This window comes from Falco cherrug, chromosome 12, assembly GCF_023634085.1.
Source record: "Falco cherrug isolate bFalChe1 chromosome 12, bFalChe1.pri, whole genome shotgun sequence".
Lineage (NCBI taxonomy): Eukaryota > Metazoa > Chordata > Aves > Falconiformes > Falconidae > Falco > Falco cherrug.
This window is the reverse complement of record NC_073708.1, coordinates 12,883,371-12,955,459: the sequence shown is the minus strand read 5'-3', so window position 1 is coordinate 12,955,459 and position 72,089 is coordinate 12,883,371.

Below are 72,089 nucleotides of genomic sequence, written 5' to 3'. Positions count from 1 at the left end.
GATCTTGAATCACAAGTTCCTGAAAAGCCACAGGGGAAATGAAGGGAGGACAGAGGGGTCATTTCTCTCCTCCTTCTGCAAACAGCCAGTGGCAGAACCCTCTCAGGTACCAGAAATACCAGACACTCAAATAATGCTGGAATGTTACACAAGTTAAGTGAAATGAAAAAAGGGAAGGCACCCCCACCCCCCCTGAGATCTGCTCTGCCTTTTAGCTAGAGTCATCTCAAGGGCTTCTTATAACAAGAGAAGACACAACATTTTCAGATAGAAATGTGATTTTCAAGTTGACGGTAGAGCTTTAATTAAATGGGAGTCCAAGGGAAGAACATATCACTGGGAAATAAATAGGCTATAAAAGGAGAAAACCACTAGCATGGGCAACCAAGGAAATTAACGGAGAGAACAGGAAAGAGCAAAGGCCATGTGAGACATCTATTACAAAACATCAAGGTTAATGCTACAAGTGGAAGCATAGACAGCTAAAGTGATAGAGATTACGGAAATGATCAAGGAAGGAAAAATCAAACATGAAAGGAAATTGGCAGATTCTTACCCAGTGCATTCTGCCCTGACCAGCAAAAAGAGAATTTTTGTGTTTTAAAATATTGTATCTGAAGAAAAATTACATTGAAGCATATGTAGCTTTTAAGACGATGACTTAAAATGCAAGCAGCTATATATAGGAAGCAATTATATTAATATCTGATATAAAGTTACAGATTCTTTGCCTCTTTCTCAAAAACTATGTCCTAGATTAATATGAAAAAAAACCCCAAAACATTTTGAAGCACCAAACTGGGAATGAACAATTCTCCAAGGGCAGCTCCATATCTGAACATTTCTGCCATTGTCCATTTTTCTCAAAACCAAATTTCTGGAAAAAGTCTTTTGGAATTATCAAAAAAACAGAGCAAGGCACCATGATGTAACGAGAACAAGAGGTTCCACAGCTTCCAGTGGGAACCTGGAAAACCCCTGCAGACAGGACACCTGTGCTGCAGGACAATCCAACAGGTAAATCAACGTTTACTACCAACACTGTATTGTGCTGGGAAGTTTTTATCTCACAATAGCTTCTGACAAGTTGCTTAGTGTAATTCTGCTATATTTTGTTTTCATAATCATAAATGTCCCATTACTTATCATGGTCACCACACTCTCTGCACTATTTCTGTTTCTTTCTAGTTGTTTAGCTAGCTTTTCAGTTGCATCTTGTTTTGTGTTTGCTGTTGTTATTCACTTGGTTCAGCTAAGCCAAATCCAATGAACCACCAGTCAGCTCCTGAACAGACATGTATAAAGGACATTTGCTGTTCTGGAAAGCTTGTGCTTCATGTCTCAGATAGGAAGGCAGATTTGGACCCCATCTCCAATATACCTAACATTAATCCTCCACCTATTAATTCAGTCATTGAAATATCTGTTCATTACTAATATTACTAGTAATTGTATAAACAATCTACAAAGAGATATACTCATTCACAGTTGAATGAGATATTTTTGACTCACTGTCAGAATATCTATCAATTTTTACCAATTATTTTGTCTCATTTTAAAGGCTTCTCTCTGTGTCTGTCTTTTCATTCTGTCTTCAGACTTCTAGCTTCTACTTTTAGCTCTCAGTCATCACAGTTTTCCTGTTCTTGTATTTGACCCTACAATTTAATGTGAATTCCCCCCTTTGAGATAAAAATGAAACATACTAAAACTGACAAGTTCTGAGTCAGCCCAATTTTTTCTCTATCCTATGGAATTTCAAAGCAACAGCCATAGCCCTGTTCCTATGATTATAACAATCATTTTCTAAGGAGGATAACATTATCATATCCACTATTCATCATTTGTAGAAAAATTGAAGAAAAGCAAGAAAAAGTAATTAAAGAATGTATATTTTTTCTTCTAGAGAATTAAAGTCTATTCTTACAAGATTTATGTACTCATACTCTAGTTGCACTTGACTCCAAGTGTTAGATTCCCTAAGGATTTAATAACGGAGCTACTGTCTACACGTTGGGGGGCTATAATAGGAAGCATGAAACCCGGTCTGTTGGAGGAAGGCCCGCTGAATGCTCTGAGCATTAGGATTAAGGGCTAAAGGAAAGGGGCAGAACTATTGTCATTAGCCTCAACTGAGAATATCACAGCTTAATTTACTGACCAGTTCCACAAAAAGGTTCAGAACTGTCTATTCCAGGCTTAAAGTGCTAATTCTCCTTGGTGAGTAGAGGCAAAACCACGCTAGTCTTATTAGTCTTCTCTGTTTTCCTGTGTTGGCAAGTGTCTCCTCAGTGTGCTGGGTGGAGGCGTCCCTCCTTCGGCTCCTGTCTCTCCGTGTGAGGGGTACCTCTCTCTGCCTCTCAACAAGCCACAAGGCACCTAATCACTAGGCGCTACAGCATTAAGCTTAAAACTTTTGTGGAACTACCAAAAGGATATCTAATTTTGTGCAGTATTCTTAGTAATATCTAAATGCTTTTAACGTATTTCTATAATTCCTACATGGTCACACCGAGAATATTATACATTCACTACCAGGTACAAGAAAACAGTGCCAAACAGCAGAAAAGGGAACCAGTGTATTTGACTTTTAAGGAATGCTTAGAAGAAGAATATATACTTGCAGGAGATTGACTAAACAGAAACTCAGAGGGTACACGACAGTAGTCTACAAATACTTGCAGGAAATAAGAACTGCGTCGGGGAAGGTACTATTTATCATGAATACTAGGGGAGCAATGTAAACACTGGATAAACACCTGGACACTAAGTTCCTTCACCTTGTGGAGTCAGTTCCTGTATAAAACAAAACATTTATAATAAAGCATAATTTTAGGAAGGTAGTTTCAGTGTCTATTTGATTATCACAGAAAAACACCCAAAAAACAAACAGGTTTTCAACCAAGCATCTTTTCCAAGACTAAATTTATATGGGTCAAAGAAAAATAAGTTATTTTCCATCAATTATAATTTCTACATGTTTTTGTTATATTAATGGAAAACTTGCTTTTACATTGAACTCCTGTTACTGAATCCTGAAGTGGACGGTGTCTGCTATATAAATTGAAAAGAATGTGCAGATCAGAAGAATAGAAAACATTCTTTTGCCTCATTTCATCCTCTTAGTGCAGCATCAGGGCAGCAAATACCTCATACTGCAGCTTGCCCTATCCACCCCAAAAGGCTTTACTTTCTGCTTTCCTTAAGGAATTTTAAATTTTTGCCTTAAATAAATCCTATCTAAAGACAAGAGTGTTAAAGAATCTAGCGTTCTCTTTCATGTCCTTTAGATTAATATGTCAAATCACAAGTGAGGTTTCCTTCCTAATCACAAAAGTTAGTAGCTTCTAAGTTTTGCTACTTGCTGTAACGATTTATTTATTATAAATACTCTGAGCTACTGCCATAGTACAAACAAGTTTTCCAGAACCATAGGTGGGTCAGATTCATCTCTCACTTCAACAAATTTCACACCTGTGGAAATGCCATTACTTCCATGATGTTCTTGCAGGTTTACATGAGCATACTGGGAAAAAACCCAAGATCCAATAGCACTCTAAAGCAATATTGGAACAACTGTTGCTAACAGAAATAAGATTGTTTCAGGGGTACAGATTCAAGCTATTGAGGTGAGAGACCCCTTAATGAGCAATCTTAAAAGGAAATGCAGGAATTAGTTTGCTAAATGCATAAAATTAACCTGTACTATGCTGTAATAAAAACTATGGTAGGAAGTGTGCTACAGCCTTGTCTTCAACCTACTTGCACTTGAACTGTTGTCCTGTTAAATCTTGCTTGACATTACAGCATTGTAGAGGATTAATAGCATTAATTCACCATGTACCCTTGCCTTTTGCTTCATGTATGGGCCATTTTTTAAATTTTTTTTTTTTAATTGTTTCTGCTTGTGTTTTTTCCCCAGTTCAATCATTACTACCTTTCACCATTTGGATCCTCTCTTTATCAGCTTCTGCCTTCTAACCTCTTTCTTTCATTCCTCCTTGCTCTTCCCTCCCTCAATCTTCCCTTACTTCTTTATGACATTGCTGCCCTCCCCTTTTTTCCTTCTTCTGCCCATCTGCAGTTGCCATCAGTTTAACAAGGAACTTTATGTCCAGAGGCCATCCCTTGGCCAACTGCAACCTTGTGATGGGAACACAAGAGATTACAGGGGCAGATGGAAAGGAAATGAGAGCAATGAATATCTATAATGTTAAGGGAATATTAGCAACTCATTGTTTTTCTTCTAAAGGTTGAATAGGAACAGTGGATTATCTGCTAGACAGTGGTGGAGAAGGGGTTCAGGACATCAGAGAAGACAGAGTTGGAGAAACAAAATCTGATCCAGAATTGAGGTCGAAGGAATGGCATTAGAGAAAGACATGTTATGCCTTAACAAACGCGTCCAGCCATGAAAACTAAAAATCAAACTGCTTTCTGTGGTATTAACACGGATGTGAGCCACTCCCTGAGCAATGGCAACCGATCACCTCTTTTTTAGCTATTTTATGGCTAAAATGTTTGTCATAATTATTAGGTGACTGGACAGCATCTTCACTGAAATATAGAAAAGCCATTCTAATGATTTCAGGACATTTAATTATTTCCACTCATTTCTTATGTGTATATAAGTCCCATTAGATCATGAGTCACATATGGTGAACACTAACAGTAAACTTATGTTTGTAAAAAAAGACTCATAATGTAATTTTATGCATATGAAAGAAAAGGAAATATTTCAACAGTCATCCATCCCAGCAGGGAAGAATATGGAATAAAAAGCTATTGAGAGAGAGAACAATTTACACAGAAACAAAGAAAACATGCTTTTGCACATTAGGACTCACCATTATGCATTTCCTATGATTTTAGTTTGTTCCTATAAGCAGTTTCATAGTCAGTTACAAAATGTTGTTACTAATGATATCATGAAATGAGATGTCTCTTCTGCTTATATTGTGCGTGTGTTTTATTTTAAGCAAGTATTCATGAAGTAACTTGAATTACATTACCCAGATGTAATATTTTGCAAACAGCCAATGAAAATTATGATGAGTGTTCCTAATTAGTTGATCATCAAGCTATAATCATTTCAGGATAAATTAAGCTATGGATATTATAGAAAAGTAATGAAGTGTTAGTGCCAGGGATTTTCTGTTGCCTTATTTTATATTTTTTTTAATATGGTGTTATCAGACAAGAAGGGCAGAAGTTTGTTTTGTGCTTAACCTCTGTTCATTTGTAGTAAGCAAATACAAGTTTCTCAAAGCTTAGAACAGAAATTCTGGTTTAAACTGAACACTTCATTACCGAGTATGTTTCTCAGTAGTGAAGAATCATTTCTCTTTGTCAGCTATGACCCCACTTGTCTTCATCAGGTTACTTTTTGAAAGACGACTTCTATGATTACTTTCAACAAAAAAATGATGTACTGATTTAAATGGCCCTGAATGGTATCCTCAGAAGTGACACTATTTCTATGATACAAATGAACTTAGATTAGATTAGTAACCCTAACAGAAAAAAAGATATATACACTCATATCTATCCAAACGCTGCACGTTTTTATACATAATTATGTTTTAAACATAAGAAGAAAAAAAAATTTGTGGCAATTGCTAGCCAATACAAAAGAAATTAAAAATGCATAATTTAATACAAATTAAAATCTTGACTACATTGGAGGTCTTTAAATCCATTTTAAAAGGACCAGTGCTCAAAAACATTACAAAACGTGGACATTCTAATAATACCTTTTATGTTTTGATACCTGGGGCAATTTAAGAAGGCCCTGCTTTTATGGGTTCTACTTAATTAAGTTCTCTGTTTGTATATGAACCATGGCAACTTCAATTTACGTTTCACAGACATGGCCTTCAAAGCCTTGCTTAAGTTTTTACCTCTAGAGTAATTATGCTTTATAATACATCTGGGCCCTCAAGTTTGAATGAGGTCGGCATGGCAGATAGCACATACTGGATTCATTTCACAAATGCATTGGACTTCTTCCACGCTGGCATAAAGTGAAGAAAAATTCCACTGATGATGGATTTAGAATTTTAATAGACTGCAATTAATCTGTTGTGGCTTTTTTCCTAAATGTGGATCTAACATATCCACATACCTTCCATCCTAATTACAAGAGTGGCTGTAACAGTGTAATTTGCCATGCAAAACAGCTGTTTCTGGATCTTCTGTTACACTGAAGTCAAGGAATTGGGTTGGGGATACATTTAGAGCCAGAGAATGTTGACATATAATAAATGACAATCTAAGTTTTTGGGTTTTATTTAATATGGGCCTAAAAGAGATGAAGTCAGAGTAGAAGAGTTATTATAAAAGTTCTCTTGGGTGCTCCTGTTACTGCCTTCTTGCTCTGGCATTTTGAATACTGATGGCTCTGCAGAGCCACGCCACTAGGAGAGTGTTGTATATAAGACTCAGCTCAAACAGATAACCTTGTTGCAGTGTTAAATTTATTTTTAAAGGAATTTTTTAATTTAAAAAGCTGTTCTAAGGAAGCTAAATAGAAACAGAGCACTTATCACTTAAAAATTATAATGTGCAGGATTGTAGTAACAATAAGAGACATGTCATATATCGCAGGTTTCAGAGCTGTTCAGACACTAGCCTCATTAAAATCCTCTGTGAAAGGAAAGTACTGTCACCATTTCTGACAGCAGTTAATCACCACAGGGTCCATTTAGGACTCCACCTAGATTTTAAACAAAGATGGGAAGAAGCAGCACAAGGAGAGGAGGTAGATCAAGGGCTGGACAGCATCCCTGCCTGGGTTTTGCAAATGTCTGAGAGAGGTGCCACAGGACACACCTTGAAAACTACAAGAAGTGTGGTAGCTCAGCATGCTTCATTTCAGCTCTGACCAGCAACCAGGGAGAGCATATACATATCTAAATTCCACTCAAGGCTCATGAGAAACAAACAAACAATCAAAGAAACAAAACAAAACAAAAAAACCCCAGAAGCCTCCCTTGAGGCCTGCTGTGCCTGTTAGAGTAGAAGAAAACAGCCTCCGGATGGATGCATATAACACTCAAGGATCCAGAACTTAAGCACCATTTTTTCTCAGGGACAAGTTTCCACAGATTTGTGTTTTGAGCTATCTCAGACACAGCTTTAAGGAACAAGAGGCAGTTGAGACTCTGCTGCTTTCAAATAAAATGTGACACTCAACGGCTCTAAAAATTCAGCTCTTCAAAGTTTCAAGCAGGACAGCTAGAATTGGAGGCTCTAAGAGTTGTGTTACAATTCTGTGTGTCAGGGGGTTTGGGCAGGATGTGTGCGTTTGTTTTTTTTTTCCTCTGTTATTGAGTTTTAATTAAAATGGAATATTTAATATGAAACTCAGCATTTTCTACCTATGGATAAGAGTTTTAAATAAAATATGAAGTGCTGAAATGAATTGTAGACACATGGACTGGTCTGTCATTTTAAAATGTTTTATTCATTTCACCATCAGTAGTCTGACTGAGTAGGAATCAACTTTTTCACCTCATATACATAGTTCTGTCCTGTGCCTACTGCACACTTCATTTTAAAACTGGAAAAAAGTCAAACCAAGAATTAGTGATGGTCCAATCTCTATCAGCTTTGTGCTGATAACCAAACCAAAGCTTAATTCTTTATCCAAATTGACTGAATACACAGGAAGCCTTAACAGAGAAAACCCAACTTTTCCTAGGCAGGATTTTTTTAATGATTTTTTTTCCAGCAGCGGACTGACTTTCCAGACTGTTCCTTGTTTAGTTCCAGTAAATGAGAGGAGTCAAATGGTCCACTCCAGGCCCCAGCCCTGGTTTAGTCTTGTACAAACAGTACAAAGTAATTGAAAAGTGCAACAAGGTCAGAACAGAACTGTTTCCTGGATGATTTATGTACACGTAATATTTGTCATGGACACAAGACAGAAATGAACTTTACTTCAAAACCAGCTTCTTGATAATGACTGTTACTAGTGGAGGAGGATCTATTTTTTTTCAGTAAAGAAAGAATGTCTATGGATTTTTCACAGGAGAAGAGTATTGATTTGAATTATTATATTACTAATAACAAGGATGTTTGAGTCAATCGTGTTTAAAATAGTTTTTCTGCTCTTACAGATTAAATTTGATATGTATTTTAATGTATTTCTTTGACAAAATGCAACCTTAGTTTGTGGCCCTTTCTAGAGTGATTCAACCAATATCTTGGTAAAAAACAGATTTATCAGATCTTCATGGATAATTCTCCTGGATTCTTTGAGAAAGCTTCATGTTGCCATTCAAGGTTTCCTGCACTCATGCAGCCTCTCAGGTTATATGATAAAAATGACATTTTGTCATTTAGCTCAAGTGAAGGTGCATTGCTATAGTCCTTAATACAAATGTGAACAAGATCACGAAAATCACCAGGTTTGATTTGGATCAGATGCCATTCTTATTAAATTTGTATTTTATGACAATGCCATATCATAACACCAGCTGCAATGGGCAGAGGCTGCATGAGCTGACACTACTGACTGGTGAGATGTTAACACATGAGTTTTTTGTGTAGGACACTGCATCAGGCAGTAAGAGTCCCAAAGCTGGATTTACCGTATCACTGTCTATTAGTGCAAGTTTTAATTCCATGACAGTCTGAGCTGCTGTGCTGAAATTAAACTAGAAGGTGGGTAAGTAGAAATTGCATATCTCAAGGAGTATTTGTACATAAAAGAAGCAATCTTAGTGTTTAGTGAAGTCTCTGGTGATTTATTTTTCTCACCAAATCAACTATCTCTGTTAATATTAAATAAAGAACTTTCTTCTATTGTATTTTTGCCCATACCACCCTAAATACTATCTCAGATTGTACCCCAACTTTGGAAAGAAGAGAATAGCTAAAATAAAGAAGGAGAAAGAAAAAAACCTCCAACACAAAATTCCTCTTCATTAGAAGAGTTTCAATTCCTTCTAACAAGCTGTGCTCCCACAGCATAGCTAGGGTGAAGAGATTGATTAGGATAGACTACAATTTCAGGAACAATCCAAACTTCAAGCACAGCTCAGGTGAAGTTAAATGTATTTTGGAAGCTATCTCACAGAAAGTGTTTGCTCAAATCCAGAGCAACAGGGCCAAAAAGTTACTGTGGTTTTACAGGTGACCATGATGCAGGAAACATGCTCATAGGATAATTTCTCTTTGATACAGAAAAAGAAATGTTTTGTATTCAACAAGAACATTGGCATAAAATTCTGACCAAGCTTAAAGATTATCTGTAGGACTTCTTATGCCTGAAAGCTGCAAAACTTCCAATGATTAATAAAGAACAGGAAAAGAAGACACACATATGCACAGCATAAATAGTGACAGTCTGGTCAAATCCTATAACAACAGTACAGAACAGTAAGATTTGCCATCTTTTCCATAGCAGCCCGGAAGTGGCAGTTCTTTGATGGCTTTTTAAGCAGGATTCACAAACTTTCAAAAACTTTTCAAACCTTTTCACTTTTTTTGCTGAAAGTACCGTTTTTATGCTATTACCAGTGAAAGACTTGTCTCTGCAATGAAATAGCTCACTGACCTCTTCGTTTGCATAGTGAGGAATCCTTTGAAGATTCCTTTACTCTTTTTTCCCTTTGATTAGGGCCTAGATCTAACACTCAGCCTACCAAGGTCTATTTGTGAGAGCAACTGCCCTCTGTATCTTGAGAAAAATTTCAGAAGTGGGTTCTTGGAAAGTGCCCCAGTAAGGTAAGTCATGACAAAAGACAGCTGCAAAAGATAATGTTAGATTTTTCTGAAGCAAAAGTCTGATAGTCTCAGAAAAGACTGGATAGAGAATGGTGAACAGCGACAGTTTCAAAACACCTGCAATCCACTCCTTTCTCTTCTGAGGTTTCTGTTGGACTTCTATTTATTCAGTTATTACAGAAAAGTAGCACTTTATTTGTGATTTAATCGCCTATGTAACATGTAAAATCCTGACCCGGTACTGCCCTCCCATTCCACTGCTGTTGTACGCAGCAGATTGCACACAACCCCTGACTCCACCTCATGCATCGAGAGCACTGAAGAGTTAACAAAACCCAAAGGACCAAATTAATCACTGTCACACTGGGAAAAGATTCCATCTTTCCACATTCTTGGTTTCATTTATTGAATATTTTTCTTGGCTAATATTTATATCCACCACAGCTGGCAGAGCTCAAAACTGTCATAGCTCTGACTACGCCTCAGACCTCTCCATGCAAGGAATCAATAAAAGTGATTCATGAAAAGCATCATTCATCAAACCTAGCTCTTGGATACAGCACTGCAGCTGATAAAATAACTTTGTTGTCTTATTCTTCAGCTAACTGCCTCTTATGATTTAGCACAGTGGATTAATTCATTATTTGCCAGTACCCACCCTTTTTATATGTTTTAACCAGTAACAAGATACTCTGAAGGGGTCCATTTGAATGCTTTGGTTATAATAAACATGTTGTGCCATAAAAATAGAGCTTAATTCTTGCAAAGAATGTGGCTATAAACAATACCTTCAGCTATTTTTCATTAACAATACAACATCAAGTAAAACTTAACATCTGGTGATGTGGAACAGCAATGTGCATGGACAAAGGTAACAAAACCCCAAAATAATTTCACATTCAGTTAGTTATATTAGTCTTTGACCGTTAAAATGTTAACATGATGATAATCAATCTTAAATCAATTACTGTGTAATTGCTGAGTCAATAGGAATGCAGTTAAATATTGATAAGTCTCTAAAAGCTCTGTCAGGACATATTGACAACAGGAGAAATGAATGCAAGCCTGTGCAAAAGGAAAGCTTGACTTGCATTGCTTTGATGGAAAGCAGCACAAGCCTGAGTTTACATTCTTATTACAAGTTAGACATGATGATCAATACAGGCTGCCTCTGCCCTGTCAGCATGGAGTAGTGAAGATGTCTGGGTGTTATTTCCAGTCTTTTCATCTTTACAACTGCATGGAGATGACCAGCTAACATCCTGTGTAGCAGAGGGCAACAGACTTAACAATCCAAAGGTTGTAAAAAAAATATATTTGTAAAGTTATATCGGAAAAAAAGTATTTATGTCCAGAAGGGTCACTGCTGTTTCTGCTTAACATTCTCTGGTGGCTGCAAAGGTAGTTGCAGTAGCCTGCAGGAACACTCACTGGGGTGGCTATACTTATAAATTATGAATTAAGAATCCTTTTATTTTGATGCATATGGGCAAAATAGCTCCAAGAATTTACACTGTCTTCACAATTACACAAAGTCAAGGCACATTTTAATTATACTCAGCTTGGTTTTATGATGCTGTTTCTCAAAGGCCTCACCAGTTTTGTTTCATGAAAGTGGAGCAGTCACTGCTATCCTCTTCTTCAGCTTATGAAATCTCTCTTTGCTTTTACAGTACTGAGCTATTTGTGTTCCTGTTTGCTTAATGAAGTCATTATGTTCCAGTGAATACTCTTTACTATCCTTTTTGTACCTGGGAGTGGATGAGTAATTTGTGCCTAGATACTAACATTCTTTGGATGAAACAGCCCAGTTTTATCTGTAGCAAGCAGCAAAATATACAGGAACAGGCAACAGAACTATTTGTTGCTGGATTTGGGTCACATAAGATACATTATTATAGTAAGCTCCTGGTAGGGCCGTTAGAGTTGTCAGGACTATCATTGTAACTTTGTTTCTTCCATGCAGATAACTTTTTGAAACATTCTCCTTCTCTTGTACTTTTTTCCCCACTCTGTGTCAGCCCAGAGGTAGGTGGTTTTCAGCAAGTTTCAGCTAAAACCTGTTCTGCTATTGCACTTTACTGAAAGATTGTTTCACCTCCCTCTCAACCCCATTAATAAATACTAAGTCACAGTTTTGCTCTTGCAGCAACAGCTGAACAAACCTTTCAGGCTAGCCCTCATGGCTCATTCTGTGCTTGCCCTTTCACGGCTGGCACTCAGATACAAAACGTGTGAGGAGCATCTTCCTCCACCTGCTGAAGCCAGTAGCAGATGGTGCCTTCAGGGAGTCAGTCGTGGGCACAGGGGAAGCCAGAAAGCTGCTGTACAGAGCTCAGTTCAGGAGTTTCTGATAAGAAATCTCCTGTGGCTCTGCAAATATACCCATTCTTTCCATGGTGTAAGATATAAACCCTGCTGCTGGAAAATTGCTCTAGAGTCCTGACAAGTCCTGTGGATCTTGCTAGCTGAGGAGCAGTCTTCCTAAAGCCCTGTACCTACAGTTCTCACCAGGTCATCATGATTCCTCAAGACTAACCACATCATCAGGGCTCCAATTTTACTTTTGTCTCAGGAACCTCCCATTTGATTCAGGAGCACACAACTGCTCATGGCTTTGGTTGGCATTGTGCTGCTCAGCAAATAAAGGATGAACGGCCCTCAGTGAGGGTGGCCCTTTAGCTCCCTGAGTCTTAGGTAACCTCTGACAAAACGTGCAACAAAGGAAAAAAATAATTTAACTGAGAAGAGGTCGATGCAGAAAATTAACTCCAAGTATGTTGCTCACTGATTAGCAAAATATGTCTTAATTTGTAACCTGCTTATCTTATTGAATTTGACTCCGATGGGGAAAAGAGAAGCTCTTTTACAATTCAGTTTTATTTCCATCACTTATTTCTTCTGGAAGCTTCAACAATGAGAAAGTCCCGGTTTACCTGGAGAGTTGGTAATTCTGGGAGGGGAACAGCTGACATCCTCAGTGGGAGGGAGAACAAATTGATAAACAGGCTGAGGCCAAGACATAGCACACCCTTGTAAAGATGTGTTTTTTGGTTAGTTAAATATATATAGTTCCTCATTTCAAGAATACAAACTGCATTGGTGCAGACAGTATTTTACAGCTCTGACAAGCATAGCAAGCAAACCTTCATGACTGTAGACTATTACTTTGTTTGATCTGTGCAGAGTGGGGAAAGACATACATCTGTACAACTAAGACTCCAGTGTCTTATTTAGATTCAGAATATGAATGGGATTATTTTCTATGTGGAATAGGCTCTCTATCTTCAATCACGGCCATTGATGAAAAAGTCACTCTTAATGGGGAAGGATGTTACTATTCCTGACACACAGAATTTTTTTTTTAAATGTCAAGGACTCTTTATAACTCTGTTTAAATACTTAACCTGTCTCAGACTACAGACTGCATCAGCTGTGTTTGCACATCAGCATGTTACATGATAGTCTGTTACAGTTTAAGAACCATTTAAAAATGAAACAATAAATTATAGATTAATGTCTCTGCTAATGAGATCCCCATTTTAATTAAAAAAAAAGCGCAAGTCTTTCAATGGATGAAACGGATAGGATTCAATAATCCCCATTTTTTCCACTTTTCCATCTATAACAATAGAGTACGTGCTTCTAAAAGAGCAAAATTTAAATGTGCTGTCCTTATTCAGATATTGCAGTAAGCAGTAGTTAAGACAGATTGTCTTTAAAATCAGGTTGAATTCAGCCTCCTAAAGAGATACAAGTTCTGTTTGCAGATTAAAGGAAGGGGTTAAGGGACTTACAGATCATAAACTATAAAGCCTTAGGGTAAGAAGTGGGACAGGGCTGTCCTATTCCCCATTGCAACCTTTGCACTCTGTGGGCTCATGGGATGTCTCCAGAAGGCTGGTCCTGATAGCAGCACAGTGGATACACAGGGACAAAATGTCCATACTCAGTCAGATCTCTCCCATGTCTACATTTTCCCAGCTGGCTTCCTCCAACTGGAGCCAGAGTGCCAGCCCACACTGAATCATTCTGAAGGCTCCAGCTGACATGAGGTTCCTAAAATCAGCTGTCAAGGTTAACCGCCATCGTGTGTTGTTTGTTTTAAAGATGATGGAAAGATCATGAAATGTCTGACATATATCTCTTCAAAACAGGGCCCTAGAATTAAACAGAAATGCACACTAATGTTGCTTTATGTGTATCTAAACAGAGAGAAGTAAAGATCCCTCACACATTTTAATAACTCCAGATAACAAATTACAAACTAATAATACCAAAACACCCATGAAACAAAGTATGACATCAAAACTGCATTGGCTCCCAGAATCAATTTGACATAGAATTTTCAATGTTGGTCTCAAACAAGAAGTGTGAAATACCCCTCAGCCATTTCTATTTCCCCGTGTACACTTTGACTAGGAAGGCTATGGCTGAGCATCTCAAAGTTGGCTGGTACCCTCAAAAATCACAGAGTATATTTGTTTTAAAAAAATATGTAACACCTATATATCTACCCTCATTTGGAAAAATAAAACCCTACAGTTCAGCGATCCTGACGCTACTTCAATAGGAAACTGATTAAATCTGAGGAGAGCACTGGTTATTTCAGCCAGCACACTTCATGGTTATTTAAATGAAGAACCTGACAGCCAAAAAAGGAGATGTGAAACTCTGGAGTTTGAAAATTCCTAACCACTGAACAGATCACCTTCAAATCTGACTTTGTCTCTCACTCGTCATTAACATAAGCTTCACATATTGAAAAAGAAAGTGGTTTTTAAAATGTAAGTTTTAATACGTTCTTACTATTAAAATATGCCATATGTAATGTGGGATATGCAGCTTAGCCACATTACACTTAGAACAACCTAACCTTCTAAAATATTCCCATTTTTGAGTGCTTGATATTACTGTGCTAGCGCTGCATTAATGTAGTATTTTGAAGCTCAGATTGTTTGTATTTGTTATTAAATTTCTAGAAGTGGGTCTGTACTCCTTTAGAAGTGTGAAGAAGTATTCTATATATACCCCGGTACTCTTGCTAAGCCTTTGCTTTTCAAAGACTGACTGCAAAACCAAAAGAGGCATGATGCTCTTCTTTACAAGCATGACAGGGAATCTGTTCAATATTTATGACCTTCAGATGTAAAAATGCTCTTTATCAGCTCCTGTTTTGCATTCTGTTCAGCTAAACTCACACCACAGGTCAGCTAAAAAGACTATCACTAGTGCAAGATAAACGAGCAGCTGTCAGCATATGGGAAAGACTGTAAGTATCATAGCAGTCTAAGTGGATAAAGTATAGGATTTGCTTTTACGGGAAAAGACAAAGTCTTTTGAAAATTACTAATAAGTGAATTAATTTGTGCTTTGCACAGAATATCTACTTTAGTAAGAAAGAGACAGAGGATGAGCTTCAGCTGTGTGTTTTTTAAGGACAATTACAGATGGGAGTTTTAATGCTGCATTCAAGAATACAGCTTGGACCATTTTTCAGACACGTGTGCTTTCTTTCACTGGTGTCCATATTTCACTAGGCCTTGGCATGCCTACCTTCAAAATATGTCTGGTGCATGTGAAGTTTCTGACAAAAACTGAAAGTGTGCTGTTGTCCCAGCTCCTGCACTGTAGAGTAGGAAGCCCCACTGAGCACTCCAGGGGCTGGGTCAGCAGCACACCGGTGATGAAGGCTTGCAGAAATACCACATTTTTGCTGGCATAGTGCTAAATCCAAGGAGATCCACTCTCCATAGGAACAACCTTTCTCTAATGAGCTACACTGGTTTGAATCCCTAGCAGGTAAAATCATACCTGATTTTAATAATATTTAAAAATCCCAGCCAAAGCAATCCAAGGTTTATAAAGGTGACAACTTGTCATTTTCATTCATAGCACAGTAATTTTGCAGAAAACAATAAGAAAGGTTCTACTGTTAATCAAGAAAGGGTTTGTTTTAAGAAGCCTTTTCAAAATGCAAGGTTTTGCTTACTTATTTTGTTTGAAATTGCCCTTTCTATCTGCCTGGGAAGTAAACATGCACAAGCCTTGGAATCACTGTGTCAGCTTGCCAGGGGTAGGAAAGCTGCCTAATGCTATTCCAGCAGCAAACAGGCACCATAAAGTGGTCGGACATTTTAAAGTTCCCCTGCATGAGTACAGCATAATGCCCGTGCTTTTTCAGCAATGCACTTAATCATAGGAATGTCCAGACAAATAAGGACTTTTACAAACAAAAGGTGGAAATACTTTCCAGTCCAAAAGGAGGCAGGAGATGCTGGTCTTCTCAGGTTCTGCTTAGTAACTTTAAAAAGGTGATCTTTCTATTTTCAGTTAAAGCATCTTATTTCCCACAGCGTTAAGAGACAAATTACTGTATGCATTAATTATACAGTATGTTGGGGCCTCACAAGGAATACATGCTTAAAACCAGTGCTGTGTTTGAGTGGGCTACTCTCTTTTCTGCCACATATACATTATCTAATAGGACTCGTAAGGGTTTCAGATCCATTCCTAGGTCATCTTTTTAAATCACAGGTCAAGTGAGTGGAATGATTTTACAGTTTAAGAGCTGTAGGGAAATCAATGCAGTCCCTTTTCAGCAGGGAACATTTGTCATAAGTTTTTGCTAACAGTGAGCAGCTCCAATGTACGTGTGCAACTTTATATAGATAAAAGGAGCAGCAGACAGGAGGCTCAAAATGCAGCACTATGCTAGAAAAGATTTTAAACGTTCCAGGAAAACCCTGTATGAGCAAACCTTGCTGTTAATTGAAAATGAAAATTCAGATTATTACCTCATCTTCACTCTACCCATTTTTTAAAACAAGATAAATCTGCTCCAGGTCTCAGCACAAAACGAAATATCTGTCATCTTTTTATTCATCACACATTTTCTCACAAAGCATATTCAATCATTTATTTCAAGCCCTAATCATTTAAGGCTATAAAATTGATTCAAAATAGAGGTCAGTGTACAGGTATATTCTGACTTCACTTACAGCATGCTAATGCGTTCAACTGCACAGTTTTTCATGGTAGATTTTGACTTGACTTTCAGCAAAGGCTAAACACAGCATTCCTGACTAAGCTAATGCTAGGCATCCACTGGTAAATCACAGCAATGGTGTGTAGTCAAGGCTTAAGCTGAGAAGCTTAAAGAAAAATTCACTTCAGGAGGTTTTTTAGTACCCGCATAAATAGCAGTTGCTGTTTAAAATCTGGCACGGTACTATCAGCTTTGTATACTGAAGAGTCCTGAGAAAAAAAGAAAATTCTAAAGGTGCTTCCTAGTTATTTTCTCTAATAGCATGCTAGTTATGCAGAAAGCGTGCTGGGAATTGGTACGCTGAATGTCTCTGCACTCTATACTTTCTCTGTGAAAAGCATTGTATTTTTTTCAATAAGCTGATTTCAGTATTTATGGCAGAATTTTTTTTCCATTAATGATCCCAACAACCCCTTCCCTAGGTACCCACTATGGATATTAAGCTTTTCACCAAGGCTTCATTCCCACAGCTACAGGAGCCTGTACACCCCGCCATGCCATTTTGTGATGTGTCACAGAGACAACGACAGAATCCTCAATTTGACATATGGTTTGGATCTCAAAAGGCAACATGCCACGCTCCTGCCTGAAACCTGCTGGGAACTTACTGCTCTTATTTCATCCGTGTTTGCCCCTTTACAGACCAACAAACGTCACCATGGAACTCTGCCCTGGGAGCTTCTGAGATGTATACGTAGACACATTAAGCAGGCCATAAGTCAGCTAAACTATTTCAGTAGCCACAATGCTGTTGTGAAGATCTGAAGCCATGACAGGGGCAAAACATGACAGAAAAGGTGCTATCTAATAAAACAATAACTGTGACAGTGACAGAAAAGAAGCTAAGCTGTTACACATCCAAATCTTGTTTTAAATTAAAACACTGGCACAAACATATATCCAACAGAATATCCCTCCCCTGGCCCAACGCCACACTCTCTAGATCAGATGTTATTAAGAGAGCCTGCTCCTTCCTCCAGGTTTTGCCCGTGGTACCTCAGATGAGAACGCAGAACCAGGGAGCCAGAGTAAAACCCGAGTGAATGGATTATGAATCCACAAAACCAGTTGACAGCTTTACTGTGCTCTGTGAGTCAGTGATACACTGAACGTAAGCTGTGATGCTGTCACCGTAAGTATTACCACTTGCTAGCATAAGAAAAGAAACTCCCAAAATATAAATGCTTTCTTGTCATGCTGACCAGTAAATGACATCTGAGCTACAGTACAGTGATGACAAAAAGGGAAAGCATCATTTTGAACCATTGTTTAGGGATGACAGCTGAACACATCTACTTTATATTAACTTTGTTAGTTTACTTTTGAGAAGTTTGGGGCAGTATCAAGATATATTTCGTTTATGGCTTCCCACCACCAAACCAGTTCACTTGCAAATCAGATTAGGCTTATTTTATCCGGTATCATAGTAGTGCTTTCCCACAATTTAGTAAGTCACCTGATGCTTACAATGCTGTTATTTAATATTTTGATCTGATGTCTTTTTGACTTTTTTGCAAGTCATGTGGCAAGAGTTATACATTACAGAACATTAGTTCTTTCATTTTAAATATATAGACCTGCTTTTCTCTACTTCGCCTCTTTTGTCTCTTGAGACTGCCTTGGCTAGTTCCTCAAGAACTCTGCAGCAAGTTTTCTTTTCTTTGTTGACCTTAAGACTGAAGTTTTCCCTAAAATTAGCCTGTGATCTACACTTTCCTTACCTTTGGAATATACCCCTAATCTTTTTTTGTTAGTTTTAGTACTATTAAACCTCTAGTTACATTAAAGCATTCTGTATGTCAGCAGCAAAAGAACATTAAACATTCAGTATTTTCCATATCGTTACTTATCTGCTGCCTCTTAAGTAACAGACGTGTATTTCCCCAAGTCTTTCCTCTACTTCTAGTGAAATTATTCTCTTTTATTCATGGGCAGTATATTATAGCTGAGAACATTTAGACAAAAGAAACCTAGGATGAGCTGTACTTTCATCTTTGAAACTTTGCTTGATTTGCAAGCATTAGAGAAGATTACCTAACACATTTTTACATTTGGAGCAGACTAAAGACCATACACTAAAATGTAAAAGTCCAAATTTCTGAAAGTAGAATACCAGAACTAAGGACTACCCTCAAATCTTTTAACTGAGCAGTCATTGCCATTAAGTTGCGTGCAGCTGTGTATTTCATTTTAATTTACCCCATGCTACCATAGTTTGTGGTTTTTCCTTGGTGATATAATTTTACTACACCTGGGCTCTGTATAGTACTAAGCATGTTTTCAATACAATAATTAATTTTCCTGCTTTGTATTGCTTTTTCCCTCTTCTTTTACCAATGACCCACAGTGTGGTTACACGAAGAAAAAATTGTTCATGACACTGACAGAAAAAACTTTCCATCAAACCATTTGATAGTAGCCAGAACAAGGACATTTGACACTAATGATATAGGCCTTGACAGCAACAGTAGAACCAGATTGTTAATGTTTACTTTTACCTGCTTGCAATTATATTCTTTGTGTGGTAATTATGTATACGTACACCAACATACTGTCTTTAGAAAAGAGCCCAAAAACACAACTAGATTTTTTTAAGTCGGTTGAGTTTAGATTTTTCATTATGGAGTCATTCTTGAACAGCAATTTCTACCTGGATGTGCTATTTTTCCATAAAGAAAGATAATGACATCATGAATTACTCCTGATTTTCAACTAAGCTAGAAACCACGTGCATCATTTCTACTAGATAGGAACAGTAGCTGAAGAAAAGGAGTTTCTGAAGGATATGCTTACATCTGATTTATGTATTTCTGTGTCACAATATTGCTGTGGAGAGAGAAAAAACAAAATCCACCTTACATGTACAGTATAGATTGGTCAGAGTTCTTCTTGTAAATATAAATATGTACACACAGAGAGAAAGATATTTATGTGTCTGCTGTTAGCTATCATTGCTTCCATGTTTAGTAGTACTCCTCCATTAAGGATTATCTCAGGATAACTGAAAAGAGAAATTGGTTCCAGATTGCTAAAATGCATAGAATGGAAAAGAAATAATTCCCAGCAGCACTTACTGCTATATTAAACAGTAACCTAATAGGATAGAAAACAGCAGGAGTTACAGTGCTATGCTTATGTCCTGGTTTCAGCTGGGATAGAGTTAGTTTTCTTCTTAGTAGCTAATAAAGTGCTGTGTTTTGGATTTAGTGTGAGAACAATGTTGATAGGACACTGATGGTTTTAAGTCAAAGACTTCTCAGGTCCTTGGGTCCTGCCAGTGAGAGGGCTGGAGGGACCTGGGAAACTGGGAGGGAACACAGCCAGGACAGGTGACCCTAACTAGCCAAAGAGGTATTCCATACCATATGACGTCACGCTGAGTATATAAACTGTTGGAAGAAGAAGGAATGGGGGGGACATATGGCATTATGGCGTTTGTCTTCCCCAGTAACCATTACACGTGATGGAGCCCTGCTGTCCTGGGGATGGCTAAACACCTGCCTGCCGATGCGAAACGGCAAATTAATTCCTTGCTTTGCTTTGCTTGTGTGTGTAGCTTCTGCTTTACCTATTAAATTGTTCTTATCTCAACCCTCGATTTTTACATGCCTTTCCAATTCTCTTCCCTATCCTTCTGGGTGCAGGGGAGTGAGCAAGTGGCTGCATGGTGCTTGGTTGCCGGCTGGGGTAAAACCACCACAGCATGACTGTTTCTTTTTATAGGCCAACTGGTTTGTAATCAATATTTAGGCAAGATAGAAAATCCCCTTTGCACCTCAGTCCATTTTGATCTCACTGGAGCGGTTGCACAACACCGCCATGCTAATATGAAAAGAGACATCATCCACCCCATATATGCAAAGCATACTTGACGGTGTTTATGCTTACAGACGTCAAGCTGCTTTCAAGTCACATTCGGAAAAGCTGAAAATGTGCGTCTTTTGATAGTCTGCCAGTAACGTATAGATATATAACCAGCATGGCTACAGCACATCATAAAATTTTATTTCCTGCGGATTTTTCTGCCACAGAACATTTACTTGCTGTCAAAAACATAAAAAATATGCTAACAGCCCAGGGTATCTTCTACACTCGTGGAAATTTCTGAAACCAACCCTACAGCTACTATGTTTTCCTTCTTGCAACATTTGATGTACTCTACTTTTGAGGTGTGGGAAAAATTTATCCTAAGAAATGGATTATTTTCATGTTAGTATCTAGGGAACAGCAACTTCTGGAGATATGATTTCATTTAGGCCTCCTTTGTGAGGCTTGGGCATGGGCCCACCACATGGCACTGTGCTTCTCCTCCTTACTAGAAAGAGCCTTCACAGGAGTGACATATAAGCAGTTTATTAGATATATGTGTTGTTTCACTCGAGCCTGTTTCAGCAGCGATGGGTACACTGCCAGCTCAGTTGTTCCATTGTTGCCAAATGTACAGGGGCTAAAAAAGTCTCTCTGGTGTATCTAACAGGGCAAGTATTTTTGTGCCTCTGTTGCAGGGCTCTTAGTACATTAGAACTCAGCAAGAGAAAGGCTGAGCAGTAGCTTCAGCTGTCAAGTAGTAAAATGAATTAGAGACCGATCCTATGCCACTAGCCCTATTTTCAACAGGAAAGCAGCTGTTCTGGAAGTCTGAGGGTGCTTCAGTGAAGTTGTCCTGTATCATCAAGTTAGCTGAAGATTGTTATGGCAAATTTGTTAATAAGAGTCCTTCATACAGTTGGGCATTCTCTCCTACTGTAACATTAAAAAACGCCCAAGTATGGTCCCATATCACTGTGGAAAGGTCCAAGTGTGCTGACTTTACTGCTTTTACTCACACCATGCCCCAGGATAAATACGATAAACCCACCCACAGTCATGCTGAAGCACAGGGAAGCTACACAGCTCAGATCCATCCAGTGCCTGGCTCAGCTCTTCCCAGCAAGTGCTGCTGCCCCACGGTTGAAGATAAAATAACTCATATTTTATCCTCACCTTCAAGAAGCAAAATTGAGGTCTGTGGCAAAGCGTGACTCCTTTGTCAGGAAAATGTTCAGCTAGTCCTTTTCTGTTTGGGGGTAGGCTTCTGGGGGCTCTCCCGGTACTGAAGGGTCCCACATTGCCCAAGGAAGTCTCATCAGAGCTCCCTGGGGCAGCACCAGCCCTTTGCCTGCCCCAACAGCTCACAGCCCCTGCGTGGCTGGCAGGGCAGCAGCCGGCAGAGCCTGAGCTCGGCAGCCACCCATGCAGCACCCTTGCACAGCCCAAGCCTCGCGCTAACTCCAACTCCAGCACCCAGGTGGGCAGAGATGCTCTCCCCCAACTCCAGGAGCTACTGTGCATGCACCAGACAAAATTCTTCCAAAAGTTCACCAGTGCAACTGTACATATTAAAGCACAAACCAGAGTCACACACTGAGCACACCTACCTGCCAGAGGTGATGTGACAGCTCTGATACCAGCAATACCTGGGGGTATTTTTTGGTTCTGTCAGGGATTTCTTGAACAACTCTGGCCATATCATAATCCTCTCATTGCTAGAGTTTTAATGATAACAGCTTTCTTGCGCTGTCTGGGTGGCATAAAATTATTGGGAAAGCAACACCTCACATGACTGGTCTCTAACTAAATTATCCTGTCCAACAATATGCACTAAATAAGACTTGACAGGTAAATGTTTTCCATCCCTAGATGTTTTCATATTGAAAGAGAAAATCCTAAATTCCAAAAAGCCCAAAGAAACAAAATTCTCAAAAATATTTCCCAAGTGATTCTTTAATTTTAAACTTAAACTTAAACCTTTTAGTACATTCCATACTGGAAACATCAGAATTATATATTTTTATGAATTAGAAATAATTTCATAAATAGTCTTCCAAATAGACTGGTTTTGGAAGCAAAATTAATAGATGTAGTGAGCTGGCAGTTTCTAGCATTTTTTTTTCTGAAAAATTCCCAAGCAATTTAATCAGGTAATAGTAATACCACTTCTGAACTCCTTTTGTGTGCCTTTGATTTCTCCCAAGCTGATGAATGCTTGCAAGATTATAGAGAGAACAGAAAGCTAATTTTTAGCATTTGGAAAAGGAAGCACAATGGAAACGAGCACACTCTTGTGAGTGCGTGTGGAACCACTCACCACACTGCATCTGACCGCACAGCGATATAGCCTGTTATGAGCAAGAGCATTTAAATAAAATCAACCAGCTAATAATTTTAAAACAACAACAAAAAACCAATAATCAAGAGTCTTTGAAATATAGACTGCTACAAAACACATCCATTGGAAGAGTTTCACCAATATGAATTAAAATATTCTTATCTCAGTCCTGTTAGGGCTTGGAAGGACTCTCTTCCTCTTTGAAGCCTGCTGCAGTTGCTCCCAGCAACTGCAAATACTCACTGATGAGAGCGGCTGAGGGCTGGATTCAGGATCACTATGGCAAAAATGTGAAAATCAAGTTCTTTCAGATTTTCTGCTAAAGTCACTGCCTCTTGGGCACATTTCCCTGCAAAATCTGGGAAGGGCTTTCCAAGGACCTCTCTCTGGCTGGCGGCTCTGAATTGGAGCAGAGCTTGGGCCATAACAACTCTCTGTGGACTGCTTTTTCAGCAATAAAACTGAGCTTTGTGCTCAGAATAATGTTGGCACAGAGTAGTATTTTGAGCCTTATGTGTTATTTGTTGCCTTATTTTATGTGCATCAGCTCTGGATGTCTTCTGTCAATACTGTGCAATATTTGTATTTGGTTTGGTGCTTTCCTCATTATGAAAGTACAATAGCACATACCTAATCCCTGCTAGGAAGCCTGGTTTAAACTCAGGCCTCAGAAAAGCTGCATTTGAGCGGAAACTAACTTCTGTATCTGCGGGTTTGCAGCTAGTCATAATATTTCTATTTTAAATGTCATTGTGTCTTTTTACAAATTCCTAAGTATGTGTAGAATAAATACATCCAATTCCCTGTAGAGTTTTTCAGTACAATAGACATTTATGACAAGTAAATTGCCAAGAAAACATTTACAATGCATATAATTTTCATGTTAAACCAGACCTTTAAAATAGAAGTAATTTTTTTAGAGTTTCACAATTTTTACAGCAAAAGCTTGAGAAAAGAGTGTTTCCCTTCTGAGAAATAAAGCAATAAGATAATTGCAAGGCTGCTGAGAACCATTTGGCAAAAGCTGCTCGCCATCTTTGAGATTATTCCTATGGTAGGTTTTACTGTTTCTCATAAACCTTGAAGCAGCTATTAGATGAATAGTAAAGAATGAGCCTGGAGAAATACCCATATTTGGCCACGAAGCCAAAAGAATATTAGTATGTTACTGTTTTACTCTCAGGAGCTAATGGAAAGGCAGATTAACTGAAAAAGAGAATGTCTGGATCTTGTTCTGCATGAATACAAGAGGAGTCTTGACCTGGACACAAACTAAGAATGGAAGACTCTTGTAGGGAATCAATCTATTGCTTTTTTTTTTTTGAGAATGTGGCATCCTCTTATTTTGCTATTTTTTTCTAGCAAGTTCTACATTCAAATAAAAGAAAAATCTGAAGATAGGAATGGCAGAACTGTCTAGCTGCATCGCTACTTTTGAAATATTTCCCCTTGAGTTTTCATTCAATGCAAGACCAGACGGTTAGAAATCTGGACGACCGCGGGCCACAGCAAGCAGGCAGAAGTACAGTCTGAATTATACAAGAATGGGAGTTGCACTTCATGAACCAGGAAATTAAAAATAAACAAATAGCTATTATCACTGGAAAGCGAGCTTTTCACACTTTCCAGAAGCATATAACGTGTGCTGCTCGCTCCAGGAATTTGTGAGATTATGCTATATACACTAACTATTTGCTCTTTCCAGGCCAAAGCAGGGCAGCAAAATTGATTAGGCAGAGAAGCCAGAACTGCCCTCAGCACCAAGCCAGCTTTTCAGCTGTTCTGCTGTAACATGGTCATCACAAATATTAAAATCTGGAGCAAATAAGGATACAAATGTTTAAGATACCTATTCTACAGAGTTCAAATGTTTCATTGAAGGCTGGAGGTAGAAACTACAGGGATCATACATATTTATGAACAACTGCTTTTTATTATGAGATGTAAATCTCACCATGTCTTTAATTTTGACTGCCAAGCCCAGTGACATTTCTAAATATATCAATGAACACACTTTGCTATGTAGTCTTTTTATGAAATATTGAAATTTCTGAAATATTAATCAATATACAGTCACTCCGGTTAAGAAAAAAGGGTCCCTCTTAATTAGTTTTTACTGTAATGAACTCATAACTGAATTTGGCTTTCTACCCCAAATAGCAGCTCTGGTGTCATCAAGATCGAACATTGACTCTGATCTTCATTGTGGGTTGTGTAGAAAAAACGTAGTGACTTCTCAAAGCCTTTGAGCTGCAGGCAGTTCAAAGAAACAGTTTACTGTGTTCAGTGTTGTGTGTTACTGAAGGGTCCCCTATGAAAAGGCTTCTCTCTCCCACACCACACTCAACAGCCAGCTTGTAGATTTAACAATCTAATCGCATTTCTGACATACCAATGCAAGGACTTTTGTTCGGGCTGTTTCAGATTTGTCCAGCGCTGCAGAATTTCTTTGAACTACTTAGTGCACATTTTAACCCATATATTTTAATTTCAGGATTTCACACAGCAGTTATGTAGACTCTGGGGCTGTTGACACCTCTCCACCAATTTTATAAATCCAGTAAATTGTATTAATCAGATTTTAGGTTTCAGTCTAAGCTTAAAACATAGCATATGAAATCAGAATGTGGTATTAATTACATATTACAACAAGCATGGGCTATTGCAAGCTACACTTAAGATTCAGAGAGCTCTCAAAAGAAGCCTTTGTTAGACACCAGTGGTTTGCATTTACTCCTTTTAAAATAATGTGTGCAAAATACCAACAGAAGAAAATAACTAGTGGGTTTCCTAGTAGAAATCATGGAATGCTAACCACCTCTGTGATTGCATTCACAGCCCCACTAACCATTTCTAGTATAGTGGCATTGACAAGAAAATTGTATGCTCTTGCACTGAGTAAGAAATACTAGACATGAGCAAAGGTGTGCTTCTGCACATCTTGTCTCATGTGAAAAAGAACTTACTGTCAAAATTTGTGAAGCTATGTAAAGTAAAAATGGAATTCTGCTGTAGAGGAGTCCTGTAATGACTATGTTTGCATGGATAAATGACAGTGTTTATACAGTAAACTAGTACGTATGGCTTGACTCCTGCCCCTCTGGATTATCATAATAATATGATGTTACTCTTCCTGAAGATGCCAGAAAATAATGTTTTAAGGAAAGTCAGCACAGCAAACAGTGACTATCATCAGTCTAATCCAGAATTAATGTGCCATAAAAATCTGTACGATACTCAGAAGAAAAACAACAAAACACCATTATAATTCAACAAAAGCTAATTTATGGAGTCTATACCCATACAAAAGCTAAGATACTGGCAAGGTTTAGATCCTCTTGCATTCTAAAGTTTTTAAAAGCATAAAGGCTTTACTGTCACACTCTTATTTTATGCATCTGCATTGCTTATGTAATTGTGCGATATGTTTCAAGTGTCACGTTATCAAGCACCCTCACCATCTGCATCAGAGAAACCGATTCAGGTCGAACCTAATCCTGCTCAAGAGGAGATGAAGTAGGAAGGACACTTTCTCAAACAGCCTCACATGTCTTGGGCAGCAGAGAACTCAGTCAAAGCAGCATTTACCCTGTAACCCACAACACTCCTTGACCCTGCTCATGGCTCAGAAAGTCTGGGAAGAAAATATCCAGGTAGAGATGGGAATTGTTGTCAAAGTTGTCAAATAACCTTTCTACGCAGTGTCCTCCCACAAAACTATATCCCTGGGGATATATGCCGATCATGCCCATATTCTCAGAAGTTTCTGTACTGCAAATGAGATGTTCACAGAGCTAAAATTAGCTGAAAGTACTGATGTGGCATTTTTGTTACATACTGGCTTTACCATACCAGACAAGGGTATACAATCAGCAAATATCCTATGAAGCCACTAATAGGGAGCTTTTACTAATTTCAAAGAGAATAAGGTATAGCTAAGAATGAAGCTAAGTCAGCAACTTTGACAGACAGATTAGTTTTATCCAGGTTCCAAAAAATGGTCAGAGTATACAAATACTCTGACACAAATACCCAGAAATGGAAAAGAGATTACAAGTCAGATATGGACAAAAAAGACACTAGATTCCTTAAAAAATCAGCAAGACTCAGTTCCACACACTGTGTCAGAAAGTGTTGGGAGATTTTCAATTCTAAATGCAGACGGTCCTGTCTAAAAGTTGACCCAGATAACTCAAATTTCCTCTGGAATTTTCTACATGGGCTAAACTATCCCTTAGAGTCTCTGCTCAGGTTAGCAAGAGACCATTGCGTCAGCGATGAAGGTGAAAAGGCCACAGAGTGTTTGGTTTCAGACTTTTTGACAAAAATACTGAAAAACAGTAACAACAAACAAAATGAATGCAAATTGTATGTATTATTATATTTGATGTAAATACCAGAGTCACACTACTTGCATTTATTAGCTAAAACCAAAAACAAAACCCAACCAAAAAACCAGAATTTTTGTCCTATTTCAACAGGATGTTTGTCTAATGTGTCTGGATAAACCCTGGGGGGAAAAAAGCAAGCTAAATTGTCATTTTCCAATTATTATTCTTCCTTATGTGCCTGTGGAGGGCAAAGACCACTGTTTCCCATGACTGTTGCAAACCTCTTAATGCACTGGATATTTTAGAGCACGAGAAAGAATTAAAATTTTAATCTTTTCTAAATGTGAAGCCTTTATGGTTTATTTTATGTTTCAAAATGTAACTTGGTTTCCCACTACAAATCAATAATGGTATATTTGAATTTATAAATCTGCTTTGTTTAATGATCCCCTTCTACTTTCAAAATTAGGAAAGCCCCTGTTTTATAGATATGCATGAGTTTTTCCTTTTTTCTTTGACTTCCTTCCCTTTAATATAGATTTTAAGCCAGAAAAAGTCTAAGCAATTAAATCTTTGCAGAAGACAAAGTCTTTGCTACCTATCATCCAATTAAGAGTAAACTCATATTTTGACCTGTGTAGCCTTTTATAATGTACTTCCCTTTATTTATTCAGTGGAAAGCTACAACAGGAATATTCAAAGTGGTAGCCACAGTACTTTCTTCTCTCAAAACTCGGAATCTCTCTTTGGTTATTATACTCTCCTTTGCTTGCCTGATACTTCCTAATCTTTCTGTCCCTGTGCCTGGACTCACTTGTAATACACCTTTTAATTAAAGCTCTTCACCTCAGTATTAGGTCAAAAGGAATGAGACAAAAGCTGATGCAGCTTGGGTAAAAATGCATTCATTTCACTGTATTACTGGAATCTGTGTTTTATACATCTGTGCTAAATCTATCTACCACGTGCCAACACTCAACTTGTGAATCTGAATCTCTTTTGCACTGCTGTTAGTTTTCTTTGTTGTGAAGAACAGCTTCTTCCGGTCCTACTTGGTATATTTATTTGTTCACTATTGTGCATTGAAGCATTGAAAAGAATGAGGTTTCTGGAGAAAATGGTTCTGAGTTCTTTAGAGTATTTGTCTTGTATTTGAAAGGTGCAGTTTTATAACTGTACCTCCCAGTTGGCATAACTTCAGATCCACTTCACATCAGCTTCAGGCAACGAACTTATTTTACTTGTGCTGAGCAAAATTTTGAATACCAGGTATGATGCACAACTCCATTATATTTTCAATGGTCTGAGAATCAGATGCTTGCATACACAATAAACAGGAAGAAAATTACTTTTCTCATGTTACGCATTATTGTGATTATTAGGAAGGTTTTTTTCCCCTTATATCATAAGCAAATACCTGTGGCAACTCTTCTTAAAGGCTCTCCTGTTCATATAATTAGATACCCCTGATGCCCACATAAGAATCAACATACCATGTTGCCAGCCATGGACCAGATGTAATTTCTAGCAGAAAATGTTTTTTTTTTATTTTCATAGCATAGCACTTCCAGACTGCTACCATTGCCACAGTGTGTGTGAATACCAAAAAATAATAGAAATAGGTGGGCTTGAACTACATAAACAAAATTAATGACAAAGGTGGGACGAAAGTCTTTTTGAAGCTTCTTAGAAGGGCATGCCTTTACACAGAATGCTGTTTCCTCTGCTGATAATTAGTGGATATGAGTTGTTCTGATCTTTTCCTACATGAGAGGATGGAATTGAGAAATGCTCTTTTAGAAACTGATAGAAGGATTGAGCTGACTAGTCTATATTCCAGATAGCTCCACACGTGATCCAGATATTCCTGTTCTCTTGTTATACTAAATACAGCAACAGCAATTCTTACTCCCACCCTTAGCTACAGTGGACCTTCCTAGATATTGGTGAATAACAAATATTTGGAATATCTGTAGTGGATCACAGGAAAAACATGAACCAACACCATAAAGCTACTGTGAAATAGGCAAAAATCAGTTTAGAATATATAAAAGGGTGTCTAACTCTAGAGTTTTCTCCCACTGTTAGTTTTCTACAGTTCTGAAGTTTTCTAAGAGATCTTGATGAGAAAAGCATATACTTTCAGGACAATGCACCAGTTTAAGTGGCTCCACCTGTGTGGACAGTGTAGGTTAGTAGAAGAAAAGCAGATGGTTTGTCAAAGATTTCAGGTATATCAAGGACCTCTTAACCTGTGCAGGCAGAATAGTGACCATAATGTGGTTACACATAATCCAAGGAAAATGGTTAGAGTACAAAAAATGGTATTGGCCAGTGGAGTAGATGGCATTAGCATACCCAGCTGTATGCTCTGCATGAAGATGGCATCCCTTTGCAGCCCAGTTGTTAAGGGCAGATGTTCTGTTAAGCACATACCAATTCATCAACTTGATCTTACAGTGAGACTAAGCAAGAAAGTTTTTCTGGCTTGGTTTTATTAGAAAGCAGCATACTTCTGCACTAATTGGTGAGTTAGTGAGCATCTACCTAGGAAAGGATTATTAACAGATGTTGATAATCTGTGAAGAATAATGCAACTACATTCAAATAAATACAGGCTTCCAAAAGAAAACTATTGAAAGAAAAGATCTTGGATATTTTTTTGACTGGAGAAGGATACAAATATTTTACTGAAAAAAAAACATTAAAAAGATGTGCAAGAGTGTGCATAAAACATTTGAATAGTCTGCAAAAAGTATTAATAGGACCGAAAAAAGCTTATTTCTGGATTTCTTTAAAGTGTCATGAAATGTAACAGAGATACAAACATAGATCAATAAATTCAGGAAATATGAAGCATGATGATACATGGATAGATAGTATGCTACCCACACTCCTTTTTTCAGCTGTGGCATAGAAGAAACCACAAACTTTAGAAAAAACACTTTTTTTTAAGAGAAAATTTAGCTTTGCGCAAAATGGTTGTTTTCCTGCAGAATTTCACTGATCTACTTTGACCAGTGTTTTCAACAACATAGACTTCAAGGACTACAAAGTAGAAAATTTAAATAAAAATAATAAAAAATAATCCTTTTTTTCCTACCACCTCTCCATGATGGAAAAAAGGGCCCACTAATTTCCTTCCTTTTTCAGCCCAACTTGCAAAATCAGAGTAAAGCCACCCAGGAAGTAAAACAAGGCAGAATAAAATAAATATAATTTCATTTAGGTAAAGAGTTGCAATCAGCTTCTCTGTTTGCTGCAGAAATACTGAAATATCCCTAGGAGGAACTTGTATCCACAGAAGATCACAGACACACAAAGTGACCGTGTAGTATCTCCAGATCAATTTCCACAGCTGAAATTTTTGAGTAGTTTTAGATGAACATTTGAATGCTGAGCATCTGCGAGCCCACGCTCATTGCTTTTCAGGGTACTTCATAGATGTGAACAAGTCTACTGGCCCAGATAACACATCTGAACTCAAAATTATTCTCCCTGAAGGGCTCTTAACAGTGAATTGCAAGGACTGGATTTCCAAGATTGCTGAGTACCGTGGCTCCAGGTAAAGTCAGTGCAAGTGCTCAGCATAATTCTGAGAGAGAAAAAAAGCCCCAAACTCCTCTGACTTCAGCCATGCTGAATGGAAGGAATTGGCAGTTCAATTGCTACACTTAGGGAAGGAAACAGGTTTATGATCTGCACCATCCCTGCTGGCTTCACTGTGGCATTATGAATTTTTTCCCTAGTGCATAGTTTCTATTGTACACCTGGTTTCTAGCAGTCATTGGTATAGAGCTGATAATAATTTAAAAGCTCTAGGTAAAGGCTTAAAAGCTTCTGAAATGGTGAGTTTCAACTGAATCTGAATGGGATGTGTTTAAAAGATTTTCACCTACAATAAGCCTTTCATGGTGAAATGATGAGAGCAAAAAAGAGATGATGAGACAAGACTGAAAGAAGCAGATGTTGAAAAGATGATCAATATTAAAGCATTCTTCCAGGATAAAGCAGCCGATGGAGACAGCCTATAGCCATGCCAATGACGGCTTGGCTCACAGCACTGTACTGTGGGAAAACCAGCTGATCTTTTTTCTTTGTGACATTATTTAAGGCCCCTCTTTGGCTTTGTTTCTTATTTTGAAGGAATTCTTGACAGATCACAATCAAAAGCTTATTTCTGACACAGTTTCTACAGGAGCTTGTGCCCAGGCATTCTCAGAGGCCCCTCTGGCTATCCATCTGCATGTTAGCTAACAGAATACTTTTCAAAATCTGGCTTTGTGTTACCAGTTGTCAGTACAGATTGAATTCCTGAGGAAAAACTACTGGGAGAAAAATGTGCAGGCAAATATTCAGAAAGTCAGAGGTTTTTTTCATGATCTGGTTTCTTTATATTGCCTGAACATTGTAAAGCAGACAGTCTGTTCACAACAGGCAAACAGAGGATTGTCCTAATGGATGAAAACACCGTACTCTACAAAACTGTTAGATCCCTCTCCCAGATAAGCAATGCCACCACCTCATGCAGCAAAGGAAAAAGAAAGAAGCTTCTGAAACAAAGCAAAGCAAAGAAACCTTTGGCATGGCAGCAAGATGTAAGTTCTGCTTTGATACTATAAAGTATATATTGTGGTGGCACCGGTGTGATCTTTACAATTCTGACTTTGTAATCTCTGCTTATATATTCTGCCTGGAACAACAAAACTTTGGTTTCAGACTAAGTTCGTTTCAGCTCCATTCAAACTATATTCTCAACCTTAATATGAATAATACTGCTCCTTCAGATTTTGCAGATATTCCTCTTAATCACTGGAATAAGACTGACATATTAAGTGCCATGTGCAATACTGCACTTTTATTTCACTTAAACATGTTTAAAAGCTGAATTTGTGACTTACACAATTCTGACTGCTAAATCAGTGCAGTATTTCTTAGCCTCCACCTGGTTTCCTCACACTTGTTTTGGTAATGATATTGCTCAATTTTATCACTCATTTAACAAGGTGGAGTCTGTCCTAAGTCCTTTGGTGAGTCATTTTGCCTCATAATATTTGCCTCAAAAAATTGGTAGCACAGAGATTTCATGGCCAACCTAATGGCAGAAAGAATATTATATTGTACCATCTTACAGCATTGCAGTCTAGTGAAACACATTCTGACAAATGATCAAATACTTTAAAAGGAGCCAGAGGTGGCTATCTGCAGTCACTGATATTTCCATGTGTTTAGGATATGCATGTTTCATGCATTGCAAAGAGTCCGGTGGCATTGTCCTTTTACCACTTGGCATTACAAAAATTTTACATTTCCATGAATGATGACTGACTACAACAGCTCTGGCATTGACAGAAAATACTGCTATTGTAAGATATGCAAAATATGGCTTCCAGCAGAGACCAGCACGGCATGGTTCTCAAAAGCCTGGCCAGAAAGGCTCTTTCCAGTTATTCAACAGAACCTCTTTATTGAGCACTTTGGTTTGAACAGAACAACTGTGTAAACCAAGGCTATAATAAGTCACACAGACTTCTGAAGGTACTTTAAAGATTGTGATGATACATCAAGAGATACATTCTCCTTTCTGTGTTGTTGAGGTAAACCCACTGACTCCACTGAGGTCACTGGGAGCACGTTGAGTGATTCATAGAGTCTAAATGTTCACACATTGAGTTCTCCACAAACACCAAATGCATAGAAAACACAACCTGCATCTTACAAATAGAATATAACCACAAGATAGATGCTGATGTTTGCAAAGTATTCACCAGTCTGCGACTACAGGCAATCCTACAGAAATGTCATCTTCCTGGCTTTCAGTGGTTTGGATAAACAGGAATAAATATGAAGACTACACAGGGAAATAGATCAGTGATAGCAGTTGGTTTTGGTTCACTGAATTTAATAAGTATCAATTTAAAGATTAATTCCTAAAGAAACCCTTCTATGTGTTTTGTAACATCAAGGTTCCTTAAATTACATCCCAGCTGATTACTGCCTTTCTCCAAAAAACACCTTTGATCCGTTTGTGTCATGAACTTGATGACATGTGGAAGACACTTGACCTCAGCAAAGAAGGGTCTTTCAGATAGTGCTGTGTGTAGTTTATTGACTGAGAGAAGCAAATGAGAATCAATGATAGAAACCTCTCTGATGGTCAATGAGTAAGAATCTGATATGTTACACATTGAACTTAATGTCCTTTTTTAATGATTTCAGATGGATGTTGGCTCACACACACAAAACCCCGCGACAGTCAAAAGTAGGAGAGGCATCATGTTCACCATTCACCAACAGCATACAACTGTGTTCCTCTTGAAAAACCCGTGTGGTTAATAAAATATACTGAGTGGAAAGATATTTTAAGTTTTTCCTGTCCACCAACAAGCAGCTCTTACAAAAATAAATATTTAAAGCAGTGATGTTTAGTATCACACACATCCCCTTTATGCTTCTCTTTCATTGCTGTTATTAGTTTAGAGCTGTATTTTCAGCTCCAAGTAGTCTGTACACATACATGATTAACATCATCCACTCACCATTTTTCTTCAATCTCTTACTGTATGCACCTTGAATGATTTGGATGACTGTATGTAGTTAAGTCACATTTTTATCTCATTTATTTCAGTTCTTCCTCCTTTTAAAAATAGCTTCTTTGTTACGCTACATTGAGACGGGATACAATATTCTGATAAATCATTACCAGTCTCTAGCAATTCAGCTATATAGAAATACTTCTGTAATCTTTAATATCCTTGAATTTGCAATTCAGTTTCTAAGAAGCAAAAGGACATATAAAGGTACCATGCTTTTGCAGCCTATCATACAGGGAATACATCTTCAATATATCAACTAAGAAGTAGCACAAGTTGCCTACAAAATTTCCCATGTATCCCAGAGAGACAAAACCCTTCCTGTCAGGATACAACATACTAACCCCTCAGATAAAACTGCTCTTTTGAAGCAGAAATACCTCTTTTACATTTGACTTCTCTCTCTTTCAGGTTTACACACCCCTTGGAGGCAAGCTAGCAAATTACACAGGAAAATTTATGTGATGTCAGTCATTTCTTATGCAAATATTATGTTCTGCTTCAGGGTGTATCCTTAAGCTGCATCAGATATTTACCTCAGCTTTTGAAAGTATTCCTTCTGCTAGAGCAAAATGGTATGTCTTGTAGAAAGGAAATTATACTGAAGTTTGTGATAAAACAATCTGCAGGTGTTTTAAAAGGCATTATTGCTAGAATTGGTAAAGAATACACAATAAGGCTTTGCTGCCGAGCAATCATCTGCCCATTTACAATTCATACTAGGTCATTGAAAATCACAAGAGATAAAATACACCACAGAAGTTTGCCCCGCAGATTATATTAGGTCTTCTACCTGTTGGTGCTATATTTGTTTAACCCTTTCTGACCCTATTCATATTTACTTTCCCAACAGCCTCTGATCTTCATTGATGTAAAGCAGTATGAATTAATTCACTAACTTCTGATATTTCTTGCTATAACTTGTCTGTTGTGTCCAATTAGCAATTGACATATTTTCTTGATAACACATGAGAATTTGAGAAAAATATTCAAAATGACCTGATTTTCTTAATTTGCTGACTATATTCTTAATTAATGCTGAGATCTCAACACTATCTCTTCTGAAATTGCAGTGACCTGATTTTGAGTTTCCAAAGTCGAACATTATGTGCCAATTTCAGATGCACAGTCTCACCAGTCTGGCCCACATCAAAGCACTAAAAAGGTCTCAAGGACACCATTCTGAAGGGTGCAAAAGAAAGCCCCAGCTACACAGGCTTCCTTCCTGGAAAAAACAGCACGTCTGAACCAAGTGCGTGATATGCAAGAAACATCTTTAGATGTCGGAGTTTCATTATGCGACTGCTCAGATGTAGCTATTACCATGACTGAAAATTCCAGCTGTTTTTGACTTCAGGGCAAAAAATTCAAGGTTACTTTAACATAGCTTTCTCTATTTGATAATACTTATTTTCTGCTAAGGAAAAATTAGTTTAGAACTTCTCCTGCCTCACACCGCAATTATTTTTTTCATCAGTTAGAGCAGCTGCCAATTTACTACACTTTGTGACCTGTATTAGCTTGGTTTAGAAGCCAATCTAACAGTAATAAGCCTTTCTGAGCAGGAAGCACCTTGGTGTTCAGTATTCAGGGAATGGAGACAGACGATATCATCAACAGTCCTTATCAGATCACAAATGCAAACCCAGTTCTGACTCAATTCTCTGAGAGCTACGAATGGATTAGTTCCCCCCTAATATTTTACCTCAGAAATCTGTAAAACAAATAACACACCATGTTCATGAAAAAAAAAAAAAAATCTATTTTCTAGTATTCATTAGTATTTTCATTATAGATATTTCATATTTCAAGCACGTCACATTCGACAGTACCACTGCAACTAAATATATGACAGTGATGAAGTCAATACAGTACATCTGAAGATAACACAAAAGCAAATAAGTTATAACCTGCATATATAATTGTATTTACAAAAGATAACCACTACTAAATTTATTACAGAAGTCAAGAAAAAAGAAATATTTATTAAGAAACAAAACTTATTCCTCTTTCTAGGCAACATCATTGACTACATTATCTATAACAGAAATTAGATTTGGTATTCCAGGAAACATTTTTAGTTACATTGCTAGGTAGCAAGTTAGAATATTTTTATTTTCCTTAAGGTTCATCAGTAAAGTACTGTGAATTTCATGGTTAAAAACATGCTCTGAGTAGCCAAAAGATGTATTTCTGTATCAGCAGTAGTAGCAATGATTTAAGTTTTTACTAAAAAAGTCACAGCTCTGCCTTTGTGAAAGCTAGACAACTCCTGTTTATTTGGGAATTGACTTTGGGATGAATAACCCTGAGAACCAAGAACTCAAAGACTTCTGCTACAAGTGCAAAACACAATTCTTTCATCTCTCTCTCTGTAGCACAAATAAATAGGTCTCACATTTAAAAAAAAATAACAACAGAAAGCCATACCAAAGGAAAATATTCCACTGCAAATCTAAGGAAAGGATAAGGAAGCAAATAACCTGTGACAGATTTGGTTGCTTAATGTCCTACTGGGAGGTGCTCAGATCCTGAGGTAATAAACACATTACAAAAATTCATACAGAACAGAATAGTCTAATTCACATGCAAAGCACTGTGCCCAAAGCACCAGGTATTCCCCGAGGGACATAATACAGTGGTGATGAAAATAGCTGAATAAAAGGAGAGAAAGCATTTAGAATAACCAACCGCAAGTCAGAACAGTTGACACTTTGCACCAGAAGAGTCTAAACACAAGGAGATAGGAAAGACAATGACTGTGGACAGCTGAGAGGACAAAAGTTCAGTCTGAACCAGAATATCCCATGGGAATCAAGGTACACCATAAGGTATAGTAAGATATGTGCAAAGTATATCAAGGAATCCAGTGGTAAGAAAAAATATCCTATATTTTCTCAGGGTTATGAAAACAAGAACACAGTTTTGGAGATTGTGAATAAAACCTTATTTTTTCTGAGAAGGGAGATTCCAATTCTAGTTTGCTTCTACTCCTTTACTGGTCTATACAGATATAGAAGAATACACTTATGAAAGGTCAAAAATATAGAAGCTATGCTTTACAACATAAACAATTTTTGATAGAAAAGACTCTGACAACGACAGCTGGAAGGTCACCTTGTCAATAAGATGAGGCGAGAAAAGCCTAATACTACAGGGACACGGTAGTACCTAGGACCCGGTGTGTTCTTATTGGTCACACCTGCTAAACATCCTTCCTGATTGTACCTTCAAACAGGTGTAAAACCATAAAACAACAAAAAGCAGCTGAGGAAAACCATATCCTTTCACCAGAATGTTAAAAAAGTGTAATTATTCCAGTCAAGCCACAGTTCTCCCAGAAAAATTAAGGTACTGATACTTATCACATATATATGGAATGCAAACAAAACTAGCATTGTTTACATTTAGTTCAGATTTTTATATTAAAAAAGCTATAAATTAAAACACATGGAGGAATTTTGATTGTTTACCACTGTAGAATATCTACTTATGTTTGTGTTTTCAGCTGTTCAAATACAGGTTTTTAGTTACATCTCATTTAAATGTAAGAAATACTGTCATTTAGAAGAACAGATCATAACACATATTTCCAGGTCAGCCTTATTACGGAAAGTCACTCAAGTAGTGTTTTCATGTAAGGGATAAATAGCACTTTTGTGAAAGATCCAGATCTTTAATTAAAAGAACACTACAGAAATGAAAGATCAGGAGTCATAAGTTAAAGACACAACGTAAAACTTTTTAATTTCAAGTATCTTAAAGCTATAATGAGCTCAGATCCAGGGCTTTCTCTCAATTCACTTTATAGCTAAGTTGAAGACCATTTACATGATTCACATCCTGACCATCACTGCAGGCCTGGTGTCCATGTCCTGCTTTGAATCCATCTCAAATAAATACAGCTAGAGAGCATGGGCTGCCTGAGAAGATTTGCCAAAAAAGCAATGTTTTTTATATACTGAAAATAAGAAATATATTTATAAATATATAAAATGTCTCAGGCTGTTATTGACCTGGAGTAATCACTTTTACAATACATTTGTGTGGAGATTCAGACAGATTTGCAACCAGACTGATTCTTCTTTATATATGAAACATGCCTGGGATGGAAGGTTCTGTTTACTGAAAACTGGAGTGATTTGTGGCAACTCTAAAGCGTTACAGCTATGCCAGCAGAGAAGCTTACCTTGTATGATCATGTTTCAAGAACACATGCATATGTCAAGCTTCAGCTGTTTCTCTCAAGAGGGATAATCAAATGCATGATAGTACATTTTTCCTTAATAATCTATGTCATACAACAAAAACAAAATAGCAAGCATAAAAATGCAGATGTTTCTGTCTAAAAAGACAAATACATACTGCCTATTAATTTCATTTGCAGCTTTTCTAAGTGATAATTCTTTAGTGCTCAAATACAATTTAATAGGTATAATACCTAACAGAACTCATCTTCACCGTTATTACTCCAGTTCACTTTGTATGGCATTTCTAGTGTGCACCAATCAGTATCCTCTGGAAGACTGTGCATTACACAGCTATTGCATAAATACAGTATGTATGGAACTATTCAGACTAATCCAAAGAAGAAAATTCATGTGTTCCTCATATCTTTGGTAAAACTGATCTGAAAATCAGTAGCATATTCCCTAAGAGTAAAATATAGGTTCTACTAGATAAGAACATGAAGATTACAAGAGCTGTAAACATAAAGGGTAAAGGTCTCAGTCTACACATTCCTATAGTTTGAAAAGCTCTGGGTTTATAAAAATTATATTATGGAAAATACTACAGGCTTCTTGCTACAGAAGATGCCACAGATGAAGGAAGTAGAGGATACATATTCTCCTGAGCCACCTTTGTGTGCATGGAGGAAAAGGCATGGCCAGCAACAACTAAACTTACCTAAGTTATATCGCTATAGCACTGGTACAGAAATGGTATCTTTCCACACCCTTTGACCTGCCCTAAATATTGCCTATGGCTTCCTAGAAGTCGGCTATTTCTTTCATCTGAAGAAGAACATTGTACCTCAAAACCTCTTACTGCAGAAGTATAATATTTGCAATTTGGAAGTTCTCAGTTTAGTTCATTGCCAAAAATCAAATCAAATCTCATGTCTATGGAGAGCTTTTCATCCCAATAGACACTTTTAATTTCTTGGTAGAAATTAAGAGCCTGAACTGAATTACCTCTGTATTATTCTTCAGACAGAGCCACACTTTTGACAGTGCAACAGTAGTTGCATAACTTTACATCTACCAAACATTAGGATGGACGTCTTTGCTCTAAATGTGTTTCTATTTGTCTGTATAGTACTTGCAAGTGTGTAAAAAACATTTTAGACTGGTGAGACCAAGCTGTACTGTTGTCAGAAATGCTCTGGCACATATCCAAACACTATAATTTATTAATGGTTGTTCCATTTTTGGAAGGCCAATAATTTAAAGTGTTAATACGTGCAAGGATCCTGTCAAAACGTATTTATATTTATTAAAGCCCCCCCCCCCCCCAGTTCTCAATTTTCAAACTGAAAGAAAAAGATTTAGCTGAAGTAGTGTAAATACATTTATATGGGACATTTCACAATTGCCTCTTTTTCGTAAATGTAGCACAAGATCTTGGTTTGTGAGTAAAAATAATTGCACAGACATGATCAAGGATCATGTAAAATTAGAAAGCAACAAAAAACAAGCAGAATTATACAAGATATAATAAAAAAATCCTTACACAAACAATTCAAAGTAATATGTAGTTAATTCTCTTGAAAAAGAATTGCTAATTCATAAATGTAGCACAGTAAATCCTCTCCAAAAGGTCTGTCGCAATATTAATCATAGGACATTCACTGATGTTTAAATATTTATATTTCCTTCGCTCATAAGTGGACTATATTTGTAATAAGAATTGACTGACCAACATAAACAGTGGTGAGTGTCAATAAAAAACATTTCATTTCAGGTAAAGAATGGGATGCTAACTTCAAGTATTTCTAAAATAACCTGCATTTGGATGGCTTGGCTTGATGAAGGAATCACCATTTATCTGGACCAAATTAAACTAACAGACAATATTATAATGTTTAATTCTGTAAAAGATAAAGAACTGAAACAACTAGGGGAAAACCATACAGAAGAAAGATACCTAATAGCTTCCTCAGGGAGAGCCAATAATTTTTTGAAGATAAAAAAATTTCAGCTCTTTCAAGCCAGAGGTACAAAGTGATACAAGCCTTTCACACCGCTGGAATTTCAATATTAGACCATTAGAACTGAAAAGATACTTTAATTACTGGCCTCAGTACAATTCTCCTCTGGCTCACACATTAAATTTTCAAATCTCAGTATTCTTCCTAAATATGATAGACAGGTTTTAATGAGAATCTTTTATGTTATCATGTTAACTGATTTAAGCAAATAAATTAATGATGCCATATCATGCAAATAGTGAGCTATCTGTGCAGACACCCTTTACTATTTGCCTGTATAAGCAAAATAAAGCTTAACTTTCTACTGGAAAATATTTGTTATCTTTATTGTTCAGTTAATTCTACCCACATTCCAGGTTATTTATAATCATTTTATGGCATAGTTAAGGATTTATTTTTTTATATTTTATGTTTCATTTTTTCACAGGATGCTTTTTGACCTCTAAGCTAGAACCACAGGCAGCTATACAAGTCACTAACAGTTTGGAAGCTACAACTATTTTCCTCTCTTTCTTAATATTGTATCAGGGAGGAATTGCAATTACACCCAGCTATGTTCAGTATTATCTTCAGAGATAATGTTTCAGTTATATTTTTGACATTTTGGGGGAACAAAGTGCAAAATACTTCATAACAGTGATGAGATGAATGTTGAAAAGTGGGTGCTTACATTGCCCAGATAAAAGGGAGAGTAATGACCACCAATATTCAAAATCAGGTAGATAAACAAACAACTCTGGTGTTTCTTTCCTTCGAATGAATCTATTTTGTATGAATATTACTGTTATTAGTAGTTTTCTCTATAGATTGTATATCCCTGCTTGCTAGAGTAAAGATATACTACAACTACACCTCTTCTACTGGATTTGGGCCTCATTACCAGCACTCACAGCTTGAACAAGCCACATCACTGGGTAGCTCAACCTTCATGTCTCATTCCAGTTTAGTTTTTCTTCTAATGCCACCAAAAGAGGTGGTAAGTGTTATGATTCCACTTTTTGTAATGTGGAAACAAGACCAGCAAAAACTAGCTTGAGATTAACAATTCATTTCTCTTAAAGCAGGCTGTGCAATGCAATTATGCCGTCTTTCAGCCATGGCACATGTAGCTGAGGCCTACACACATTGAACTATCCTAGCCTAAAAACATAAAGCATTCATATGCTGTTAAAAATATTTTTAGTTCTCTGTATATATCTAACAAAAACTTGGTATCACTGGATGCCAATCAACGCAGGATTAGGACTACTATTTGCAAAACTATTAGTGTGTGCTCTACTGCACCACCACCATATCCAAAAGGATAATACAAAAACCATGAAACAAGAAAGAAAAACCAGTTTCTTGTAAAAAAAAAAGAAAAAGGGTTACAGAAAACTGGTTTCCTCAAGGAGAAAAAGAAGCCCTGAAAGTTACAGCTCTGAAGGTTGTTTTCCACTGCCTCTGCTTTTCAAATGCGATAATGTCCTTTTATAAGCACCCCAGTAAGAGTTTACAACCTTCTCCCAGGGATTGTAAATCCACTGCTTTTCTCCTCTAAATTTTTAACAGATACCGTTGTTTCCTTAAATTGCACACAAGGGGGTTGAAAGAATCGAGATTATTCTCAAGTACATCAAATTCAGTTTCAAGGGCCTTTATGACACACAAAACTGTATCAAGGGACATTTAATAGGCACAACAGATTCAATCCTGAAAGGTGAGAGAGCACTGCACCAGCAGATGAGCAATGTTAACCAAAACTACAGCAGAAGCAACTGAAAGAGATGTGTTACCAAGGATTCACTGCCTTAATACAACACCAAGACATTCATTAATACTAATACAACATAAAATAGTTGTTTTTATTTAACTTTCTTTAGGTAAAACTTTGACCTGAGATGAATGTCTTCGAGGAGCAGCGGAGAAGAGATGGTGTCTGACAGGACACTTTCACTTGCAGATCCCCTCTGTACAAACGCACCCAAACTGCAAAAAACATTCCATGCAGTACAGGGAATGGGCTGGGTTTTGGAGTAAGAGAAACTCTTCTAGAGCTAATCAAACAGCGGGAAAACTTTGGGTCACCTCCACACTAGAACATTAAACCTCATTAAAAGAATCTATCAGAAGCTAATTTTTGAAACAAATCCAACTAGTTAACATGCTACTTAACATTCCTGACTTTCCCCTACAGTTTAAAGAATAAGCTATTATTCTTACTAGCATTACATTTACATCTGTTAAATGTGGTCAGAAGCATATCCTATGACTGGATTTGATATCATACATGAGAACTAATACTTAGCTAGGAACACTGGAGTGTGAGGCCATCCATGCAGCATGGTTCTAGTTTTGCATATGAAAAGGTACATTAAAAGTCAGTTTTTTTCATCAGTAGAACAAAATATTTCCTGATTGCCCAGAGGAAGACAATAGAAAAGACCAGGTTTCACTTCATGATTCATTTGAAAGCAAATACCAGGGAGATGTAAAAAAAGGTAGGAGAATTATGCCATATATACTTGGGCAACCTGTGTCAATAGTCCCATTGTATGAGTACTATGGTGTTATAGAGAAAAATAAAATTTTGTGCTAGTTTAATCAAAAGATATGAACAACTCTGTCAGGTTGAGTGAAAAAAAAAAGTGGAAACATAACATCAGTACCTAAGAAATAACAAATGAGCTTCACTACAAGATGACTGGGAAAGGACCTGCAGCTTTTGGTTCAATCCCCTATGCTGCTGATAAACACCAAATGTAGTCTTTTCCTTAAATATATCAAATCTATCTTTAAACAGCATACAGTGTTCAATCTCTTAGCTCCTGGTGATAAGATTGCTCCTCAGAACTTCAGATGTCATTTCTCATGGCTAGAAACAGTCTTCTCATTCCCAGCCTAAAATTATTTACCTCCAGTTTAATATTTATTTGTTTGTATACCAACATTGACGCTTAATTTCAATAGTTCTTTTGAATTTCTGCAAGTTAATACACCTGCAGAGAGCCTGAGCTAATTAGGATGAGTGCGCTGCTGTGTTAGGGCACTGTACAGCTTCCAGACTGAGCTGGTGAAGCTGCACAGCTCTGCTGCGCTCTGTGGGCATCAGGTGCTTATGAAGCTGCCACTCTGTATTAGCTGCTGGTGTTGCTGCAACCACTGTTAGATATCACAGCTCCCCTCCACTCTAGCCGGATTTCAGTTTTCCAGAGTTATACATGGTAGTTTAGGTAAGAACTTAACAGTGCTTTGAACACTGATACTTTCAGTTCCATACACCTACTCAAAACAGATAGTCTGACACACAGTAAGGTCACACCGAGTCTTGACACACTCACGGCTCCCAGTGATTTGGGATGTGTGAATATATACATTCAGATAATCAACTCATCATCAAATGATGAGAACCTGCCGTTTGTGGAACTGTTTGTTGTACAGATGAACAGCTTGTGATGAAACATTGACCGTGCATTAATAACTGTTATTAAAATTATTTTTTCTATAATTCACTAAACAAAAATACTGATTTTTTTAATGTGCCATATTCTAATAACACCTTCCAGCTTGCTTTTCTTTTCCCAGGCAATTTCATCACCATACCATTTTGCTACTTCTTTGGACCACTCCAACACAGATTAAGGAACTCCTCCATCGTCTGCTCTCCAAGCAGCTTTTCAGTCACATTATATTTCTCCTTCTGACCCTCATTTTATTCCATCTACATGATTTCCCAGGTGATAGCATACCAAAAACTTTACTAAGTCCAGAAATGTTTCTTTCAAGCTTTGTTACCAAAGTACATTTCAAGCTGGTAAAAAACTTTGCTACAGATAGGTTGCTTCTCAAGGAGAAGACTTTGAAGATGTGCTGTAAAGCATGTACATACAACTTTGATTTTGCTTTCCATGGGAAGTGAAATATATAAAGATGTTTCCTACTTTTACATGCATGTTATTTTATATTCTTCATTACTCACAATTAAAGATTAGACCAGGAGGAAACAGGCTCTGCATACCTTTGCCCTACTTAACTGTTGCACATGTATGTGTGCATGCAATAACAGTGAAAGACCAAGAGGAAAAATTGTTTTGTTTTGATTAAGGATCCTAGTAGAACAAGACAAATAGTGCTATCATTACAGCTGCTTAATTCTAGTGTTTCCTCCTAGAACTTTTTGCAGCTTCGCTCCTGTCTGGTTTCCTACCACTTATGTCTGTCTTCTATTTCTGCTGGCGTATTTGTATATACAGAGAATTCACATGTGGCAAACCTATGTTCAGTTTGGTGAAACCTCAATAAATATTTTGTCTCATATTCTTGACTGAAGAAATGAATAACAATTTCTTAAACCAGTTCTGTCTTCCTCCTGCTGGAGCATTTGTACACTGACTAAATATATTTCCCTCTGTATTTTCACCTAGTAAGATTGACAACTTTGTGCAATAGGCATATGTAAAACTACCTTCTTTTACTATTCCAGCAAGCAAGATTAGTGATCCTTATACTGGTTATTTTTTTAATGATTCTAAATCTACAGAGGTGGATGTTGTGGGTTCTTAACATCTCTAAAATATCTGCCTTATATTTGCAGAAATCATATCGTAAAATGAGGTCTATTTTGCCTTTCAAAAGAAACAATAAAGTATTTGGAATGAGAAAGCCTTTTAAAGTTAACAAAGCAATCTTTGTGTTCATGTTTCAGGTGGCCAGCTTTCACTCGACTGCTCAAATGGCATTACATACTTTTTCCTTTCAAACATACAGACCTATTTGTTTGCCAGAATCACCTAGAACTACTGGTTATATTGCGGTGTGTATATATATCTATCTCTATACACACACAGAGAGATCTAACAGAAAGATGATGAGCAGCTGGTTCTACACCATGTGCAAGAGGTAAGATGCCATGTGACATGTGAACAGTGGGTGCTGTCCTGAGCTACTGTGAAGTCTGACCACATCACTTCTGAAACACATTGCTGTTCTCATGGAACTCCAGCAAATCTCTGCATCTTTTATACACAAGGAAGATGATTTTCACTGCTCAGATTTAAAGCATTAGAAATGTGAAATAATTGACTGAAGACATAAAAGCTTGTCACTTGTTTGAAGAGTAAAAGTGTTGGTTATGACACGATATTGCCTGATGCAAGGCAAATGTGGAAGCTATTTGGAAAGGATAGCAAAATCCAGAACCAGGAATTCCCGAGTTCAGGAGAAGTACAAGCAATGTATTAATACAAGCATTCCATTTGCCCCACATCAAACATTCACTGCTTCTTTGTGTCACAAAGAAGATTTTAGATTTGCCACCTTCTTTTCTTGGATTAACAGAAAACAAAAAATGTCACTCAGTTACAGATAAAATCAGTAAACTATGAATATGTCAAACCATTAATATTTATAAATCTAGGATTTTAATTGCATATAAAAACAATTACAGAGTTTTGATTATGACTGCTACTGTACTGCAATAGAGAACCCATTGTTCCCAGTTAGATGAATAAAGCAGTAAATGTAAGCATTGCCAAAAATAGTGCAGCTATCCCACCCCAATTTACAGCTGAGACTGCATGGGAGGGTGTCTGTAGTGCTGCATCAGCTTGGACCAGTAAGGCTTGTATTGCTTTTGAAACAAGACCACTGATTTCAGTGTTGGCATTTAGGTTTAGATGTCAAATTCTGGGTAGCTTGGTTTGAAATTATGGCAGAACTCTTTTTTTTCAGTCTGATGGAATCTAGCTCTGAGAAATCAGTTCTCACTCCTCTTTCTGTGCTCTCTAGCTCACAAACTCCTCTGTCTTTGCTTGTGTTCAATTCTTTTTCTTTAGGTCTTTTCTATTTCTTACTCATTATTCAGTTGTTCATTCTCATTTTTTCTTCTCTTTTGTCTCTTTAGTTCCTTATCCACTTATTATTCAGTTGCTTATTTCAAAGCATTTTACAGTCCGTGTTAGTCTGCTCACTTTTTCTCATTGTTGAGCAGTCACATCAGGAAGCCTTTTCTCCTCATGGCTTAAATTTATCAAAATACCTGCTTAGATTTTAAGTGCTTGTCCTAGCAGATCTTCCAATTTATATTCTAGCAATGAACAAATATTCTGGATTTCTCACCTGGAGTGTGACTTATGGCGTTGTTTGTATATAGTAGAAGAGCTGAAATGTTGAAGCCAAGACTTCTGGCCCTTGTTTATAAGCACATTGCCTGTCATTCAAAGCACTTGTATAACATAACATTGTAATGGTTTTATAGTTGTAAATTGTAATAGTTGGTTCTTTCTTCCCCTCCTGTGGTCTGGGGATGGGAGTGGGATGAGACCCTGATTAGGATCTGGCAAGAGGCTTATTTCTGTTAACTTACCACCTGATATCACAAGTTCTTAAATTAGGACATCCCCTTTAGAGACCAGCCCAAAATGCATATTAGGGGTGAGGTATCCGGTCCGGAAGAATACTTGCATACTGCTGACTGGCTGGGCTGTGAGTAAAACCATGCCCCAGGCTTCCCAGATTAGACTTCCACTACTTGCGTTACCTGACAGCCACCCTTTCAGCAAAGTGACAGACCAGGCACTTCTCTGCATTTCAGGACAGAATGGGACATGTCAGTGCACCCAGAGAAACTAAGTGACACAATGCATTATAAAGACACACAGTAAAGTCAGCTCCATTTGTGTCTATTACTCTGGGTTTTCTGTTATATTTATTATGTCAGCATCAGGACAAAGTAATGTGCTTGGATATTGTAAGTATATTGGCCTATCCATACAGCTGAGCAGTGTGCAAAGAAACTGAGCTAGTTTTATAGCAAGTAAAACTAATTAAAAATGGAAGCAATTGCACCCTTCTGAAGTATTTGTTAATATTCCTTATTGAATAGGCAAGACCTAATAACGTCTGTATCATACAGACTTCTGACCTAATTCAGGACAGATCTCTCTGCCTCCACAGTTTTAATGTTACATAGTATACACATGCCCTCAAGTCTCTCTGAGGCTGGAAGAGCCAGTCCATGGAATAACATTTAGCAGCAATCTATTTCACATGGGTAATGCATCAAAGATTGAATTATTCAGCATCGATGTAAAGCTTTGAGGTCTTAAATAAGTCTTCCCATATCTCTGTGCCCTGTCAAAGCCCAAGAACCACCGGAGTAGACATTCAAAGTAAAGCATATAATTTTAAAGCATATTCAGTCAAATTGTCATTTTATAAGCTATATAGCTTTCCATCTTTTATTAAAGAAAAGAGAGAATGAATTTTATGTGTGTATATATAGCATTCTTTTTTAAACAGAAATAATATAGTCTTATATGTTGTGTGTCAGAAGCCAGTCAACTAAAGATACGGTAGATAGGATTATTTAGTGTGAAGAACACAGGTTACATGGTATGCCTCTATACTTCACATTCTTGAAAAGGATGATTTACACAGGTGGTCTCTGAGCTGAAATACTTAGGTATCAGATGAAAGGAATACACTCACCCAGATATATTCTGAAAGCATAAGCTAGCTAGCCATTATTTCCTGGCTATTATTAGCTTTGCAGCACTTTCTGCTGTAGCAGCCTGCTGCTTCACAACCAGCTGGTTATCATTTTCAAAGCTCTTCAGATTTCTTTCTGGAGTTTCTTTGGACCTCCCTCTGGAAAGATTCCATTTTCTTTGGAATTAAGGGACATCAAAAGATTAGATTGCGTCAGATTTTTTTTAAGAGCTAGCTTTATTCATCTCAGAGGAAAAGCAGAATTATCAAGCTACATCTGACCATTCCAGCTTTCTGAAAAACCTTTTTTGAAAATGTTGTTAAAGACTATAACCAAGCTTGATCATGACCCTGTTCTATATTTAGCTCTAATTGTATTTTGAAGGCATACACAAATCTGGAATTAGGATAAAAAGTCACCAAATCAGAGAGATCACACTGAGAGGAACTTCATTGTAGGGTAACTAGTGGTCCTGCACAATGTGCTTTTAATTAGGCCAGGAAAAAATGCATTCATTTTAGCTAAAGTAGTAATTTAACTCCAACCAAACATCCAACAGATAAACTGTGCTAATGCTTATATAGTAACATCATAACCTCTTTATGGACAGGTTTCTGTGGAACAGGATGAAAAGTTCCCAAGAAAAGAACTGAATACTGTGTAAATCTGTAGCTGGATATGAAGTATTTTAGCACAAACAAGTTGCAGAAGTGTAGAGCAGTAGACTGAACATAGGCATGGTATTTAAGAGAGCTGGGGTTTTGCTTTGGAATATCATTTCATGTAGAATACTTACCATCTTTTCTCTTTAAACTACAAGACCCTAAGAGGAGGTACTTGTGATCACTACTGTTAATGCCCACCATACAGTTCAAAGTGGAGAAACACAGGTTAATCTGGGTATCAGAAGGCACGCAGCTGTGTAAGTGCAGAGCTTTCCCCAGGCGGTGCTTTCAACACCATCATGGCGACAAAACTCAAATACCTGAGGAAGCCTGTAGCACAAATACTTCTCAGGTATCTCTGCATGGTACTGCACCACATCAAGTAAACATACCCATCATGTGCCCAGACCTGCCCAAGACAGTAGGTCCTGAACTTAGTCTGAGCACCCGGATTACTGTTGCATAAATAATAGTTCTCTATTTATTAAAGCTGCCTTGTACATCTTTGTTCTCATGTATACATGGAAAACAATGTTGCACAAAAGATGTTGAAATAGGCGCATAGCAGGGTCCATAGTTCATGGCATACATTCAAAGTGCAATGTCTTCAAAGTTACCTTAGGGCACAAATGGATATGAGAAAGAGAGAGAGAGGGAAAAAAAAGAAAAAGGAAAAGGGAAACTCTCCAGCAGTGAGCAGGGAAAAGCAGTGATAAACTCCACGGACATCATCTCCTTCAGGCTGCTCTAATCAGAGCAGAGAGGGGTGGTGATGATCACAGCCATGATTTCCCCCAGCACTACATGCTTTTCATCAGCATCCTCTCAAACTCCCTGTTGGCACTCGTCATTTATGATGTTTTTAGTGGGACTGGGGCATCCTTAATGTGCATGCTGACACAAGTATTGCATGCTTCCTGGTTACTCAGCTTTTGTGCATAGGTAATTAAAAAACCTATTATTTTCTATATCCTGCACTAAATTCTGGTCCTCCTCTATTCTAAACAAATGGTCATAAAATAATGAGTAAGAGAAGGCGGGAAAAGAAAGGATGAATTCTACAGGAGTGGCAATTGCTTCCCTTGAGAATGTGCAGTAAAAGCAGTATTAGGGTTTGCAGGTGCAAGGCCATGAGCATAACAGTAAAGGAACAGCAGCATGAAACAAGGGAAAGGATCCTGCCACCGAGGCACTGGAAAAATAACACTGTCACAACAGCTTATTTCCAAGTTGGAGTGCTGGGAGTGGAAGCCATGCTACAGATTGAGAAAAAAAAGAGGGTCCACAGCATGGCAAAAGATATGACATCTAAGGCACTGTGCACCAAGAGGTTTGGCAGGGAAGTAGAGAAGAGTTTGGATTAGATATAGGCACTTGTCATCCTTACCAAGTTCCTTTTTGCACAAGTGCTAAGTGGAACATTAGAAATTCCTGCCTCTTAAAAAACCCAAAGGAAACCCAAACTATATTTTTGCCACTAACACTTTTTTGTAATAAAGTTACTTTTTTTCGGACTTAGTTGTTCTTTGACATCTTTATGTTTGTCATCCTGTCAAGCACCACACTATGTTACTCATACATTTTTAGGAAATTATATTTTATACATTTATTTGCACAAAGTATGACCAAGGACAAGATTTCTCTGTTTCCAATGGCTTGTATCAGCCTTAAGGAGAGAATAAAATTGCTACATTTCATTTACTCAAGAGAATTTATGCTTTTGCCCTTAAAATTTAGGAAATACATAATGTGGTAATTTGCATCTAGATAATTTCATAAATGAGTAGTGTTGATCTCTTGCATATTTAATATTATATTTACCTACACTTAGAGTAATAACAGTAAAAATTGCTACATGTCACCACATTTTTGGATCATGAGAAAACTGTATCTTAAATTGCATTACTGGCTATGCACCATAAACACTAAATTCAGCATTCTCACTTAAAACGTTCAGGTCTGTAAAGAGATATTTTTGCATTTCCACTCGTATAGAAATGCCATTGGTGGCTTATACTCCATGACATTCCCTCAATGTAATAGATTTATTTGGGTATCCCTTGTTAATGCTCACTGGCAGAATACACATAAATTCCCCATGCATTAACAAGAAAATAGAACTCCACAAACCCTTTCTATTTGGAAATCCTGTGTGCACATGTTTCAAAGCATGATTATGCAATCATTTTTAAATAACCAGTATTTTACCTCCTCCAGGCTTCTCTATTTCTAATTATAAAATATACTTTACATTTAAAACTACTGGTATAGGTACATCTGTTATCCCAAATGTTCTGTTCTTACTCATTCCTTAGAGTCCTGACAACATGCAACTTTAACTTGCTTTTAAGACCAAAAAAACCCAAAAAAAACCCCCAAAAAAGAACAAAAAGAAATATTTTTTTAGCATAAAGCAGTTTTTACTACAGAAAAGATTTGTTTTGTTACAGAAAGTGGGCTGACTTAAAAATAGCCTATCTGATACAAATTCAAAAGTGCAATACAAACCCATCCTAGTTCTCTATGTCATGAACTCAGCGGGAGACTAAGGTCACAATCTGGCCTCCACACTTGTATTTCATTAGCAACTCTTCAAATAAATGTTACACATTTAAAACTGAACTAATACAAAATACTAGTGAAGGGTGACATCCTCAAATCTCTCTTTAACACTGTGATTCCATCCAATATTGTCAATTACAAACTCTACAGTATCTCTACTGCTGCTAGTTGAACAGAGAAATAAATCATAATTTGTGGAGAAGAGTTTAAATTTTTATAATCGCTCTGACATGATACCCAAATACAATCAAAGATGACAAGTATTGTCTAAATGATTTTCCCCAGCGATTGAAACTGAACAAGAAAAAACTGTGATACAATTAAATGTACGAGAACCTGGGATTATTAATAATTACAGTTTGGCTCTGACAATAGCTCCTTTTTTTTCAGCTAGTGTAAGTCAACCTGATGTCACTGCTCATCTCTTACTTGAGGAAAAAGTGTTAATGCCAATCTTGGGCTGATATACTATAAAAAATAGCCGATGTCTGCTCAGAACCAAACATATAAAAGAAATCTTTAAAAAATTATGTCAGTTACTTCTCCTACTGTCTAGATCAAACACTGAATAAACTAAATCTGAGACACAAAAGAGCTGAAAGTTATAAAATCAGCTTCACACAGCCACCAATGTGGATTACTGTTCTACCAAGTTATAACTGATTACATGTACAATAGGGGTGGTCTGCTGCTAGTGCAGGTTTTCTAGAATAGTTAAAGAAAATTTTGGTGCTCTGTTGATCAAACTCCCTCCTACCTCAGCAGTATCCCACTTCAGTTAAGCAAGAGAACGTCATCGTATTACATCGCATATGAATTATTTAAACCAAAATAATACTCATTGTCATAAAGTTTTAGTTGTTACATATAACAGACCAAAGAAAAAATCTGACATTATATGGCCCCAGAGAAACCTACCACTGTAATATCCTAATATCTTCGTAAGAACTGTCTGGAACTTTCCAAACCACCAGTCATCTTGGAGGTGCTTTAAGCAGGCAGGAGACAGAGCAGCAGAATACTACGAAGGCACAAATGTTGCTCCCTGCCCTGAAGTGAATGGAAAAAGTTAACCTGCTCTCACATTTGCCTAGATATAACAAATAAACTAAGTAACTACAGCTCCTCCTGCTTCCTTAGGATCATATGGCTTGATATCTGAAATCAAAATACGGAACAGCCACATGTAGGCAGACCTGCTGTTCTGCTTCAAACAGCAGGCAGTAGCAGATTCCTATACAGGAATCAAATGAGAAATGGGATTAGGGTCTACTTAAAGCACAGCCAGCCATTCTGTTTAGCATGACTACTTTAACATACACTGAGGAGATGTATGCCATCTCTGCTACAACAATACAGAAAGGGTGATGCAGAAAAGTTTCTTATTCTACACCAGGAGTCCCCAAACTACAGCCTGCGGGCTGGATACGGCCCCCAGCATCCTAAATCCACCCCCCGGTATTTACAGACACCCCCCCCCCCTCCCCCCCCCCCCGGGGTTGGGGGGGGAAACCAAGCAGCTGCAGATGACTGCCTGCCACTGCATCCGTGCACTGGCCCCCTGGTTAAAAATTTTGAGGACCCCTGTTCTACACAGACAGACTGCCACCGAAAAGGATATGCAAGGTGCACATAAAGGGTTCCCTCGGAAAGGAAAAGCAACAGCAAGTATAAACACAAATTTTGGAGCCCATACCTGACTCAGCAGGGTACGTTAATCTAATCTAGCCAAATTCATAAGAACGTGATGCGTATTCCAAAAATACTTTTCAAGTTTGTCATGGACAAATCGAACATTCTATTTTAAACCTTTTAACCATTAAGTGTTTATCAAATACATTTTAATGACAAAGAGGTTTTAGCTGCACCCCAGATAACAATACGAGAGAAACTTCAGGCTTCCTCAAACTTTAACATTTGCATAGCTGAAGATAGAGCAATAAGGGTACAAACAAGAATTCTCAAGAAACAGCTCACACCATCTGATTTAATTGGGTTATAGAATTAAGTCATGCCAAGAAAGGATTCAAACTTTGCAGTCATTTTAACAGCTATGGATAGATAGTTTAAAGGCCATCAAAGTGGAAGCTCATGATAAAATGAGTCATAGAACCGAAGCTGCCAAAAAATGTGAAAGGCATACATAATAAGTACCTACTAGGTCTGCTTGGCTATTTAGTATGTTCTGTACAATCGAATGTTGAATGCACCACTAAAAATGCAGAACAGAAAAGATAAATAAAGAAGTACAATCTTTCAAAGGCTTTTGTCTAACTGAAGCTAATTGTAACAAAACTGTCTCAGTGCTTGGCTTTGTTCTCTCCATTGTGGGGGTGGGATTGTCTGAGAGTTCATCCTATTTAATTGATTTTTTTTCTTATGTACCTTAGGATAATATTTTAATTTGGCGAGCATGAAAGGGGAAGCGGGGTTAATGGCCTACCAAAATGTAATTGAGACACTAATAAATATTTTAGATGGGGTTGGTTAAGGAACTAGTAACGTAAAATATATGGCCTATATTTGGCCCCTGTATAATTAAAAAAACGTAACTGCAAAGGCTCCTCTCGCTGACCAGAAATGGCATAAACTTGCCTCCCCACTAAGGGAAGACACTATTTAGGGATCATTCTCTATTGCCTCAAGATACCTCCTAGAGGCTGGGAGTTTGCCTGAGTAAAGCATGAAGGATCAAGTTTCTTTGCTTCATTTTTAGTCCAGGATCATCCCTTTTTTTTTTTTAAAGAAAATCTGTGTGAGGGATATTTGGCAGTGATCAAATGGGGACAGCTGAACTCATACATAAGTGAAGTCAGCGATAATTACCTTTGGCCATCTTTTCCCAGATTGTCCAAGCACACCTTCAAATAAGAAGTACCAATTCCAGCAAAGCCAAGCAGCTGCTTCAGCACTGTGCTGGCCGTGATGCTCCCAGCCTTTCACAAAGGGTGCATCCAAAACTTAATGTACTCAGAGCATCTAAAAAAGCATTGCATGCAGAGCACCGTATGGCTCAAGTCCCAGTACCTCAAGGTTTGGAGTCATCACGTGTGGAGCATCAAGGAAATTTTCTCTATTATTCATAGGCATCAAGGAACATCACCCTGTTATGAGTAATGACTTTCCAAATCACTGTGGCTTATGTAATTGAATTTGAACTGTTCATGTAAACAAAGAGGAGAGGAAGAAAGATATTTGGAGAAATCAAAGGAATGAATCAACCACAAGACCACAGCAACTGGGTATTTCCCTTGATAGTTGGTGAGTTCAATGCAATTCAGATTATATTCAGTAAGTAAAACTTTGGCTTGTGATATTAATGGGCTCATAATAGCTTCCTCTGGGATATATATTACTTCCACTCTTGTTAAAAGTTCCTTTGATAACTTATTCATCACTTTGCCTTTTAAGAGTTACAACATGTTTCTCAATACATTTAGTATGCAAGTCCTTCTGGAAAAAGGTTTTTGACCTTAGGTAATTTGAACTCTCATGATTTATTATGCCAAAACTAGAAAGGGTAATTTCAAATGTACTGTTTAAAAAGATCTAGGAAAGGATGAAATAAATAAAAAGTTGCCATTGACAGAGACTATAATCTCAAAATAATTTGGCCTTCACTGAGAATATTCTAATTTAATTATAAATAGACAGTGTAAAAATAGACAATGTAGATAAAGTATGCCAATAATAGAAAGGAGTAATAAAAGCAAAATGTATGCAAACAAGACAACATTGCAATACTTAACATTAGTGAAAATTTTACAATGTTGTATAAATATTTGCTTTATATTTAGTAATTCTGACATATGATCAGAAAACATACGGCTTGAAAAAACTGCTGTCCCTTCTTGCAACATTACTCAGAGAAAATGAGGGTCAGGGGAAAAGAAGTCATGACTGATTACGAATATAAGCAGCAAGCTTAGATTTACACACACTTAACACATACTGTTTTTTAATATATTCTATAAAATGTTTATAATCTTATCTATGATATGCCATGTTGCAAATACCTCCAAATACATACACATAAATAAAACAAAAGGTCTTTAAAAAACAGGGAGACGGAGAGAGAGAGACTTCAAAACAATCTGAATCTCCAAAGCACAGGGGTTTACAGATAAGAGTCACTGTTTTCTACTACACAAAATGAAGAAATGAATGAAATCAGATACTTGATGGACAGGTAGGTAAAATTTAATTTAAAGGAAAAGAAAGAACATCTGCTTTTGGGCTTCCCTTTTGAGGGATGCATGTACAGAATGACTTCAAGAGAGACATTTGCTTCACAGTAACTAGCTAGGCACAGTACCTTTACCCATGTGAAATGTCAGATAACTTGTCCAGTAGGGAGAGAGAGATTGGGTCTTCTCATATGAAAGAAAATGTTTACTTACAACAGAAAAGCTGTTATAACAGATACAGTGATCATGACATAGATTTCCGAGAAGCAATTGTATTACACATTTCAAAAATAAGCCTGAAAAATATGTCAAATCTCTTGAACTAGTGGAAAAAAACAACTTATCTCAAAATAAGGGGATAAGAACTGTCCACTCTACCATCATTTCTTTCTGCATACCAATAGTATACATTAAGTCTTAATCAGATTGCAAGCAACTAGTTCTGGAGTGGGCAATATGTAACTGTTTACTTAGGTTTGAGGAAAATGCTCAGGACAGTTTCTTGAAAACACTGGCAATGCCTCCATCCTTAAGATTTTTCCCATTGCTCTGTGTACACACTAAAACAGGCCAACAACATCCTATATGAATAAAGCTTCTGGAAAGACAAATACATAAAGCAAACCTGTTAGGTATCCCAGAATTAAACAAAACAGACATGTTTAAAATCAGCATCAAACTGTTGGTATTGGCAATTGTTGCCCAGGTTTTGGGACACAGTGTGTTTGAATTAGCAGTTGCCCAGCTAACCTCACCCCTGGATAGGTGGGAGAAGTACCATCTACAGTCTCTAACGCAGAGTGTCTATACAATCACATTAAAATAAGACTTCCAAACTAATGAAATACATTCTTCTACTCTGAAAGTGGGAAATGTATAACGGTGTCTAATATCCCAAACTCTAACATCCTTTTGAAAGTGCTCAACAACAGGCTTGGAACAAAGACAAGCTTGGAACAAAACCAAACAATATATGCCAGCTCAGAGTTTTTCAGATAGAGTTTTTGCATTGTTTGCCACTATCACCTGAAATTTAGAGGCAATTTTAGCTTCTGGTGCCAATATACTCAAACCAAAAAGATTCTTAGTGATATCACCGGTTATCATAATTAAGTGTTAAAGTGCAAGACACTTGAATGTTGCAAATAGTGATATAAGATCGTTGGAGCTTTTAAGCTCTGAAACTCTCCTTTTGTATGTCAACCCACATGGATTTTTTCTGTTTCTCACTCAAAGAGGAAATACAGCATCTGGCATAGGTTAATTTGTAATAGGATTGCAAAAGTTATCTGATTAAATGTCCTGTACAGTTTGACATCTATGATAAGATTTCCACCGCTCCAAAAATTAAATTTGAGAACTTAGTTGTTCAAAGAATGGAAGGAAAGGATGGGGGGAAAAGGTCCCTGTCCCAAGTACTTTACAGAAAGTCTGTGCTTTCATCTTTGAAATTCTTGGCTCTGTTGAAGAGTATTTCTATACATTACTGTCTGTATTTGATTCTGAAGGCAACAGACATTTTTTTTGATCCATACTTTGTAAATCTTCATCCCTACTGTAGTACAGGATCCATGTATTTTTATAGCTAGGCAAATCAATAATCTATTTTGTTCTACTGATGCTCTAACAGCATCAATAAATATCTTACTGAACACAACTACTTAATAGGACATTTCTAGCTTTTTGACTCATTGTGACAAATATATCCAAAAAACAGTCCAACAAAACCAGTAGTTAATTACCAAACCTCATTTAATCTAGGAGTCTGAGGCTGCATGAAATTAGCATTTTGTGTATAGTTTATGGAATATTGTTACAAAACTGAAGTGTGTCTGTTGCAGGGTGTTTCATGTGCTCTTATGGGAAGGATTACATTAAATTTTCCATTACAGAAAATAGCAAATACTGCTCATATGTATGATACAAACTTTTAAATCCCCGTATTTTATGTCTACATGACCCAAAGGACTTCAGTACCATACAGTGCAAACTCCTACTACAACATATCTTATTATATAACCATACTCATATACTTACTAGTTTATGAGCTCTTTAAATTCAGATTTTCAGGCAGCATTTATTCATATAATGTGAGTATATAATTGATTTTAAACATTGTAATGTATGTATAAATGTGTACTTACCAGTGTATTACCAGCGTTTTGGGCTTTGTCTGAGGGTGGTTGGTTTTATGGTTTTTTTGTTTAGTTGGGGTTTTTTTTGGTTTTGTTGTGGGTTTTTTTTGTTGTTTTTGTTTGTTTGTTTGTTTTTTAAAAAAGGTAATTTCTTTGCCCTGTTTTTATTCTTCTGCTTCAATCACTGGACAATGATCTACACCCAGCTCTTGCTTTGTTAGAATACCCCCAAAAGGGTATTTGAAAAATATTGCAAGACATACTGCACAGATATTAACATGGAAGGTAAAATTTCTCTCCCTTGCTTACAGAATGGTCAGGGTTGGAAGGGGCCTATGGAGATCAGTTAGTCCAACTCCCTGCTAAACCTTGTCTTAGAGCAGGTTGCAGGATCATGCCCCACGTGGGTTTTGAACATCTCTAGAGAAGGAGACTCCTCTCTGGGCAGCCTGTTCCAGTGCTCTGTCACCCTCACAGTAAAGAAGCTTCTCCTCATATTCAGATAGAACTTCCTGTGTTGCAGTTTGCTCCCGTTGCCCCTTGTCCTGTCGCTGTGCACCACTGAAAAGAGCCTGGCCCCATCCTCTTGACATCTGCTGCTGAGATATTTATATGCATTGATAAAATCCCCTTTCAGCATTCTCTTCCCCAGGCTAAACAGCCCCAGCTCTCTCAGCCTTTCCTCATAAGGGAGATGCTCCAGCCCCCTCATCACAGTTGCTGCAGTGACACTGGCTTTCCTCCAGTCCTCAGGTACCTCACCTGCTCTCCATGACCTTTCAAAGATGATTGAGAGTGGCTTAGCAATAACATCTGCCAGCTCCCTCAGCACTCGGGTGCATCCATCCCATTCGCATATGGTGGGAAAAGATACAGTCCCTTAACCCTAGACCAAGCAGATGACTACTTAGAAGCAAAACTCCACAGCACAATCCCAGCAAGACTATTCCTGTTACAAGGTACTGCGCTATTTCTTGAGCAAATCCTCAAGGGCAGATTTGTAACCCAATATAGACCTTTTTTCCTCCTTCCCTTTCCAGAGTTCAGCAGGGCCTCTCCAGACCCTCATCTGCATCCATCTTAAAAATTTTCTGATTCACCTGTTCCAACACCTTTCAAACATGCTTAACTCGATCACTGTATAGTATTCTAGATGAGATTTGGCTTTACCTCAGCTGAAAGAAGTTCAGCTGACACATCTATGTTTTTCACAGCTGCATCTTAACAGCTGACCCCTAGCCAATCTTTAATTAATTACTGCTCCAAGGTCCTTCTGCTCCTCTGGCCTCCTCAGCTGAAGAGTTCCTGGCTTATTGCAGAAATTCTTGTTTTTACTTAAATGCATAGGTTTGCGCTTTGTACATTATAGTTCTTTTGCTGCATTTCAGGATCAACAAATAATGTTATCAATACATTTCATTTGTAAACTACTGTTTTCCTTCAAAATCTGTGAAAATGCCCTGCGTACTCATTTGGTTAGACTGAGCTATATATAACTGCAACATCAAGACCATCCCCTATGACCCCTGGCTTTTTTGATAAATCACACTTTACTCCCTAAGGAAAAGGTATCATACCAATTCAGCTGCTGGAAGGAAAGATATGCCTAGTCCCCTGGAACACTGACATTCCCGTACTCCAACAGCCTTCAGCAGCACATGGCAGGGAGGAGAGTGAGTACTGGATGAAGTATTGATTTGTTTTCATTGAATACTCCATTCAATAAGAAAATGAATTAATTCTTCACCAAGGGTCATGTGCGGACCTGATTTAGATCACGAAAAAATGTTTATATTTTATCCAAAGCACACCAGAACTAAACCGCTCCTATAAGGCAAAACCAGTGTTGCTTCAGTGTAGGAATGGGCTTTCATATGTATTGCTACCACGGGATTTTTCTTAGGACTATATTGAGACTGACCAGAAATAAATGCTGGCATTCTGAAACAGGGAATATAAGGTCCTCTACCAAGTGCCATTTGTCGGAACAATATTTGTATACCTTTTGTAACTAACATTAGGATTCTGACAAACTGCTCAAAGATACATTAGACCAGTCTGGACCACGTGACATAATGTCTCTCATTTCTGTCTTCCTCAGCTCATCAAACCTGAGTGAAACCTCCGCATCTCTGTAGATAAAGGCCGTGATTTCTATTGTTTTATCTCATTACTGCAGTGCATCAGATATCAGTTGCAACATTTAACATGAAAGTGAAAAAAGAAAGCAAAAGGAATCAGTCAGAGAAAGAGAGGTTTCATGTCAATGGCTTGTTGTTCAGGAAAAGTTAAAAGCCCTTGAAAATATGTCTCTTCAACTGCCCTATACCGCTCTTTCATAAACAGCACTCAGCAAATGTTATGTTTATTACTGTTCATAACACAGTGTGTAGATAATGTTGTCACTGAAATGTATTTAAAAAAGTGCAGCTTAAAAAACAAAAAAAGTGTCAGTGGGCTTACAGCAGGTCATCCAGGTTTTTAACCCTTACATGCATCCCCTTCCATATGCTATACTTTCACAGAGTGCTTGTTAACAACATTTAGGGGGAAATAATTTTTCTTTTGGATAGTTTATTTTCTAACACTGAAGTAATTTTCTGCTATGTTATCTTCATGATACAGTCAAGACCTAGGTCACCTGAAAAAGATCACCAAGGTATACATACATTGTCACAGAGCAGGGAAAAAAAAGTCTTTTCCTGGAGACACCATTATGAATTGACATTTATGAGCCTCTCTCTTTCTGCACATGGTTCTTTTCTCTTATTTTCCAGTGACACTAGCAATTTGCCTCTTGTCAAGGCTTTTTCTTCTGCAAGTGCTACTTTCTCTCTCCAAAGTAAAACAACTTCAAAGAAGCATTAATTTAGTTGTTCTCCTGCCACCTAGCACATCAGCAGTTCAAATGGGATGAGTGAAAAGGTGAATCAGTGGTTAATACATTAGCATAAGAGTTTAATGCAAATCCCTGATACGCACAGAGAACCTGTTAGGGAATTGCAAAGACCTCATTTCGTGTATGTGAAACAGAGCTAACAGAACAAGGAAACCTGAGTTCTGCTGAATGGGAAAACAAGAGGTGTTTAGATTTCTTTCCCTTGCGCTAAATGAAATACAAACGAAAACATTTGAAGCTTCTTATAACAAGTGCAATAGTCAAAAGCCAGATTTGCTTCATTTATGCAATTGAACCTAACCCTCCCACATTCAAACTGAATCATCAACCTACATATTTTGCACCCTTCTCCAAATACCAGCTTTCATCTTTCCTAACATTAGATATACTTCTGGGTAAACCTTTGTTTTGATCCATCATATCTATTCCAATTTTAAAAGTTAGCAGCATACATTCTACCTTATAAAGATACTATCACCTCCCTTGTATCAAAGAAAAAGTTGTGGGAATATTATATTAAAAGACTATGAGCAGTACAAATGCTATAGTAGTGAGAATCTGGGGATATATAAAGCCAGTCTTGTTTACTGTGCCCATAATTTTAACAGCTTTTGAAGATCATTAGGCCAAATGTTATTAAATGGCTTCAGTAGTTATTTGTGAACAAATATGTGCTGTTCCTGTCAGATAAGGAATTACTGATGGCGTCACACTAAACCAGAATATTCTCCCATGTTTTCATAGGCTGAAGCAGTCAACATTCCTCTTGCCTCAGAAACATTCTACTGTGCTGATGTAGAGAAAAGATTGCATTGTGAGCAGTTTACTAATTCATTATATAAACACCTATATTCTTCTGCGCATCAGGTTTGGAACTGTCCTACCATAAACTTCAGTGGCAAAAAGAAAGGAATACAGCAAGTTACCTTTTTTACATGTCCTCTCAATGTCTCAATTCTCTGCAATGCTCCACAGGCATGAGCCATGATCCCACGTATTTTACCATGTTAAATACTTACAGATACCTGTGGAGTAGTAACAGGGAGACTGTTCTGTGGAAAACAATTTGCCTTCCTGTTAATTGTATCCTTCATTCATCAGTGCTAGGTAATTGTTCATACCTCATTCTACAAATTCAAAATTAATATATAGCCTTTTATCTAGAATATTAGCATATTTTTTCTCAGGGGAAAAAAAAAAAGCAGGCCTTTTTCTACTGGCATTGCAGTTTGTTGTTTTTTGGGGGTTTTTTAATCCTTTTTATATATTGCAGATACTGGACTCCTTATTAAGTTACAATAGGATAAATGAATACCTAATTTGCACAAGTATGGAGAATTGTGCACAAGTTAGTGCCCAGGAAGACGCTGGCAGCATATCCTTCAAGGGAAACATGCTCCAGCTGCTGCTTTCCTGTGTGCACTCCTACAAACAAGTACTACACTTCCCTTATGTAACTACTCTACTGTTACCACTGTATTGAATTTGGGGGTATCACATCACAGGTTGTAATAAATGAGCAGAAAGAAAGAGGAGCATCTATAGTGCATAACCAGGTTCAGCTTGTACTGATTCCCACAGTCACTGTATAACACAGCGTATACACTTTTGATCTGAAATCGTCTCTCTCCAGGAATGGAAATTTGAAATCCTAACTTCTTTTTATTCTGATTGCTACCTGACTTCCTTGGAAACTGGTTTTAGTGTAAGAAGCTTTTACTATTCTAGTTAATACACTTTAGTTATTTTCTGATAAAAAGCTGCTCATGAGCTGTAAAGGTATATTTGTTTCCTCTGACTGGTCTCCTGTCTTTGCCTTTGGGAACACCTAGAACAGCTACGAGCAGTTTCTCAGGTGAATTTAAATCTGTTTGTCTTTGCCTGTTTGCTTTTCTGCTTCTGTTCTCCATACCATTCCAGATAACACTATGGTAGCTGCTACTTACTGGAATTTAAATTTCCTTCTAATACCAAATACCAAACACACTTTCTAACAGAACATCTGTGTGCTGCAGCAAACATAGAATGTTTTTTAACACACCAAAGAACCTAAATTTTAGTCATTACTGAATACTACATAGAACACAAGTCCTCTGTTCCTCCATCTACTAAATGATATAGCTAAGATTCCAGTTCACTGCATCTGTGCTCTGTCAGAATTCTAGCTTTATGTTTAAGAAAATCTAAAATATAGTTTGATTTCTAGTTATTATAGCAGTGATCTGAAATTTGAAAGTGAATGATGTGTTTGTTAATCAGAACCCTTGTGCCTACTAACCTGCACCCGTTTAGACAATCCATTTCTATTGTTGCAGTTGACTTTTTGAAAATTCATTTTATTACAGACAAATCTAAATGTAAAAAAGTATTTTTTCTCCACTATTTTTTTTGTTCCAAAATACATTTCATCCTTGCTTTTCCAGATAGAGAAGCATAAAACCTACAGTTAATTATTTATCTACTGAGATCTTGTCTTGGTTGAAAGAAAAACGATCACCATGCTGAAAATTAGATTGAACCAGTTTCTCCAGCAGTAAGTTATAACTTAATGCCATCCGAACTACAAGAGATTAATTCTTAATCAAAGTTTTCACACTTCGACTGTGCAATTGGCTTTACTAAAGTCTACTACAGATAGTATTCACACAAAAAGATCTTAGTAATTTGTCCTTAATTTAATACTATAAAAAGTTCAGGCTTGCTTTTATTTTCCTGCTAACCAGGCACTGGAATTTATTAAGAACAATGTGTAACTCGGTTATATAAAGTTAAAGAAAAAAGTTATCTAAAAAGAGTGAAGATGAAAAACCAGAGCACTGTTGTTTTCCTGAATGCAACAGGAAATAAAGCCTATTTCTAAAGAGTTATTACCATATGATGAAACCTCCTTTCTTTTATTTTAATCCCTTTATACTGCCCTAAAAAATACTACTCAACCACAGATGCTTTGACTAATGTACATTTCAGCATACTTAATCAGATATCAAAGCAGGGCTTTACTGTCAGGCATGCTCAGTATCGAACCAAAGGTCCTAAGCTTTGCTGTCAAACCTGTAACTTTAGGCATTGAACATAACTGCAACACCTACTCTTGTTTTTATAATTATTCTGCTCTTAATAGAAAACAATAATGACATTCATTTATGTGTGTCTGGCAAAAAAAATTAAAATCCAGCAACATATCAAAAATAGAATTACTGCATTTTCTTCCCAATGTTTTCAGAATTTTTGTAAGAGTAGGAAGAGAGACAAGAATCTAATGATAGGGCTAAAATAGACACATACTTGGGTTTTAATGCAGATTTTGGAACTATTTAAGCAGTTTACCTACCCATCATAACAGCATTTCCAAGAGCAGCTAAACTAAGTAACAGTGGCATTGTGGAATAAAAACTGTGTTGAAAAAATATACAATGAAAATGATGCTTTCTTGATGGAAAGCTACTGAAAACCCAGGAATATTCCCATGGACAGCACTATAGGGAAAATACCTGGATGAACTGAAAAAACACGGAATATTTTACGTCCAAGAAGTCAGGATTCCAAAATCGTTATTTAGAAACTCTTTGAGTAAAATTTGGATGTTATAATAAAAATGAAGAGTACCTTTTGCCATCAGTTATTATATGGTAATAATTGTATTTCCCACAGATTGCTTCTTATTCTTTTACACAGATGCTGTCATTAACATTTGATCAGTAGGACAACTTAATCCTAAGTGATGCACTTCCTTCGGATCACACATTGAACCAGTGCTGTGAACAAAGCATGAGATCTGTGACTGCACCGCTGCGTGTGAGAATGGTGTAGATAACATGCTACAGCCAGGAGGGCCAGACTCTGCATCTTGAGCCGCACGTGGCTTCTCAGTCAGCCAGCCACACTTAGAGTGCAGGACATTTCTTGTCTGACTAACAACAGGACTGAACCTCCTGGAGAGCTCCTCATAATCCCAGTCCCTGGCTGCTGGATAGAGCAAATCAAGGGTTGAAGCCAGACCCTGCACCCAGTAGTGATCATCTTGGCCTTGCCCTTCCCACAATGAACTGGCACTCCATCGGAGAAGCATTTCTGTATACTGAAGAGGAACCATCACTCGCTGTACTCTCAACTCTTCAGGGGCTCCTAGCTGTGTAAGATTTTCAAAACTCATGATTCAGGAATTGTGTTCCCACTATAGTAACACTAGGACCCGGAGCACTGGAGATAAGTGACATGTACATGAGGAAAGCTAGCAAAATTCAGACATTTGAACAGTCAGCCACCTTTTGTTCAGTTACGTGTTGGAAGCTGTGAAGAACCAGACAGCAATGTGTGAAAATACTTCTTGTGGTGCCATAGGATTTTTATGATGTCTTAGAAAAGGCTAGAATTACACTCCGAGTGCTGAAGTCCAATATTTGAATGCACCAAAGCATTTTTTTCAAAGAAATTACCATTAGAATTACAAAATCTAATTAAATATGAAATAAAAGAGCCAAAAGATCTTCAAAACTTATGGATGCACTGCACTGGGGATACTAAATCGCTGACATATACTCTGTGATTCTCTTCCTTTGTCATTTATTTTGAAAATTATTAGCATAAAAGAGATATTCAGCTTTTATCAATTCATTTGATCCTTATTCCTCACATGAGATGAAAATTATTTCATTAAGACATCATAACCATCTGGACACAGATTATTTGGGCTAGGGCTCAGCAGTACTAAGAAAAGGATTGAAATGCGTAAGCGTCGTGAGCTTTCAAGGAAGTGACGGAAGGGGAGTAATATCTCATAATTAAATATATGTCTGCAAAACAAGGGAAAACTTATCTTAAGATACCTTAATTTGGTGGGTGGCAAATATTAATAAAGCTCCAGGCGAGGTCCACTGTCTGCTAATGACCCTGAAGTCCCTCGTCACCTTAGCCCACACCAAAAAGCTTTCAAGAATCCAGTATCAAGTCTCTTATTCAAAAGTGATAATGCATTTTAAATTTATTTAAACTTCTTTCTTTCTCTGGCTAGAGTCCAAAGTATAGATACAAAATTTCTAAGAGACTACTTAAAAGGAAAAACATAAAACCTTTAATAAGTTCAGAGATAATGTGATGGAACCAGTAGTAACTAGTCAGCTTCCCAACCTCAATACTAATAAATTAACTGAGAATTGAGGAAGTAAAACAAGATATCAAACTTACTTCTTTTCTTTCCCTTGAAATAACCTTAATGCTGTTACTAATTTGAGAGTAATGGTAAGGGAAATTTAAAAAAATTCATTACTGTATTGAATTAATGTAAAATTTAACAATATTTTTTAGCTCAGAATCAGAATATTCACATTTTCATGAACTTCCTTACATAAAGAACCACCTGTGCTGACTAAGATTTCTTTTTGCCCAGAAACATAAATGTGAAGATCAAAACCAATGGATAGTATGCATTAGTTGACTTTTTTTTCTAATATTGATGCAGCCTTGTGAATTTGAAAATTTTTCAGTCTCCTGATTAAATGTATGTTTTTATTTAACAAAAATGGAATCAGAATTAATGCCAAATGTTGCTGCAAATGTTCATTTAGCAGGTTGGTAATGCTAGATAATAATTTAAAAATAATGATCTTATGAACACTGCAGGTGATGAGATTACAATAAATTTTTATATGTAAAGATAGTGAAGTATTTTCTGTGTTAGAACTTTGTTAACTATTGGCTTGCAGCTGAAAAGTAACTTATATGACATGTTCAAATATTGCCTTATAAACAGACAGAAAACTGAGTTGTTTCTCTAAATGCCACTGTTTTGGCCCCATCCCAAAGCTGCAGAATGGCACAAAGTCCAGTACCAATTGTACCCGCAGGCAGACCACTTTCCTGAGAAGGGGTAAATTTGTAAGAAATCATGTAAGCCAACTGGCATGAATACAGTCTCTGTAAGATGGGTCCAGAGTTACTCTCTGTAGGCTCATAAGACGATGGCAGGCTTAAGAAAAAGTCAAATGTTATGTTTTCCCTCTGCTGTGTTATGATCTAGGGTCATACATGTGGGAGGGAGAAACCACTGTTAAGATTATATGCTACTTTAGAAAAGCTGACTGGTCAATATGTTAATCTTCAGTCAATGCTGCCAAATCAATGGATTTAGTGATTGGTACTGGGCATTCTTAGAGATTAATCACTACCAGTGCAATAAGGTGCTTGATCTTGGAATGCAATATGAATTACATTTTAATTACAATGACGAGCATATAATCTTGAGGATGTACTCAGGAATGTATGCAAGAAGCAGCACAGTACTAAGCACAGCTACGTCTGAGTTGCAAGACATGCTGTTGTAAGCAGAAAGCACAACAGGGGTGGGAAGGATCAGGCAATACTTTATTACAAAACCAATGTCATTACAGGGTAGAGTCCCACAAAGCTCCCAGATGTTGTGTGCCAGACACCACCTTCTCTCTCACAGGGAAGGGATTACTGCACTGATACACAAACAGATGTAAAAAATTTACCACTTTCCCCCAGATGTGCTTTACTGAGGGGAACTGTATTGCGAGCTCCTCCTTCCCCTGTGACCCTTGCTGGGAGGGACAAGGGTGGTACTTTCTTTCCCACCCCATGCACCTTGGGGAGGTTAGTGATATCAGACCACCAGAGTTTACATGCTTCCCGCTCTGTTTCAGTTTTTGTATTAAATCTGAATATTCCTTCTTTGCCAAGATGTGGTGAATAATATATGCAGTCCTCCTCAAGTAACGCACACACCCCTGCCCCCCACATGCACCACCTCTTAGCATCTTAGCTACATTCTATTTCCTTCTAATACTGTTTTTTTAGTCCTAGTAGTTTATGGCACCGGTAAAATGGATTAACACATTTGATTCCTCATAGTGCTCTAAATAAAAATAGTCAGATCATCCAAAGGTACAGGTGCTTTAAAAAAACCTACTAATCAACTAAAGGTCAGTAAAATCAGATTGTTTAAGTCATAAAGCCTCCAAAACCTGTTCTTTTTAGAATCATAGATTTGTTTAGGTTGGAAAAGACCTTTAAGATGATCATGTCCAACCATTAACTTAGCACTGCCAAAGCCACCACTAAACCGTCTCCCAAAGTACCACATCCACAGATCTTTTCCGTACCTTGGACAGTGACTGCACCACCTCCCTGGGCAGCCTGTTCCAATGCTCGATCACCCTTTCCGTGAAGAAATTTTTCCTAATATCCATCTAAACCTCCAGTTGCACTGGAGGCCATTTCCTCTTGTCCTATAGCTTGTTACTTGGGAAAAGAGACCAACACACACCTCGATACGACCTCCTTCCAAGCAGCTGTATAGAGTGGTAAGGTATCCCCTAAGCCTTCTCCTCTCCAGACTACATGACTGCAGTTCCCTCAGCTGCTCCTCATCAGACTCATGCTCCAGACCAGGGGTCCTCAAACCTTTTAACCAGGGGGCTGGCGCACGGATGAAGTGGTTTCCCCCCCTAACCCCCCGGGGGGGGGGGGGGGGGGGCAGGGGGGGGTGTCTGTAAATACCGGGGGCTGAATTGAGGACCCTGGTTGAGGACCCTGGGGGGCCGTATCCGGCCCGTGGGCTGCAGTTTGAGGACCTCTGCTCCAGATCATTCACTGCCTTTGTTACCCTTCTCTGGATGTGCTACAGCACCTCAATGTCTTTCTTGTAGTGAGGGGCCCAAAACACGGTATTCAAGGCGCAGCCTCATCAGTGCCAATTACTGGGGACAATCACTTCCCTTGTCCTGCCAGTCACGCTGTTCAGATACAAGCCAGGATGCTGTTGCATGGGCACACTGCTGACTCCTATTCAGCCGGCTGTCAACCAGCACCCACATGTCCTTTCCCACTGGGCAGCTTTCCAGCGGCATTTCCCCAAGCCTGTATGTTGCATGGGGTTGTTGAGACCCAAGTGCAAGACCCAGCACTTGTTGAACCTTACACAATTGGCCTTGGCCCATCAATCCAGCATGTCCAGACCCCACCGTAAAACCTTCCTAACCTCAAGCAGATCAACACTCCCAACCAGCTCTCTGTCATCTGAATACTCATTTAGTGCACTGGATTCCCTTGTCCAGATCATTAATAAAGATACTGAACAGGACTGGCCCCAATACTGAGCCCCAGGCTGGGTAGTTTAGATTGTCTAGAGAACATCCTGAATCACAGATAACCTCTTTTGTGTTATATCTGGTACAGTTCACACTGTTTCATGCTTTTGTTTATCTTGCAAGTTGAGTTATTTAGTACCCTAGACCTTTCTATCAAACACTGTACCTCCAAGGCTCCTCAAATCAACATCAGATAATCTGTCAGTTTTCAAGTACTGGATTATTGATGTGAGGGGCAAGAGTCTCTCTCAGAGCTCAGATTCTCCCTCAGTCAACAAGAGTATGAAGCCGACACCTATGTATATGCCATTCTCAAAAACTTTGGGTTTTCCTCCTACATAGAATTTACTGTTCTTTCACATTTTAACTGCAGTTTCAAATGCAGTTTCAATGATTTTGTAATTTGTTTTGATCCTTCTATGCACAGGTAGCTGTTTGAAATGTTTTTACAAATAGCAACATATAATTTCTTCACAATTTCATGTTGCAGGCTTTTTATTGCTAATAGGTAATGGGAAAGGAATCAAATGCAACTTTCAAATTTCCAGACCTCAAGATAAAAGAAATTCTAAAAATAAATGCCCACCTCAACTCTTCCTCTAAAACTGCTGAATAAATTTGTGTGTTGCTCTTTGAAAGGTATTTGGTCACCTATAAATTCACATCAGGTGTGTCAGTAAGGAGTACCTGAGAAAATTAGCATCTGAAAGTAACTGCTATTTTCTTTATAATTTCACAAGACTATAAAATGAGCTGATAATGTGTAAGTAGTTTCTATTCTTACATGTTAATGCCCAACTTTATACTTCTTCATGAGGATATAAAACACACATTAAAGCAAGAAACAAAGCACTAGTGTATATTGTTAGAAGTCTGTCAGCCATTCTGCAGTTTTCTATGAGCTGCTTCTTCCAGTTCGGTTCCTCTGAGCCCTTTTTTGTTTTCTCTGAAGGGTCTTTTTAATGCAATTTTTTGCAAGTAGAATAAGAAAAAGCCCTTATCTTTATAACACACCTATTTTAATCTCTTTGATGCGTGGTAATCCAATATGCATGTAACCTGGGGCTACTTTCAAAAAAGATCTGCAAATGATAAGAGCCATGTAATTCAGCATGACAGAATTTTAAAAAGGCATTTGCAAGGCTAGTTACTAGAAAAGCAGAAGCTATTCTTTCATCTCAGTATTGATAGGATGGATCAAGCTGGTTAGACATAGATTGAATAAGTCTACATTAGTGGATCAACAGCTTCACTGTAGCTGCCTTTAATTCTTCATAGTCTCGTTTATGAGTGTTTAAAAAGGAAGCAGTAATAGCTCATGCCATAAATTCAGTGACTATATTTCTATGCACAGGCATGCACATGTGTACATAATGTATGGTTACTAACAATTCCCTTGGAGCAAGACACATCAAGAAGTCTGTTAATGGCAACAACAGTGTCGCTTTTATAGAAAAGTAACTATTTCAAAGAGTATCCAGGGAATTAGATGTCAACAAGAAGAGCATTAAAACAGCATTGCTCTCCCCATGTTGCTTCATTCTTGGTTACATGCAGACTGTTTTGCTACTGCATGAACAAGAGCTGCAGTGTTACACTAGCCTCATGGAAAGAGCCAAACAATTGCTGCTCAAGCACTTGAGCAAGTGCTAGTCTCTTGCTAAATAAAGTGAAGAAACAGCTTAAGAAAAACTACTGAAGACTGTACAAGAAGGCAGACTCTTTGGATGTGCAGGACTTACCTCACCTGGGGAGAATCTTGAAGGTGGTTTCAAAATCTGCAATTGCTTTCTAAAAGATGGGTCATCCCTATCACACTTGGGACTGTGGCATTTGCAATAATAAAACGGGGGATGTTTCAGGATAGGATTTATGACAAGATTGGGAAGGAATCTTTTTCCCCCTGCACTGGCACCAGCACACAACTGGCTAAAGGACTATTTGGTTGTTCACACCAAACTTGAAGCATCAGTCATAAGTGTGAGACAAGGCATTTGCAGTGATAAAGAGAGTGGGCTGGAAGGTAATCACAAAATTTTGCTAGAAGGGAAATTCTGAAAGAGACCTCTTCAGGTTATCTTGGGCTTTTAATTTCTGCTATAAGAACATGAGCTTGCACTGCTCACAGTAGCCATAGTAGGACACTGCCTGTGTCCCACAACTGTGCCTACAGTTCACACACTTTAGCTGTATGGAGCAAATAAGGTCTGTTGTACTGCTATAGGAACAATCAGTCCTAATGCCAGCTCCCCCTGCAGACTTCCATTTGGATACACAGACGTTTCTTTTGGCTGAGGAGGAGAGGAAGTAAGAGAAAATACAACATAGCATTGACTGAAGAAGTGAACTGGCATCTGGAGAAACTAATGCCAAGCCAAGTCATCAGGTGTAGGAGACAAACTGGATTCAAGAGAAACTGTGAGGAACTACATCCAAAACAGGAGATGGGGACCAACTGGACAGGGTACAACTGTTGGACATTGCAAGCTACATTCCTGTTTGTGCATGCCTGCAAAGCATCCTGTGGTGGCAAGGTAAGGTGGGGACTTGGGACAAACTGGCAGGGAGAATGGCCAGGTGCTCCTCCCAGCTTTGCACACTCTACTTGTTTCTCACCAAGACAACTGACTAAGAGTAGATGCTTACATTTTGACAGTCCTAATCCCCAACTGGCTTACGCTCTTCAGGAAGGCTAAAACAAGAAATTTTATTTCTGGATTGTAATTCTTAAAGTTGTTATAGCTAGGATAATGCAGACTTTTTCTTTCTTTCCAGCACAGTAAAATAATTTTAATTCACCTGGAGTGATGACTGTGAAGGAAGTGACATTGCCAATACTGACTGCCACTTGGGCACAGTGCATTTGTAGGGTACCCACAACATTAATCAGCAAAGCCCCCTCAAAGCTTTCTATCCTGTAGATAAGGTGGAGTTTGCAGGGGCAATGAGATAAAGTTACATGTTTGGATAAATTCTTAAGCAAAGAAATGGGCTAAAAGAATTTGAGGAGAATGGTGATGTTTCAAGGGCTCTGGGTAGGACAGAAGTCAGAAGAGGTCAGAGGGGTTTTAGAGTACCTGCCAGTACAGGAATTTCCCTCCAGCTGGTGCTCCTTCCTCAGGACCTTCTCTTTTCCCACACTTCGTTCGAGCACGGATATCCTCCCTTAACTGTCACCATCCCTGGACATTCCCACCACCCTTCTGCTGGGCTAAACTGATCTTTTTCTTATCCAATGTGACCATCCTCCTTTTGATCTCTAGGTCTAAGCTAAAAATGGCAACCCACTTCATCTTCTTGCAAAGGAAAGCATGCTCACCCTTTGTGCAGCACGTTTGCTAGACTGAGGAGAGAGAAGGAAAGGACCAAGAGCAGGACTTGCTCTTCTAGGTGGAAGCATGATACAGGCTGGGCTGGGATTGCTCCTGAGGCTGGCTGGGGGAATGGCAGTCCTGGGAGAGGCCCCCTTGCACACTATTGCCCACCGTGCTTTGGCGAGGCACAGGGACCTGGTCTGGACAGGCCTACCCCCATGGTCATCTTGCAGTCCCTGTGCAAAGCAAGCAGCCCATCACTTCCATGGGCTGCCAGCAAGATGCTTTACCCACTTAGAGCCGGACCCTGCCTCATTGCTCAGCAGCAGTAACATCTCAAGGTAGCCAGAAGTATTCCTGATTTTGGGGAAGAGATGAAGGGAGGACATATCCCAAGCTGTGCTCGGATGAGCTTTAGCCAAAGCAGCAGCTGTTAGAGAAGGAGCTTGGTAACATAGTGCTTCAGAGGCAAGGGCAAGCAGCTGATCCTCCCCCTCAGCTCCCCCCTGTGTTGAAATCATCCAGCCCTCTGCCTTTGGTTGCTCTTTTCTGTAAAGTGCCTATGTTTTCTGAGCACAAATTTGAGTGTTAGACAGTTAAAAGAGGTGAGAAAACTTGTCACAGCTGCCAAGCCAGAGGGAAAGGAAGGGCAAAGGACACATCCCAGAATTGAGTCATTCTTCCTTTA